Source organism: Aegilops tauschii, chromosome 1, assembly GCF_002575655.3.
Source record: "Aegilops tauschii subsp. strangulata cultivar AL8/78 chromosome 1, Aet v6.0, whole genome shotgun sequence".
In the NCBI taxonomy this organism is placed as follows: Eukaryota; Viridiplantae; Streptophyta; class Magnoliopsida; order Poales; family Poaceae; genus Aegilops; species Aegilops tauschii.
Window position 1 is genome coordinate 239,925,574 of NC_053035.3, and position 72,089 is coordinate 239,997,662.

The window sequence follows — 72,089 nt, forward strand, 5'->3', positions numbered from 1 at the left end:
ATACTAATGGCGCACCATGGCCTATACTAATGGCGCACTGCCTGGTGCGCCATTAGTAAAAAATACTAGTGGCGTGGTACTAGTGGCGCACCAGTAGTGCGCCATTAGTAGGCAAAATTGGTGCGCCACTAGTAGGCCTTTTCCTAGTAGTGGAGGTACTAAGTGGGTAGCCGCCCCTGCCTTCCGCTCGGGCCCCCCGCCACAACGGGCGTCATAGGTCAACAAGGGGCTGGACTGGGGGCCAGTAAATGATGTGCCGACATTGCAGAGCGCATCCGAGATCTCCTCGAGAGAGATGTCAGCCTTGTCAAGGTAATGTATGTCATGCTAGTTCGTCGAGCCCTGCCTTGCAAACGTCGACCTCTCCGTATGTGGGAGTTCAACCCGGAAGGACCGCGAACTACTCAGCACTTCTTCGGTGTGACGCTCGAAGAGATGTACAGATTGTTCTTTGGATCACGAATAAAGTGTCCGGACACCACCGAGGATGCGGGTCTGAACTGCAATCGTCCAGACACCCATGTAAGTAGTTCTTCGGCCGAACATGCTGTCTCTTTATTCATCAGAACATCATTCTGAAAAGTCGCTCTTTGACCAGGACTGGGTAAAAAAGGCGAAGATGATCAGGTGTTCGCCCCCCCCTTCCCGAAGGCACAACATATCCAGTACTGGCCAGAATGCTTGGGCTCGCGCCTTATCAAGCGCCATCAGGGGAAGATAAAGGGGGGAATAAAGAAGCCGAAAGCGGGCCGCACTCATTATTCATCCAGACTGGGGGAATTAGTGCCTCCGCAAAGGAGGATAACCGGGGAGAAGAATCTAAAATCCCCTCTCCCCAAGGAAGGAAGAGGACCGCCTGTGAAGACTTGGAAACAATGGTTTCCAAACGAGGGAAGAAATCTTCATTAGGGAGTCCTACCCCGGAGGGTATCCTTACCGCAAAGTGCCCGCAAGGGGATCAGCCCCCCACCGAGCTGTAAGTAAACAAAAGTACTCCATAGTAAATATATCCTGCTTTATTTCCGAGGACAATAACCGAGATGTATGTCTTGTAGTTCGGATCGTAGCCCATCTCGACAGAGGTCGTCTTCGGGGGATCTTCTTTCGGAGATGATGGAGAGAGAAACACATCCCCATGCCTCCCCGCCTCATGAGGCGGACGACCCTGAGGTGTCGTCACGAAGGACTTCTCCTGATCCGCCAAGGCCGGAAGGTAACCCTTCGGCCTCCCGAAGTCTGGAGTATTCGGCTCCTAAAGGGAGCAACAGAAAAAGTCCGGGGCTGTCTGGTGCGCGACCGGACGCATTGATGAGTCTTCTGGAGCAAGCGGCTATCTCAGAGGCGCATCGTACGTTAATGGGTACGGTAGTTGAGAAGATTTCATCCGCCGAAAGCGGGTTGCATGAAGCTTTTATGAGCCTGCTGAGAAGCTTTGAGGTACGCAAAGTAATATGTATGTTTTTGACGGTACCGCTCACGCTAGGTGTGCCCTGTACAGATAGTAGCCCCTGAGACTCTGGTTGCTGTCAAAAAAGGCGGCAAACAGAGGATCATAGTCCCAGGTAATAATCATGCCGCCTTCATATGCAGGTGGCTGGGGGTCCGGTGGCTAGCCGGACTGGTGAGTTTGCCGAACTGAAGCGGCAACTTGATGCGGCGGATGCCGACATCGTGCTTGTAAACAGGCGGCTTGACGAGGCACATGGTATGTATTCTCCGATGGTCAACATATATTAAGAGGGGCATGATGCTAGTATCTAGAATATGTTGTGACTGCAGATGGAGCTACCGCCGTGGAGACCCTTCGGGCGGTACATGCCCAAGCCAAGGAACAAGCCAGGAGGAGTGATGCGGCCGCCCGAAAGGCGGTCAAAGAATTAAGAGCCGAATAGGCTGCGCATTGCGAGAGCAAAGAGAAAATAGCCAAGATGGCTGTTGAGTTGAAAGAGGCCGCCGACCGTTATGAGCTTCTCGAAAGGGAAAGTCAAATGAAGACGGCGGACCTGGAGAAAGCCATGGTAGAAGCTAAGGAAACCCGCTCTAAAATCAGAGCGGCGAAGGAGGAGCTACGTCAAGGCGGAAATATCACGGCTGGTAAGCCCTTTTTGTTGCGGACGAAGTTTGGAGATCCTAAGTATGCCCTTCTGGATCAATTATGGAGTTCTGCGGACGCGTACCTGGATTTGGCACCGAGTGCTGCTGATGCGACCAAGTTTTTCGAAGATCAAAAAGATCACGAAGCGGAAAAGTTGTTCTGGTCGCAGTTCAATGCTCCAGCGCGTCCGCTGCTGTTAAATGAGCAAATGGCCAAGTGGGCCGAGCTCCATAGGTTGTCCGGGCTTGCCATGAGGTCTGTCGTGGATCGTCTCTGGCCGAAAGGACCAAGGCCGAATAGTTATTTTGGTCTTGTGCAACGATTCCTTGGTGATGTGCCGCATATCAACGCTGGAAAGAGGTCGGCATGCATAGAAGGTGCGCGGATGGCTCTTGCCCGTGTCAAGACATACTGGGCAGAGATGGAGGCCACCGCTATTGCAACCCAGAATCCGGCCGTAGGCCAGGTTTCATCCGAGCACTATTTTGAAGAAGTCCTAGAAGGTGCTCGTTTAATAGAGGCTCAGTGCTCGAAGAGTTTCATGTTCGAGTGACATGTATCCCGATTGTAAAAACAATGCTATTTAAATTATAAAGGCTGTGTTTATACTTTTGCCTGAAAGTATTATGATGCCTCCTGTGCGGCCGTTTATGTATATATGTATATAACCTGAAAGTTTGTAGTCGTCGGCTTCAGCCCCCACGCATATAATGCGGGGGTGTTCGCAAAAGCGCGTGTTCACACTTGATCCAACGTCTTGGTCCATTAAGGAGGTGGTAGCACGGCGAACGAGGCAATCGGACTATATTGCTTTAACACTTTCACTTAACCATATGAGTTTGATAGTGGGGCTACTATATAGCCGGTGGTACTTCCGCGCTCATCTGAGTACGGGGCGCGTACGTACATGACCGGGAAAACCGGCCCTTCGTTAATGCGGAGGAACCCCGAAGATTCCGCTAAGTCATCGAGTGGTTGACCAGTCTCGCGCTTTATCATGACAGTCAGTTTTTGGCTTTCTCTACTGAGGTGCTCATCCGGATGAACCAGGGCACAATCGCAGTAGTTCTCCTGGTGCCACCTTAGCCGATAGAGCGGAATGTAAGGTAGCAAAACGCGGGAGTTGGGCAAACCCAACATTTGACCAAAGACATGATTCGGAGCTGATGCATATAAGGCCAAACTCGCGACGCCGAACACTCCCTAAGGTATTCGGTCTTTACAACATATACCGGGCTGAGTAACGCCCTTGATAATGAACCCTGAGTGTCCAGGTACGTGCATCATTCTGACGTGGCGAAATGCCAATAACGTAAGCATTCCTCTCGGTTATGCTGAGTGTCCGGAGGATGTGAAGCAACAAGAGACAGTAAAAAAGGATTACACAGGGTCTTAATCAAAAAAGAAACCTTTGAGCGGGGCCCAGCTGCACGTCTGTGCCTGTGTCTCCGTTGTGCCGTATCCTGGAAGGGTATAGCACGATTATCATCTGTAAAAGAGAAGAACTTAGGTGAAAGTTGTCATGCGAAAAATTGGTTATTCTCAATAAACCATTAAAATCCAAGATAAGTAAGGTCGAGCCGAACTGTAGTCCTTTTTACATGCGGGAAGCCCCTGGTACCGCCTATGGGGGTATATCCATCAAACCAATCTCAGGTTTATCTAAGCTATTACAGCTAGTGGTGCGCCGGACTCGTCTAGCCGTGTCCACGGTCTTGACGACCGATCGTTTACTCTTGGTTGGAGAGGCCGTTTAGTGTTCGGCTGCTAAAGCCACCACACGTTCTTCCGCACGTAAGGAATGCTCAACATTTCCGCTAACTGTGATGATGCCACGTGGACCGGGCATCTTAAGCTTAAGAGAAGCATAATGCGGTACTGCATTAAAACGAGCGAAAGCTGTTCTTCCGAGTAGTGCTTGATAGCCGCTTTGGAATGGAGCGATGTCGAAGGTTAACTTTTCACTTCGTAAGTTGTCGGGAGAAACGAATACAACCTCTAGTACTAGAGAGCTCGTACAGCGGGCCTCTGGGCCTGGTATTACCCCTTTAAAGGTAGTATTGCTTTGGCTGATTCTTGTCGGGTCTATCCCCGTTTTGCGGACTGTGTCCTGATATATCAGATTAAGACTACTGCCGCCGTCCATGAGGACTTGGGTGAGGTGGTATCCGTTGATAATTGGGTCTAGCACCAAGGCAGCCAATCCTCCGTGCCGGATACTGGTCAGGTGATCCCTGCGATCAAAAGTGATCGGGCAGGCCGACCAAGGGTTGAACTTAGGGGTGATGGGCTCTACGGCGTATATGTCTCGGAGTACATGTTTGCTCCTTCTTTTTGTTACGTGAATCATGTTCACTGTTTTGACCTCTGGTGGGAATTTTTTCTATCCCCTAGTGTTTTGCTGGCGAGGCTCATCCTCGTCTTCACTTGGTGTCTCCCTCCCCTTGTGTTCGGCGTTTAGCTTGTCGGCCTGCTTGAAGACCCAGCATTCTCTGTGGGTGTGATTTGCAGGTTTATCGGAGGTGCCATGAATCTGACATAATTTGTCTAGAATCTTGTTTAGGCTGGACGGTCCATCTCTGTTGCCTTTGAAAGGCTTTTTCCGCTGACCGGGTCGAGAGCCCCTAAATCCGGCATTTACCGCCGTGTTGTCTAGGTTGTCTTTGTTATTTTGACGCTTGCTTTTACTGCGTCATGGTTTTCCATTGCCATCCCTGACTTCAGATGTGCCTGGGTCGCTGGTGCTACTACGGGCCAGCCAGCTATCTTCGCCCATGCAAAAGCGGGTCATGAGGCTTGTTAGGGCTGCCATTGTCCTCGGTTTTTCTTGGCCGAGGTGTCTGGCGAGCCAGTCGTCTCGGACGCTGTGTTTGAAAGCTGCTAAGGCTTCGGCATTCGGGTAATCGACGATTTGATTCTTCTTAGTAAGAAATCTGTTCCAAAGCTTTCGGGCTGACTCTCCGGGCTATTGCATTATATGACTTAAATCGTCTACGTCCGGAGGTCGGACATAGGTCCCTTGAAAGTTAGCCCTAAAAGCATCCTCAAGCTCCTCCCAACTTCTAATGGAATTTTTGGGGAGGCTCTTCAGCCAGTGCCGAGCTGGTCCTTTCAACTTGAGGGGCAAGTATTTGATGGCGTGGAGATCGTCTCCGCGAGCCATATGGATATGGAGGATGAAGTCCTCAATCCAAACCCCAGGGTCTGTCGTTCCGTCGTACGCCTCTATGTTCACGGGTTTGAATCCCTTTGGAAATTCATGATCCAGTACCTCATCGGTGAAGCATAGGGGGTGTGTGGCATCCCTATATTTGGATGTATCATGCCGTTCGGACGGTTGTAGTGTTCGGTTTTGATTCTGCGCTGGAGCACGCTTCCTAGATCCGTAGATGGATCTGGTCATGTCGGCTTTTTGATGTAAGTCCTCACGTGAATCGTGTGTTGACTTATGTGCTGCCTCGTTAGCCCCCTATCGCGGCCATGAGGTGGTTGATCCGACCGGTCGGCCGTTTTATTTTTCGGCTGTGTAGGCTCTAAGGCCTCGTCATCGAATTCAGGCAGCAGCTTGCGCTTTGGGTAACTCTTTGTGTGGCGACTGCCACCGTACTTTTCAGCAGTGTCCAGCACTTTGTTCCATCTACTGATGAGTGTGTTTTGCGCGGCCTTAAGCCTTTGTTTCTACTTCTTAAGACTCCTCGCGGTGGCAATAAGCCTTCTGTGGAGGTTCTCTTGTTCCAATTTCCTTTCCGGGATGATGTGTATATCGTCATCCGGACTATTCTCCTCTCCGGAGACAGGTTGATGATTTCTACCCTCGGCGTCGCCGTGATCGGACAGTGGCTCCGTACTATGTTCGCCGTCCGCTGGCTCATCCTGCTCTGTTGCTTTGGAGTCGACCGGGGTCTCATTCTTTCTTGCGTTGTTATCGCTATTTTTGCCGAGGCGGGATTTGGAGCGGCGTCTGTGTCGTCGCTTTGGTTGCTTCTCGAGGCGGTTATCCTTCGCTGCCTCCTCCCGTTCCTCATCATTGTCTTCTTTGGGTGTATCCACCATGTATATATCATGTGATGAAGTGGCTGTCCAGCGCCCTGTGGGCGATGGCTCCTGTTCGTCTCCTGCATCGTCGTCCATACCGTCGATGTCTTCAGAGCCGAAATCGAGCATGTCGGTTAAATCATCGACAGTGGCTACTAAGTGGGTGGTGGGTGGGGAGCGAATTTCTTCGTCGTCCGCATCCCATTCTAGCCGGATATGGTTCGGCCAAGGGTCTCCTGACAAGGAGAGAGACCTCAATGAGTTTAGCACATCGCACAAGGGCGAGTGCTGAAAGATATCTGCGAAGGAAAACTCGAAGATCGGTGCCTGATCAGATTCGGTAGGCACCAACACAAGCGGTTCGGGGCCCGCAACCGGGGACGAATCCGACGGTTCAGCAACACGGGTCTCGTAGGAGGTGAAGTCAGTATTCGGCCCTATCGCCACTGAGTGTGCGGCCTCCGAGGCAGGGTCCATCCACCCGTCCTCGGATGACGCAATCTGCTCCGGTTTGAGGGCCGGAGTAGTCACAGGTGTGATCTCCCGAGCACTGTCCGATGGCAGAGCTAAATCATGCTCGTCGTGACTATGCGGCGCACCTGACATGGGCTCGAATCCGTCAAAGATCAAGTCTCCACGGATGTCGGCAGTATAGTTCAAGTTTCCAAATCTGACCTGATGGCCAGGGGCGTAGCTCTCGATCTGCTCCAGATGGCCAAGCGAGTTGGCCCGTAGTACGAAGCCGCCGAATACGAAGATCTGTCCAGGGAGGAAAACCTCACCCTGGATCGCATCGTTGCCGATGATCGAAGGAGCCATCAAGCCTTATGGTGACGGCACAGTGGAACTCTCAATGAAAGCACCAATGTCGGTGTCAAAACCGGCGGATCTCGGGTAGGGGGTCCCGAACTATGCGTCTAAGGCGGATGGTAACAGGAGGCGGGGGACACGATGTTTACCCAGGTTCGGGCCCTCTCGATGGAGGTAATACCCTACTTCCTGCTTGATTGATCTTGATGATATGAGTATTACAAGAGTTGATCTACCACGAGATAGTAGAGGCTAAACCCTATAGAAGCTAGCCTATGGTATGATTGTTGTTGTCCTACGGACTAAACCCTCCGGTTTATATAGACACCGGAGGGGGCTAGGGTTACACAGAGTCGGTTACAAGGGAGGAGATCTACATATCCGTATTGCCAAGCTTGCCTTCCACGCCAAGGAGAGTCCCATCCGGACACAGGACGAAGTCTTCAATCTTGTATCTTCATAGTCCAATAGTCCGGCTAAAGTATATAGTCCGGCCGTCCGAGGACCCCCTAATCCAGGACTCCCTCAACCTGCTCAATGAGCAGAGCCTTGATTACCCTCTTGATCCGGCTTACATGCCAACCCTTCGGTCATTTGCGGCGACCTGCTCAATGAGCAGAGCCTTGATTACCCTCTTGATCAGGCTTACATGCCTCCTCGTGGGTCACTTGGGGGCTTCCTGCTCAATGAGCATAGCCATGCTTACCCCCTCTGATCATGCTAACATGCCTTTTCGCATGTCACTTGGGGGCTTCCTGCTCAACGAGCATAGCTAGACTTACCCTCTTGATCGGCTTACATGCCAGGTGTAAACACCAAATTTTGGGTTAACCGGCATGTATGTCCTTGTTACTGCGCCCAGGTAATCCTGGAATGACCCATCGTATTCTTGACAGTCAATCTTTTGAATAAGACCCTGAACTTGTTAAAGTTAACACGACGGTTTGTCATGTGAGGACCGGCTTACAGGTGTGCTGGAAAATAACTCAGTGGTTGTGCAGCCCATGAAGGCACTTGCAGTTTTAGGCTTGGCGGCCTATTAAAGCCTTGTTTTTTCTAGATTTATTTTTTCTGAAAAACATTTGGATGCATATCCTTCTTCCATATTAATATATGGCTTTTTGCAATTCAGGCCATGTAGCCTTGATTCTATGACTCATATTTCAGCATATTGGGTTAATAACCCACCCTGATAAGCAGACTTTAAGTCGCCAGGATGATTTTCCTTGAATACATTCAAGTCATGATTTTTCATATTAAGGGTTAATACTCATGCTGGATTAAAATCATTACAGCATCATTATGATATCAGGTATGACTTTTCATATTTGAATAAATATTTCGGGTTTTTCTAACCCGCCCTGGTTATAGACTGTAAGTCACCAGGATACATTATATTGGGAATTATGACCCGCCCTAGCTTAAACTGCCAGGGTGTATGTTGTTTAGCATGTGCGTAGGAACATTGAAAATAATATGATATTCCCTGCAAGCTCATCAATGGCACATAACATATTTCCTTAGCAGTTTTAAGGCTAAACATGCACGATGGCATGACAGATCATTGTTTCATCTAGCCTATTACAAGGCTTTCCAAAGCCCAAATGGTTAAAAGTTTTTCAAAGCGAAACACCATGTCGCCGTCTGAGAGCCGCCCTTTGGATTAATTGTTCTGATCCTGGCGAGTTGAATGCTCCAGGTTATCATGCGCCGGTTCTTCTTCTTCTTCCTCCATCATCTGGAAGTCAGATGATGTCCAGTTGATGCCAGTTAAAGCTTTGAACACAGCTTCATCGTCTATAAGGGTGGATGGATGAACATCAGGAGCAAAAGTGTGCTTACGCGTTGGAGGGATGAGATCCACAACTTCCACTCTTGCGTTTTCCATTGTATAAGCCACCTGATACTTGGACAAATCAGTCTCTTCGTCCAATTTGCTTGCCAAAGGTCGCATCTCTTTCACGCACTTGGTAAAATCTGTTGCTTCAAAAGGCGATCCATCCTCTTTAAAGCTTGGACAACTGGTGGCCATTTCTGCCGGGTCTAATTCCGCTTTCCATGCTTTAGCCTGGCTCAAAGCAGTGATGGCACCATCTCGGGCAGATGAACGCTTAATTTGATCGATTCTTTGAGGCATGACAGATAATTTGTGCAAAACTTCTCTGATTAGCGACAGTGGCTGCCTTTTGGGTGAGATGGCCACTATGGTTTGCTGAGCACCTGTATATAGCTGTTCCACCAAGGTGTAAACTGCTTTCAGCTTCACCAACATGTCTTATCCAAGATTGGAACTTCTGGGGCCTGTTTGCACAAACATATGATAAGTTGCCACGCAGTTCAAAATAAATTACCGGTGCAAGATCGCAATGTCACTTACCAAAGATGATGGTTGTCATCTGATTTACATGTCACTTTAAACCGAATAACTCCTCAGTCACCGGTTTAAGCGCAGCTTCAGTGTCTTTAGCTCTTTTCAATAGAGCCGCTTTCTTGGTCTCCCAGCAATCTCTCTGCATGTTGAAGGCCATATTCAATTTTTCAGATACTTCCAAGGCGGTTTTCAGTTCAGATTTGGCCTTTGAAGTTTCTGATTGTTGCAATTTGATGTTCTGCCGCAGATCAACCACCTGAGATTCCTTCATGCTTAATTCAGCATGCAAAGATAATAAAGCAGCACTTAGGAATTATGGTAATCATTCTATTGAAGTCCCAAGCACATTACAAGTACTCTACCTGGCACTTGGGGGCTAATGTAGGTCATTCTTTTTCAAACAAATACTTAATGACACGGTTTGATTTTTTTCAAATTAAGCCGGCTCATGGGGGCTATATATTTGGATTTTTTACAACATGATCTTAAGTCCCGCCTTAACTGATCAGCTTAAAGCTGGCCCTTGGCGGCTACTCATTTGGATCTAATGGAGATACAATAATTTGAAGGATTGCAAGAGGTTATCATTTAAGTCTACAACATTCTCAATTCTTTCGCATCCTTTAGACTTGGCGGCTGACATATATTCATATGAGAAGGATTTTAGTGTTTACCTCGAAGTGCTCCTTCATCAGAATGACCAAGCCGGCCTCCATGTCTCGGTTGGTATGAAGGCGGCTTAAGTAGCCCGCACGAATTTCACTGGCACTGAAGCCGGCATAGCTTTCCAAGTCCAATTTCCATTTTCTTTTGTCAGCAGCTGAAAATTCTTCCTTGGCACTGTTGAAAGGATCGAGATGGACCTAGAGGGGGGTGAATAGGTACAATTACAAATTTTAGTTATTACTTAGCAATATTAGGTAATAATGCGGAATATGAAAGTGAGCCTTACAATTGCAAGTATGATGCTAAGAGCTAAGCAAGATAAACAAGTAATACCAATATGTGAGTAAGCAAGCACAATATGGTAAAGTAAGTGCTAAGAGACAAGTAACCACAAGTAGAGAGTTAGGGTTAGGAATAACCACAACTCCGAGAGACGAGGATGTATGCCGATGTTCACTTCCTTGGAGGGAAGGTACGTCACCGTTTAGAGAGGTGGATGTTACCATGAAGGCACACCAACGCCACGAAGGCTCACCCTATTCTCTCTTTGAGACAACACCACGAAGGCGTTTATCAACCACTAGTGGTAGACCTAGGGGTGGTCTCCAAACCCTCACAAACTTTTCCGGGAGTAATCACAATGGTCGATTCCTATCTGAAAGACTCCTACCGCCTAGGAGTCTCCAACCTCCAAGAGTAACAAGAACGATGGGGAAAAGCTCAAGACTTGCTCAAATCATGAATTCCTTTGGTGCAAAGAAGGGGAAGGAGTGGATCTATCACTTGGTCGGACAACTTCTCTCAAATGCTCTCAAATCCCTTAGGGATCTAAAATTTGGTGTGGAAGAGTGAGAGAGAGAGTGAAATGTGTTCTAGGGTTTGTTCAAAGTGAATGGTCAACCCTCTCTCCCGTTGGGGAAGAGGGCTATATATAGTGTGTGAGAAAATATGGCCGTTCTAGTGTAAGTGACTGGGTAGCCCAGACATCTGGGACAGGGCCCGGACACCCGGCCTAGTGCAGTATGTGGACAGAGGCAGAAAGCAGAGAACAGAACAGAGGGCCCGGACATCCGGGGCACAGCCCGGACATTCGGCTGGCCCACGCAACTAAAGACGCTCTCTGGATAGCCTGGGCCGGACATCCGGCATGGAGGCCCGGAAATCCGGGGTGTATGGAGAGCCCGGACATCCGGCATGGAGGGCCGGACATCCGGAAGGAAACGCCACCATATATGGTATTCTGGATAGCAGGGCCCGGACATCCGACATGCGGGACGGATATCTGGCAGGTTGCCCGGACATCCGGCAGGCAGCCCGGACATCTGGAAGAAAGCTCTTCCATATGTAGTTCTCTGGATAGCAAGGTCCGGATATCCGGCGTGTGGGCCGGCCATCCGGCAGGAGGACCGGACATCCGGCAGGCAGCCGGACATCCGGCATGGCCATAGGTAGAATGAGCCAGAGAGAATAGTGATAGATCTTAATGAATTTTGGGAAGGAGATTTTTGGCAAGAGCAAGTCTTTTACTGACCATATCGATCCCCTCTTAATAGTGTGGGATCCTATCCTCAAGAAAACAAATATGTATTTATTTTGACACGTCTTCCTTGAGCACAATCCACTTCGTTTGCTCACGATCCACACACTTTTGATGAACCGGGGACTAAGACCTGAGATTCACTTGACGAACATTGTTAGTCCCCTACATGTATATTTTCATCAACATCAAGACATGATGTAAGGGCATGATTGCATTTTCAATCTCCCCCTTTTTTTTGTTGATGACAATCATACATGTAGTATCATAGATGCAATGAATAGATTTAGCATTGTAAAACATGAGAGCAAAAAGTAATACAACATATGTGCAGGAAATATGCCCTAGAGGCAATAATAAAGTTGTTATTTATATTTCCTTATATCATGATAAATGTTTATTATTCATGCTAGAACTGTATTAACCGGAAACTTAGTACATGTGTGAATACATAGACAAACAGAGTGTTCCTAGTATGCCTCTACTTGACTAGCTCGTTAATCAAAGATGGTTAAGTTTCCTAGCCATAGACATGTGTTGTCATTTGGTCAACGGGATCACATCATTAGAGAATGATGTGGTGGACAAGACCCATTCGTTAGCTTAGCACTATGATCGTTTAGTTTATGATTGCTTTCTTCATGACTTATACATGTTCCTCTGACTATGAGATTACGCAACTCCCGAATACCGGAGGAACACCTTGTGTGCTATCAAATGTCACAACGTAACTGGGTGATTATAAAGGTGCTCTACAGGTGTCTCCGAAGGTGTTTGTTGGGTTGGAATAGATCGAGATTAGGATTTGTCACTCCGTGTATCGAAGAGGTATCTCTGGGCCCTCTCGTTAATGCACATCACTATAAGCCTTGCAGGCAATGTGACTAATGAGTTAGTTGCGGGATGATGCACTACGGGACGAGTAAAGAGATTTGCCGGTAACGAGATTGAACTAGGTATGTTGATATCGACGATCGAATCTCGGGCAAGTAACATACCGATGACAAAGGGAACAACGTATGTTGTTATGCGGTTTGATCGATAAAGATCTTCGTAGAATATGTAGGAGCCAATATGAGCATCCAGGTTCCGCTATTGGTTATTGACCGGAGATGAGTCTCGGTCATGTCTACATAGTTCTCGAACCCGTAGGGTCCGCACGCTTAACGTTCGATGACGATTTGTATTATGAATTATGTGATTTGATGACCGAAGTTTGTTCGGAGTCCCGGATGAGATCACGGACATGACGAGGAGTCTCGAAATGGTCGAGAGGTAAAGATTGATATATTGAAAGGCTATATTCGGACATCGGAGAGGTTCTGAGTGATTCGGGTATTTTTCAGAGTACCGGAGAGTTACGGGAATTCGCCGGGGGAAGTAGTGGGCCTTAATGGGCCATACGGGAAAGGAGATAAGGGCCTCAAGGGGTGCCCCCCCCATGGCAAGTCCAAATTATACTAGGGAGGGGGCGGCGCCCCCCTCTCTTTCCTTCTCCCTCTCCTACTCCTTCCCTCTCTCCCCTCTTGGAAAAGGAAGGGGACACCTACTAGGATTGGGAATCCTAGTTGGATTCCCCCTATAGGCGCGCCCCTCCTAGGACGTCTTCCTCCTCCTCCCTTCTTTATATACGTGGCCAAGGGGGCACCCCAAGACACACAAGTTGATCTTTTAGCCGTGTGCGGTGCCCCCCTCCACAGTTACACACCTCGGTCATATCCTCGTAGTGCTTAGGAGAAGCCCTGCACTGGTAACTTCATCATCACCGTCGCCACGCCGTCGTGCTGACGGAACTCTCCCTCGGCCTCAACTGGATCAAGAGTACGAGGGACGTCATCGAGCTGAACGTGTGCTGAACACGGAGGTGCCGTACGTTTGGTGCTAGGATCGGTCGGATCATGAAGACGTACGACTACATCAACCGCGTTGATATAACGCTTCCGCTTTCGGTCTACGAGGGTATGTGGACACACTCTCCCCGCTCGTTGCTATGCATCACCTAGACAGATCTTGTGTGATCGTAGGAATTTTTTTGAAATTACTGTGTTCCCCAACAGTGGCATCCGAGCCAGGTCTATGCGTAGATGTTATATGCACGAGTAGAACACAAAGAGTTGTGGGCGATAATAGTCATACTGCTTACCAGCATGTCATACTTTGATTCGGTGGTATTGTTGGATGAAGCGGCCCATACCGACATTACATGACCGCGTTCATGAGACTGGTTCTACCGCCGTGCTTCGCACACAGGTGGCTAGTGGGTGTCTGTTTCTCCAACTTTAGTTGAATTGAGTGTGACTACGCCCGGTCCTTGTTGAAGGTTAAAACAGCACACTTGACGAAAAATCGCTGTGGTTTTGATGCGTAGGTAAGAACGGTTCTTGCTAGAAGCCCGTAGCAGCCACGTAAAACTTGCAAGAACAAAGTAGAGGACGTCTAACTTGTTTTTGCAGGGCTTGCTGTTATGTGATATGGTCAAGACGTGATGAGACATAAGTTGTTATATGAGATGATCATGTTTTGTAAAGTTATCGGCAACTGACAGAAGCCTTATGGTTGTCTCTTTATTGTATAAGATGCAAGCGCCATATAATTGCTTTACTTTATTGCTATGCGATAGCAATAGTTGCAAAAGCAATAGTTGGCGAGACGACCATGTGACGACATGTTGATAGAGATCAAGATGATGGAGATCATGGTGTCATGCCGTTAACGATGGAGATCATAACATTACTTTGGAGATGGAGATCAAAGGCACAAGATGATGATGGCCATATCATGTCACATCTTTTGATTGCATGTGATGTTTATCTTTTATGCATCTTATTTTGCTTAGTATTACGGTAGCTTTATAAGATGATCCCTTACTAAAATTTCAAGGTATAGGTGTTCCCCCTGAGTATGCACCATTGCGACAGTTCTTCGCGCCGAGACACCACGTGATGATCGGGTGTGATAAGCTCTACGTTCACATACAACGGGTGAAAGCCAGTTTTGCACACGCAGAATACTCGGGTTAAACTTGACGAGCCTAGCATATGCAGATATGGCCTCGGAACACTGATACCAAAAGGTCGAACGTGAATCATATAGTAGATATGATCAACATAGTGAGGTTCACCATTGAAAACTACTCCATCTCACGTGATGATCGGACATGGTTTAGTTGATATGGATCATGTGATCATTTAGATGACTGGAGGGATGTCTATCTAAGTGGGAGTTCTTAAGAAATATGATTAATTGAACTTTAATTTATCATGAACTTAGTCCTGATAGTATTTGCATAACTCTGTTGTAGATCAATAGCTCGCGATGTAGCTCCCGTTTATTTTTGATATGTTCCTAGAGAAAAATAAGTTGAAAGTTGATAGTAGCAATGATGCGGACTTGGTCCGTGATATGAGGATTATCCTCATTGCTGCACAGAAGAATTATGTCCTTGATGCACCGCTAGGTGACAGAACTATTGCAGGAGCAGATACAGACGTTATGAACGTTTGACAAGCTCGGTATGATGACTACTTGATAGTTTAGTGCACCATGCTTTACGGCTTAGAACCGGGACTTCAAAATATTTTGAATGACATGGAGCATTTGAGATGTTCCAAGAACTGAAATTGGTATTTCAGACTCATGCCCGAGTCGAGAGGTATGAGACCTCTGACAAGTATTTTGCCTACAAGATGGAGGAGAATAGCTCAACCAGTGAGCATGTGCTCAGAATGTCTGAGTACTACAATCACTTGAATCAAGTGGGCGTTAATCTTTCGAGATAAGATAGTGATTGACAGAGTTCTCTAGTCACTATCACCAAGTTACTAGAACTTCTTGATGAACTATAATATGCAAGGGATAACGGGAACGATTCCCAAGCTCTTCGTGATGCTGAAATCGGCGAAGGTAGAAATTAAGAAAAAGCATCAAGTGTTGATGGTTGACAAGACCACTAGTTTCAAGTAAATGGGCAAGGGAAAGAAAGGGAACTTCAAGAAGAATGGAAAGCAAGTTGCCACTCCCGCGAAGAAGCCCAAAGCTAGACCTAAGCCTGAAACTGAATGCTTCTACTGCAAACGGAACGGTCACTGGAAGTGGAACTACCCTAGATACTTGGCGGATAAGAAGGATGGCAAAGTGAACAAAGGTATATTTGATATACATGTTATTGATGTGTACTTTACTAGTGTTTATAAGCAACCCCTCGGTATTTGATACTGGTTCAGTTTCTAAGAGTAGTAACTCGAAACGGGAGTTGCAAAATAAACAGAGACTAGTTAAGGGAGAGGTGATGATGTGTGTTGGAAGTGATTCCAAGGTTGATAAGATCACCATCGCACACTCCCTTTACCTTCGGGATTAGTGTTGTACCTAAAATAAATCTTATTTGGTGTTTGCGTTGAGCATGAATATGATTGGATCATGTTTATTGCAATACGGTTATTCATTTAAGTCAAAGAATAATTGTTGTTCTGTTTACATGAATGAAACCTTCTATGGTCATACATTTAATATAAATGGTTTATTGAATCTCGATCGTAGTGATGCACATATTATTGATACCAAAAGATGCAAAGTTGATAATGATAGTGCAACATACTTGTGGCACTGCCGTCTAGGTCATATTGGTGTAAAGCGCATGAAGAAACTCCATGCGGATGGACTTTTGGAATCACTTGATTATGAATCATTTGATGCTTGCAAACCATGCCTCATGGGCAAGATGACTAAGACTCCATTCTCTGGAACAATGGAGCAAGCCACTGACTTATTGGAAATAATACATACCGATGTATGCGGTCCGATGAGTGTTGAGGCTCACGGCGGGTATCATTTTTTTCTGACCTTCGCAGATGATTTGAGCAGATATGGGTATATCTACTTGATGAAACACAAGTCTGAAACATTTGAAAAGTTCAAAGAATTTCAGAGTGAAGTAGAGAATCATCGTAACAAGAAAATAAAGTTCCTATGATCTGATCGCAGAGGCGAATATTTGAGTTACGAGTTTGACCTTCAATTAAAACAATCTGGAATGGTTTCACAAACTCATGCCACCTGGAACACCACAACATAACGGTGTATCCGAACGTCATAACCATAGTTTATTGGATATAGTGCAATCTATGATGTCTCTTACCGATTTACCACTATCATTTCGGGGTTATGCATTAGAGACAGCTACATTCATGTTAAATAGGGCACCGTCTAAATCCGTTGAGACGACACCGTATGAACTATGGTTTGGCAAGAAACCTAAGATGTCGTTTCTTAAAGTTTGGGGTTGCGATGCTTATGTGAAAAAGTTTCAACCTGATAAGCTCGAACCCAAATCAGAGAAGTGCGTCTTCATAGGATACCCAAAAGAAAATGTTGGGTACACCTTTTATCACAGATCCGAAGGCAAGACATTCGTTGCTAAGAATGGATCCTTTCTAGAGAAGGAGTTTGTCTCGAAAGAAGTGAGTGGGAGGAAAGTAGAACTTGATGAGGTAATTGTACCTACTCCCGAATTGGAAAGAAGTTCATCACAGAAATCAGTTCTAGTGATGCCTACACAAATTAGTGAGGAAGTTAATGATGATGAACATGAAACTTCAGATCAAGTTACTACCGAACCTCGTAGGTCAGCCAGAGTAAGGTCCGCACTAGAGTGGTACGGTGATCCTGTTCTGGAGGTCATGTTACTTGACTATGATGAACCTACGAACTATGAGGAAGCGAGGATGAGCCCAGATTCTGCGAAATGGCTTGAGGCCATGAAATCTGAGATGGGATCCATATATGAGAACAAAGTGTGGACTTTGATTGACTTGCCTGATGATCGGTGAGCCATTGAGAATAAATGGATCTTCAAGAGGAGGACGGACGCTGATGGTAGTGTTACTATCTACAAAGCTCGACTTGTCGCGAAAGGTTTTCGACAAGTTCAAGGTGTTGACTACGATGAGATTTTCTCACTCATAGCGATGCTTAAGTCTGTCCGAATCATGTTTGCAATTGCCGCATTTTATGAAATCTGGCAAATGGATAACAAAACTGCACTCCTTAATGGATTTATTAAAGAAGAGTTGTATATGATGCAAGCAGAAGGTTTTGTCAATACTAAAGGTGCTAATAAAATGCGCAAGCTCCAGCGATCCATCTATGGACTGGTGCAAGCATCTCGGAGTTGGAATATACGCTTTGATGAGTTGATCAAAACATATAGTTTTATACAGACTTGCGGTGAAGTCTGTATTTACAAGAAAGTGAGTTGGAGCACTATAGCCTTTCTGATAAAACATATGTGAATGACATATTGTTGATCGAAAATGATGTAGAATTTTCTGGAAAGCATAAAGGAGTGTTTGAAAGGAGTTTTTCAAAGAAAGACCTCGATGAAGTTGCTTACATATTGAGCATCAAGATCTATAGAGATAGATCAAGATGCTTGATAAGTTTTTTCAATGAGTACATACCTTGACAAGATTTTTAAGTAGTTCAAAATGGAACAGTCAAAGAAGGAGTTCTTGCCTGTGTTGCAAGGTATGAAGTTGAGTAAAGACTAAAAACTCGACCACGACAGAAAATAGAAAGAGAGTGAAAAGTCATTCCCTATGCCTTTGTCATAGGTTCTATGAAGTATGCTATGCTGTGTACCAGACTTATTGTGTACCTCACCATGAGTTTGGCAAGAGGGTACAATAGTGATCCAGAAGTGGATCACTGGACAGCGGTCAAAATTATCCTTAGTAGAACAAGGATATGTTTCTCGGTTATGGAGGTGACAAAAAGTTTGTCGTAAAGGGTTACGTCGATGCAAGTTTTGACACCAATCCGGATGACTCTAAGTCTCAATCTGGATACATATTGAAAGTGGGAGCAATTAGCTAGAGTAGCTCCATGCAAAGCATTGTAGACATAGAAATTTGCAAAATACATACGGATCTGAATGTGGCAGACCCGTTGACTAAACTTCTCTCACAAGCAAAACATGATCACACCTTAGTACTATTTGGGTGTTAATCACATGGCGATGTGAACTAGATTATTGACTCTAGTAAAACCCTTTGGGTATTGGTCACATGGCGATGTGAACTATAGAGTGTTAAATCACATGACGATGTGAACTATTGGTGTTAAATCACATGGCAATGTGAACTAGATTATTGACTCTAGTGCAAGTGGGAGACTGAAGGAAATATGCCCTAGAGGCAATAATAAAGTTGTTATTTATATTTCCTTATATCATGATAAATGTTTATTATTCATGCTAGAATTGTATTAACCGGAAACTTAGTACATGTGTGAATACATAGACAAACAGAGTGTCCCTAGTATGCCTCTACTTGACTAGCTCGTTAATCAAAGATGGTTAAGTTTCCTAGCCATAGACATGTGTTGTCATTTTATCAACGGGATCACATCATTAGAGAATGATGTGATGAACAAGACCCATTCGTTAGCTTAGCACTATGATCGTTTAGTTTATTATTGATTTCTTTATGACTTATACATGTTCCTCTGACTATGAGATTATGCAACTCCCGAATACTAGAGGAACACCTTGGGTGCTACCAAACATCACAACATAACTGGGAGATTATAAATATGCTCTACAGGTGTCTCCGAAGGTGTTTGTTGGGTTGGCATATATCGAGATTAGGATTTGTCACTCTGTGTATCGGAGAGGTATCTCTGGGCCCTCTCGGTAATGCACATCACTATAAGCCTTGCAAACAATGTGACTAATGAGTTAGTTGCGGGATGATGCATTACAGAACTAGTAAAGAGACTTGCCGGTAACAAGATTGAACTAGGTATGGTGATACCGACGATCAAATCTCGGGCAAGTAACATGCCGATGACAAAGGGAACAACGTATGTTGTTATGCGGTTTGACCGATAAAGATCTTTGTAGAATATGTAGGAGCCAATATGAGCATCCAGGTTCCGCTATTGGTTATTGACCGAAGATGAGTGACGGTCATGTCTGCATAGTTCTCGAACCCGTAGGGTCCGCACGCTTAACGTTCAATGACGATTTGTATTATGAGTAATGTGATTTGATGACCGAAGTTTGTTCGGAGTCCCGGATGTGATCACGGACATGACGAGGAGTCTCGAAATGGTCGAGAGGTAAAGATCGATATATTGGAAGGCTATATTCAGACATCGGAAAGATTCCGAGTGATTCGGGTATTTTTCGGAGTACCGGAGAGTTACGGGAATTGGCCGGGGAAAGTAGTGGGCCTTAATGGGCCATACGGGAAAGGAGATAAGGGCCTCAAGGGGTGGCCGCCCCCCATGGCTAGTCCGAATTGTTCTAGGGAGGGTGCGGCGCCCCCCTCTCTTTCCTTCTCCCTCTCCTACTGCTTCCCTCTCTCCCCTCTTAGAAAAGGAAGGGGACACCAACTAGGATTGGGAATCCTAGTTGGACTCCCCCTATAGGCGCGCCCGTCCTAGGCCAACCTCCTCCTCCTCTCTCCTTTATATACGTAGCCAAGGGGGCACCCTAAGACACACAAGTTGATCTTTTAGCCGTGTGCGGTGCCCCCCTCCACAGTTACACACCTCGGTCATATCGTCGTAGTGCTTAGGCGAAGCCCTGCGCTGGTAACTTCATCATCACCCTCGCCACGCCATCGTGCGGACGTAACTCTCCCTCGGCCTCAACTGGATCAAGAGTACGAGGGACGTCACCGAGCTGAACGTGTGCTGAGCACGGAGGTGTCGTACGTTCGGTGCTAGGATCGGTCGGATCGTGAAGACGTACGACTACATCAACCACGTTGATATAACGCTTCCGCTTTCGGTCTACGAGGGTACGTGGACACACTCTCCCCGCTCGTTTCTATGCATCACCTAGATAGATCTTGCGTGATCGTAGGATTTTTTTTTGAAATTACCGCGTTCTCCAACAATATGTTCCTATTTGCTTTAGCTCCCCCTCATTGTGAACATGAGATGATTAACACATGTGAAACAACCATAACAATATTTCATAGCCACAAAGATAACAACATAGTCTCAAACGATCAAGTATCATATGTAGCATACATAAAAAGTTTGAATAATAACTAACACAAATAGCCAACATATAGCATGACCACACTAAGATACTTCTCCCCCTTTGACAACAAGTAAAAAGGTGCGAAGAACTAGAAGAACTCTGTCACTCCTGGCGGATATCATCATTATCAACAAAGAACTCGGCAAACGCGTCACGAGACGGGAAACCGAAGGTGGAGGAGGACGGAGCCGCGGGAATCGGATCGTCATCACTCACGGGACTCCCACGGTCGCGAAGGCGCTGCTTGAGCTGGTTCTTGGAGATGATGAGGCGCTTCTGGACATCATGGTTTTGCTGACAGTTGAAAGTGATTGCCTTCATGATAGCAGACTAAGCCTTGCCCAAGAACGAGGCAAGACGCCCACGAGGAGCAGTCGAGGAGGAAGGCACGGAGGAACCCGTGGGCTGAGACCCACCAACAGACTTCCTAGGCGGTTGAGGTGCAGCAGCCGGTGCAGGAGCGACCAAGCGCATATGAATAGGAGGCTTCCAACTGGAATGCACAACGGTCTTAGCAACCTCAAATGGAGCAATGTAATCATTTATTGGCGAATGAATGGAGCATGAGGGAATTGTCGCATCTGAATAAAGCTGGAGAGATGGATCTCATGCCAAATATAGTGGGTTGTGTCAAGAGCCTCAGTAGGTGTGTCATGCATACGGATCATCAAATCAATGCAGTAGTTGCGAGCCCTTGAGCAATCTCCCTTCTTAGGAGACCGGAAAATGGATGTCTCATTGGGTGGATATTCACATTCCTCTGGAGTGAGCTCAGAGATGGGCTTAAGAAGAGACAAGAAGTCATCAATTCCTTTAGGCCTATAGTGAGTATCCATACTATGGATGTGATGCCCAACACCGGAGAAGCCCAAAATCTGAACAAATCGGTCATAGGTGATGCTCAACACAGTGTCATCAGTCATCCATGTGAGAGTGTTGTTTGGCCCAAAGAAGCAGATGGCATAGAACTGAAGGATGGCAGCTTCATTCCAATCACACTTTAAAGTCATTGCTTGACTTGGAGTCATATCATCAATGATCTTGACCGTGTCATCAGGGAACATGGCAGGGTGATCACACATGAACTGAAGATCCAGGTATTTATGAGGAGCAAGTCCACGACCATGGACGAAGCTAGAGTAAAGATCTTGCTGCATGCGAGTATGGAAACGAGGATCTCGGCATCAGCCACCATCTCAAATTGGTTGGTATCCCGTCAGAACTCAAGGTATGGACCAGCCCCCACGATGGTGAAGTCATGTGTGAGGCGGTCCCCGCTGAAAGGAAGCTCCATTGAGATGCGACGACCATGGATCACGCGCATTGCAGCACCACGGACTTGAGGCACAGGGCCCTCCTAGTGCCAGGCTTGGACTGACCAACAGAGTGTCTTGGCGCAATTTCATCCTCTTCCTCCCCAACATAGTCCTCATCATCCGGATCAGAGGCCGACGGACTTGGTGATGGTGCCCGACGCTTCTTCTTAGGACCGGTGGTGGTCTTCTTCTTCTTAGGTCGAGCATGTTCATCGGAGTTGGTGGAACCTTGTCGGCGATCGACTGAAACGGATACACGATAATGGGTACCGATGAGAAGGAGTCAAAAAGTATGAACAAGGACAAAGCAATTTAAACAGTGGGATGAACTTTTTGAACATGACCATAGGACAAGTCCAAGTGATAGATCAAAATATTGACATGCAATGATTAAGTTGTTTAGCCAAGTACATAGAGAGGAGTTTAGTCTAGGAAAGTGACATCAAATCTGAGAGAGAGATATACACCAAGATAGGTATGAGAGATAATGAAAACCTAGGATGTTTGGGCCAAACACAAAAGAGGCAGGAGTAGATAGCAGCCATACCCCGGAAGAAGAAGGAGGGCCACATTGCTTGGTACGCACCATGAAGAGCTCCGATAGTCGATCCATAAGTCAACACCCGAACCGGTTCCGCCCGAGTGATTCACACCGCAACCCAAAGAATAGATTGGATGGAAATGTAGATCGGGAGGAGACGAAGGTGTGGGCAGGGGATCGGGGCCGGAGGACGGAGGAGATGGTCGGGGCAGCGCCGGAGCACAGCCTGGCAGCGACGGCGGCTGTTTAGAATAGATGGGGAGAGCAAGGGAGAGAATGGAGAACTGCCCCCCAAATCCCGAGCCCTCCCCCATTTTGTGTGACTGCGGACGACGAGCCGGACATCCGGGGTTCAAGCCCGGATATCCGGAGAAATAGAAGTCAGAGAACAAAATCCAGGGCCCAGATGCCCGGCTAAGGCCCGGATGTCCGGCCACTGGTTGTGCTCGATGGGAGAGTTTAACAGAAGAATCCTGCCAGGGCCCGGATGTCCGGCTGAGGAGCCGGATGTCCGGCAACTGGACAGAGAGCCCAAGCAGGGGAATATTTTGTAAGGGGCCAACTAAGATATATTGATATAGACCCCGCCAAGGAGATTTAGAGTTTGTAGGGATGAAAACTTGAGTAAACTATGGCCATACTAAGATGTGCAATAATAACCGAACAATATGAAGGAAAGAAAGGTTCATATACGCAATCCACTAGCGGTGACCGAGGTCACCATGTTTGAGCATATGAGACATAGTACCACAAAGATTGCGACTTTTGGGTACATAGTCACGACTCCATCATTTAAAGCACCATAGTTCGAAAACCATGGTAACTTTGAGAGTGCTTGTTCTATTTATGTATTATGTAGGGTGAGAGTACTCATGAATTGAATGTCTCCTCCTAAATATATGCCTACATCAAGACAAGACATTAAGTACATACATGGATGGGTAATAGATTTCACATAATGTTGTCAAGCTCCAAGGTACCAAGTTCACGCCTAAGTTGACAAAACCTTGCTTCATCCAATGGCTTGATGAAAATGTCTGCAAGTTGCATATCCGTGCCAACATGAGCTATATCAATGTCACCTTTTTCCACATGATCTCTCAAGAAATGATACTGAATATCAATGTGCTTGGTGCGGGTATGATCTTTGGGATTCTCAGCAATATTGATGGCACTGTCATGATCACATAGAAGAGGCACATTTCTATAGGTGATACTGTAATCCTTCAAAGTTTGCCTCATCCATAGTAATTGATTTGCACAACTGGCGGTTGCAATGTATTCAGCTTCGGCGGTCGAGAGGGCAACACAATTTTGTTTCTTCGAGGACCAACTTACCAAGGAGCGTCCAAGAAATTGACATGCGCAAGAGGTGGACTTACGATCCACTTTGTCTCCAGCCCAATCCGCATCCATGTACCCAATGAGATCAAACTTGGCATCCTTGGGGTACCATAGACCCAACTTTGGGGTGTGAACAAGGTATCTAAGAATATGCTTAACCGCCTTATGATGACTTTCCCTAGGGGAAGCTTGAAATCTAGCACACATGCATACACTGAACATGATGTCTGGTCTAGATGCACAAAGGTAAAGCAATGAACCAATCATAGAGCGGTATTTAGATGGGTCGAAAGGGATACCATTTGTATCTTCAGTGAGTACAATTTTGGGTGGCATGGGTGTCTTACATGGACTAGCATCAGTCATGCCAAACTTCTCTAGAATATCCTTGAGTTACTTTGCTTGAGATAAGAATATTCCTTCTTGAAGTTGTTGAATTTGGAATCCGAGAAAGAATTTCAAATCTGCATTAAATGACATCTCAAAGTTCTTGGTCATAGAAGCCGCAAACTTCTTGCACACATGATTGTTAGGAGAACCAAAAATGATATCATCTACATAGATTTGGCATAAGATCAAATCACCTTTGTCCCTCTTAGTAAAAAGAGTGGGATCGATCACCCCTCTCACAAAACCATCATCTAGTAAAAACTTCTTAAGATGATGATACCAAGCACGAGGTGCTTGTTTGAGGCCATACAAAGCCATATGAAGTTTATACACATAGTATTTGTGATTGGGATCAACGAACCCAGGTGGTTGTGATACATATACTTCTTCTTGTAGAGGACCGTTAAGGAAAGCAATCTTCACATCCATTTGATGTAATGTAAAACCATTGAAAGCAGCATAAGCAAGTAAGATGCGAATAGATTCAAGACGGGCAACGGGAGCAAAGGTCTCACCAAAGTCCAAACCTTCAACTTGTGACTACCCTTGTGCCACTAACCTTGCCGTGTGATGGATGATTTCACCATTCTCATCTTGCTTGTTCTTGAAAATCCATTTTGTTCCAATGACATTGTGCTCCGTAGTTGGTCTCTCGACTAATGACCACACTTGGTTGCGTTCAAAACTGTTCAACTCTTCTTGAATGGCAACGAGCCAATCGTTGTCCATCAATGCATCTCGTACCTTGAGAGAAGTGAGCACAAAAGTTTGTCAAATGTTTACGAGTGACTCTACCTTCGATATGCCAGTGAGAATTTTGTCAACATCAACACGACCGGCCACTCGAGGCACGATGGAGGTTAGAGTTTCGCGAGGTTCAACTTCATGTCCATCATCCACGTCCTCAACATATGGATCATTAATGTGTGGTGGAAGATCTTCTTCTTCATCTTGCATTTGTTGAGGTTCATCATCAATGATTGCACTTTCTTGTTCTTGCCCTTGATGATGATCTTGTTCTTGAAGATTATCATGAAGAGGGACTTGATCATCTTCTTGTACTTGGTCTAAGGGCATTGGTTGAGCTATAGGAGCTTGTGTTGGTTGATACGTCTCCAACATATCTATAATTTTTTTATTGTTCCATGCTATATTATATTCTGTTTTGGACATTAATGGGCTTTATTATACACTTTTATATTATTTTTGGGACTAACCTATTAATAGGAGGCCCAGCCCAGAATTGCTGTTTTTTCCTATTTCAGAGTTTCGGAGAAAAAGAATATCAAACGGAGTCCAAACGGAATGAAACCTTCGGGAACGTGATTTTTGGAACGAATGTGGTCCAGAGGACTTGGACCCTACGTCAAGACATCAAGCAGGAGGGCACGAGGTAGGGGCGCGCCTAAACCCCCAGGCGCGCCCTCCACCCTCATGGGCCCCACGTTGCTCCACCGACGTACTCCTTCCTCCTATATATACCTACGTACCCCCAAACTACCAGATACGAAGTCAAAAACCTAATTCCACCGCCACAACCTTCTGTACCCGTGAGATCCCATATTGGGGCCTGTTCTAGAGCTCCGCCGGAGGGGGCATCGATCACGGAGGGCTTCTATTGATATGGATCCACTTAAAGTGTTCTACTTGGATCATCTTCAATCCTTATGCGCTCGTGCTGAAACCCCAACTAGCCTAGTTGATGGGAAATCTTTAGATGAGCATGCTCATTTTGTGCGTCACCGTTTGTCTGAAAAAGGGAGACTCTTATGCAATCAAATAAACAAATTGATGTGTTATGCTTGGAATCTTTGTGAAATTTGTGATATTACTTGTTGCTCTAAGAACCCTAAAAAACACCTTCCCTACCTATGTGAGTTTAATGAAAATGAAATCTTGTCTTCTTATGCAAAGGGTGTTTACAGTTACTATGATATCAAACAAATTGAAGAGTTTGTTGCTTTTAAGGGTTCTTATGAAGTAGCTTCTTTGATTGAAAAGTTTGATATTACTCTTTACGAATCTTAAAATTTTGAAATACTTGAATATTGCTATGAAAACTATGCTCATAATGTCTATGTCAAAGAATTTATTGAAAGAATGACCGTTGCTTCTAAAGAAAATAATGATATGCATGAATCTATAGATAATTATGATTTCGATGATTTGATTGAAATATCCCTTGATGAACATGATGCTTCTTGTGGCCATGATGCCAATATTTATGAAGATGAATTTGCTATGGTTCCTTATGTTAAACATGAGATCGTTGTTATTGCACCCATACTTGATAGTTCCGTTGATGAAAAGCATGATTGCAATGATTTTACTATAAATTCTCTTGATGTCAATTGTGCTAATAATATACAAAACCCTAAGCTGGGGGATGCTAGTTTTGCTATGTCCTCTACTTGTTGCAATGATCATGATTGGGGTGATTCTTCTTACGATCTTGAAAATTTACTTACTCCCCATGATGAATATGAGATTGATAATAATGTTTGCAATAATATTGAAAGTGGGTTTGGAAGAGTGTTAACATTAGATCCCACATATTTGGAAAATGTTCAATCTTATGAAATTTTTGATAAAAGTGGGTTTGGAGAGGTCATGACTTTAGTTAATGTTGATCCCACTATTTTGGAAGAGTGTCAACTTCGCATGCATGTGGATTGTGTTGAAATATTTTATGTGATAGCTATTTTGTTAAATTTGCTTATGATCCCACATGTAATTATTATGAGAGAGGAAAATATGGCTGTAGAAATTTTCATGTTGCTAAATTACCTCTCGTTATGTTGAGATTACAATTGTTTCTTTCCTCTTCCTTGCATATGCTAGTTTTTGCTTGCTATGATAATTTGTTTGCCTTTAAGATGCCTATGCATAGGAAGTATGTTAGACTTAGACGTGTTTTTCATATGCTTTATGATGCTCTCTTTGTGCTTCAATTCTTGTCTTTTATGTGAGCATCATCGAAATTATCAATGCCTAGCTAGGGGCGTTAAACGATAGCGCTTGTTGGGAGGCAACCCAATTTTATTTTTATTTTTTTGCTTTTTGCTTCTGTTTAGGAATAAATATTTGATCTAGCCTCTATTTAGATGTCTTTTTATGTTTTAATTAGTGTTTGTGCCAAGTTTAACCTATAGGATCTTCTTGGATGATAGTTATTTGATCTTGCTGTAAATTCCAGAAACTTTCTGTTCACGAAAATAATTGTTAAAAATCACCAAAACGTGATAAAATATTGATTACAATTGCTGCTGATCAATAAACAAATTCCAGAAGTTTGCGTTAGTTACAGATTACTACATACTGTTCTGTTTTTGACAGATTCTGTTTTTCGTGTGTTGTTTGCTTATTTTGATGAATCTATGGCTAGTAAAATAGTTTATAAACCATAGAGAAGTTGGAATACAGTAGGTTTAACACCAATATAAATAAATAATGAGTTCATTACAGTACCTTGAAGTGGTCTTTTGTTTCCTTTCGCTAACGGAGCTCACGAGATTTTCTGCTGAGTTTTGTGTTGTGAAGTTTTCATGTTTTGGGTGAAAGATTTGATGGATTATGGAACAAGGAGTGGCAAGAGCCTAAGCTTGGGGATGCCCATGGCACCCCAAGATAATCTAAGGACACCTAAAAGCCAAAGCTTGGGGATGCCCCGGAAGGCATCTCCTCTTTCGTCTACTTCCATCGGTAACTTTACTTGGAGCTATATTTTTATTCACCACATGATATGTGTTTTGCTTGGAGCGTCTTGTATTATTTGAGTCTTTATTTTTTTAGTTTACCACAATCATCCTTGCTGTACACACCTTTTAAGAGAGTCACACTTGATTCGGAATTTATTAGAATACTCTATGTGCTTCACTTATATTTTTTGAGCTATATAGTTTTGCTCTAATGCTTCACTTATTTCTTTTAGAGCACGATGGTGGATTTGTTTTATAGAAACTATTGATCTCTCATGCGTCACTTATATTATTTTGAGGATCTTAAAATAGCATGGCAATTTGCTTTAATTAATATCATGAGAAATTTGATGCTTCATAATTGTTTTGAGATATAAATGTGATAATATCATAGTTGTGCTAGTTGAGTAATTGTGGAATTGAAAAATACATGTGTTGGAGTTTGTGATTCCCGTAGCATGCATGTCTGGTGAACCGTTATGTAACGAAGTCGGAGCATGAGGTATTTGTTGATTGTCTTCCTTTGTGTGGCGGTCGGGATCGCGGGATGGTTAACTCCTACCAACCCTTCCCCTAGGAGCATGCGTAGTAGTACTTTGCTTCGAGGGCTAATAAATTTTTGCAATAAGTATATGAGTTCTTTATGACTAATGTGAGTCCATGGATTATACGCACACTTACCTTTCCGCAATTTTCTAGCCTCTTCGGTACCGTGCATTGCCCTTTCTCACCTTGAGAGTTGGTGCAAACTTCGCCGGTGCATCCAAACCCCGTGATATGATACACTCTATCACACATAAACCTCCTTATATCTTCCTCAAAACAGCCACCATACCTACCTATCATGGCATTTCCATAGCCATTCCTAGATATATTGCCATGCAACTTTCCACCGTTTCGTTTATCATGACACGCTCCATTATTGTCATATTGCTTTGCATGATCATGTAGTTGACATTGTATTTGTGGCAAAGCCACAGTTCATAATTCTTTCATACATGTCGCTCTTGATTCATTGCATATCCCGGTACACCGCCGGAGGCATTCATATAGAGTCATATTTTGTTCTAAGTATTGAGTTGTAATTCATGAGTTGTAAGTAAAAAAATTGTGATGATCATCATTATTAGAGCATTGTCCCAAGTGAGGAAAGGATGATGGAGACTATGATTCCCCCACAAGTCGGGATGAGACTCCGGACTAAAAAAAGGCCATAAAAAGGAAGAAAGAGAAAAGGCCCAAATAAAAAAATGAGAGAAAAAGAGAGAAGGGACAATGTTACCATCCTTTTACCACACATGTGCTTCAAAGTAGCATCGTGATCTTCATAATAGAGAGTCTCTCATTTTGTCACTTTCATATACTAGTGGGAAATTTCATTATAGAACTTGGCTTGTATATTCCAATGATGGGCTTCCTCAAATGCCCGAGGTCTTTGTGAGCAAGCAAGTTGGATGCACACCCACTTAGTTTCTTTTTGAGCTTTCATACACTTATAGCTCTAGTGCATCCGTTGCATGGCAATCCCTACTCCTCGCATTAACATCAATTGATGGGCATCTCCATAGCCCATTGATTAGCCTCGTTGATGTGAGACTTTCTCCTTTTTTGTCTTCCCACGTAACCCCTACCATTATACCTTATTCCACCATAGTGCTATATCCATGGCTTGCGCTCATGTATTGCGTAAGAGTTGAAAAGGCTGAAGCGCGTTAAAAGTATGAACCAATTGCTTGGCTAAAACCGGGGTCGTACATGATATGAATATTTTGTGTGGGGAAGATGGAGCATAGCTAGACTATATGATTTTGTAGGGATAACTTGCTTTGGCTATGTTATTTTGATAAGACATAATTGCTTAGTTAGTATGCTTGAAGTATTATTGTTTTTATGTCAACATTAAACTTCTAGCTTGAATCATATCAAATATGAACATTCATGCCACAATAAGAAGAATTACATTGAAATTATGCTAAGTAGCACTCCACATCAAAAATTCTGTTTTTATCATTTACCTACTCGAGGACGAGCGGGAATTAAGCTTGGGGATGCTTGATACGTCTCCAATGTATCTATAATTTTTGATTGTTCCATGCTATATTATATTTGGTTTTGTACATTAATGGGCTTTATTATACACTTTTGTATTATTTTTGGGACTAACCTATTAACCGGAGGCCCAGCCCAGAATTGCTGTTTTTTTGCCTATTTCAGAGTTTCGCAGAAAAGGAATATCAAACGGAGTCCAAGCGGAATGAAACCTTCGGGAACGTGATTTTCGGAACGAACGTGATCCAGAGGACTTGGACCCTACGTCAAGACATCAACCAGGAGGGCACGAGGTAGGGGGCGCGCCTACCCCCCCCCCCTCCCCAGGCGCACCCTCGACCCTCATGGGCCGAACGTTGCTCAAACGACGTACTCCTTCCTCCTATATATACCTACGTACCCCCAAACTACCAGATACGGAGCCAAAAACCTAATTCCACCGCCGCAACCTTCTGTACCCGTGAGATCCCATCTTGGGGCCTGTTCCGGAGCTCCGCCTGAGGGGGCATCGATCACGGAGGGCTTCTACATCAACACCATAGCCTCTCCGATGATGTGTGAGTAGTTTACCTCAGACCTTCGGGTCCATAGTTATTAGCTAGATGGCTTCTTCTCTCTTTTTGGATCTCAATACAATGTTCTCCCCCTCTCTCGTGGAGATCTATTCGATGTAATCTTCTTTTGCGGTGTGTTTGTTGAGACCGATGAATTGTGGGTTTATGATCAAGTTTATCTAGGAACAATATTTGAATCTCCTCTGAATTCTTTTATGTATGATTGGTTATCTTTGCAAGTCTCTTCGAATTATCAGTTTGGTTTGGCCTACTAGATTGATCTTTCTTGCAATGGGAGAAGTGCTTAGCTTTGGGTTCAATCTTGCGGTGTCCTTTCCCAGTGACAGTAGGGGCAGCAAGGCACGTATTGTATTGTTGCCATCGAGGATAACAAGATGGGGTTTATATCATATTGCATGAGTTTATCCCTCTACATCATGTCATCTTACTTAAGGCGTTACTCTGTTCTTATGAACTTAATACTCTAGATGCATGCTGGATAGCGGTCGATGTGTGGAGTAATAGTAGTAGATGTAGGCAGGAGTCGGTCTACTTGTCTCGGACGTGATGCCTATATACATGATCATACCTAGATATTCTCATAACTATGCTCAATTCTATCAATTGCTCAATAGTAATTTGTTCACCCACCGTAATACTTATGCTCTTGAGAGAAGCCACAAGTGAAACCTATGGCCCCCGGGTCTATTTTCCATCATATTAATCTTCCAACACTTAGTTATTTTTATTGACTTTTATTTTACTTTGCATCTTTATCATAAAAATACCAAAAATATTATCTTATCATATCTATCAGATCTCACTCTCGTAAGTGACCGTGTAGGGATTGACAACCCCTTATCGCGTTGGTTGCGAGGATTTATTTGTTTGTGTTAGTGCGAGGGACTCATGCGTGGTCTCCTACTGGACTGATACCTTGGTTCTCAAAAACCGAGGGAAATACTTACGCTGCTTTACTGCATCACCCTTTCCTCTTCAAGGGAAAACCAACGCAGTGCTCAAGAGGTAGCATTGGTTGATACGTCCATTTTGCATCATGCTTTTATATCGATATTTATCGCATTATGGGCTGTTATTACACATTATGTCACAATACTTATGCCTATTCTCTCTTATTTTACAAGGTTTACATGAAGAGGGAGAATGCCGGCAGCTGGAATTCTGGGCTAGAAAAGGAGCAAATATTAGAGACCTATTCTGCACAACTCCAAAAGTCCTGAAACTTCACGGAGGCACGTTTTGGAATATATAAAAATATACTGGCGAAAGAATCAACCAGCGGGGGCCCACACCCTGGCCACGAGGGTGGGGGGCGCGCCCTACCCTCCTGGGCACGCCCCCTGTCTCGTGGGTCCCCTGGCAGGCCTCTGGTGCCCATCTTTTGCTATATGAAGTATTTCATCCTAGAAAAAATAGGGAGGAAGCTTTCGGGACGAAGCGCCGCCGTCTCGAGGCGGAACCTTGGCGGAACCAATCTAGGGCTCTGGCGGAGCTGTTCTGCCGGGGAAACATCCCTCCGGGAGGGGGAAATCATCACCATCGTCATCACCATCGATCCTCTCACCGGGAGGGGATCAATCTTCATCAACATCTTCACCAGCACCATCTCATCTCAAACCCTTGTTCATCTCTTGTATCCAATCTTTGTCTCAAAACCTCAGATTGGTACCTGTAGGTTGCTAGTAGTGTTGATTACTCTCTGTAGTTGATGCTAGTTGGTTTATTTGGTGGAAGATCATATGTTCAGATCCTTTATGCATATTAATACCCCTCTGATTATGAACATGAATATGATTTGTGAGTAGTTACTTTTGTTCCAGAGGACATGGGAGAAGTCTTGCTATAAGTAGTCATGTGAATTTGGTATTCGTTCAATATTTTGATGAGATGTATGTTGTCTTTCCTCTAGTGGTGTTATGTGAACGTCGACTACATGACACTTCACCATTGTTTGGGCCAGGGGAAGGCATTGGGAAGTAATAAGTAGATGATGGGTTGCTAGAGGGACAGAAGCTTAAACCCTAGTTTATGTGTTGCTTCGTAAGGGGCTGATTTGGATCCACATGTTTCATGTTATGGTTAGGTTTACCTTAATACTTCTTTTTTAGTTGCGGATGCTTGCAATAGGGGTTAATCATAAGTGGGATGCTTGTCCAAGGAAGGGCAGCACCCAAGCACCGGTCGACCCACATATCAAATTATCAAAGTAACGAACGTGAATCATATGAGCGTGATGAAAACTAGCTTGACGATAATTACCATGTGTCCTCAGGAGCGTTTTCCTTTATATAAGAGTTTGTCCAGGCTTGTCCTTTGCTAAAAAAGGATTGGGCCACCGATAATTTCAGTGCTTGCAGAGAATACCTTACTGAAAACCGCTTGTTATTTCCTTCTGCTCCTCGTTGGGTTCGACACTCTTACTTATCGAAAGGACTACGATAGATCCCCTATACTTGTGGGTCATCAAGACTCTTTTCTGGCGCCGTTGTCGGGGAGTGAAGCGCCTTTGGTAAGGAAAAACTTATATAGGGTGCTGAAATTTACTATCACTTGTTACTATGGAAAGTAATCCTTTGAGGGGCTTGTTCGGGGTATCTTCGCCCCGACCAGTAGATCAAAGAGTTGCTCCTCAACCTACTGAACCTACTGAAAATGTTTACTTTGAAATTCCTTCGGGTATGATAGAGAAACTTCTAGCTAATCCTTTTACAGGAGATGGAACATTGCATCCCGATTTACACCTAATCTATGTGGATGAAGTTTGTGGATTATTTAAGCTTGCAGGTATGCCCGAGGATGTTATCAAGAAGAAGGTCTTCCCTTTATCTTTGAAGGGAAAGGCATTGCCATGGTTTAGGCTATGTGATGATATGGGATCATGGAACTACAACCGATTGAAATTGGAATTTCTTCAGAAGTTGTATCCTATGCATCTTGTTCATCGTGATTGTAATTATATATATAATTTTTGGGCTCGCGAAGGAGAAAGCATCGCTCAAGATTGGGGGAGGCTTAAGTCAATGTTATATTCATGCCCCAATCATGAGCTCACAAGAGAAATTATTATTCAAAAAATTTATGCTCGGCTTTCTCTCAATAATCGCTCCATGCTCGATACTTCTCCTACTGGTTCTTTTATGATGAAGACTATTGAATTCAAATAAGATTTATTGGAAAGAATTAAATGCAACTCTGAAGATTGGGATCTCGAAGAAGGTAAGGAGTCAGGTATATCACCTAAGTTTGATTGTGTTAAATCTTTTATGGATACCGATGTTTTCCGTGAATTTAGCACTAAATATGGACTTGACTCTGAGATAGTAGCTTCTTTCTGTGAATCATTTGCTACTCATGTTGATCTCCCTATGGAGAAGTGGTTTAAATATCATCCTCCCATTGAAGTAAAAGTAGTTGAACCTATTAAAGTTGAAGAAAAGACTATCACTTATAATGTTGATCCTATTGTTCCTACTGCTTATATTGAGAAACCACCCTTCCCTGTTAGAATAAAGGATCATGCTAAAGCTTCAAGTGTGGTTCGTAAGAGTAATACTAGAACACCTATACCCCCTGAGCAAATTAAAGTTGAACCTAGTGTTGCTATGATTAAAGATCTCTTGGTCGATAATATTGATGGGCATGTTATTTACTTCTGTGATGAAGCTGCTAGAATTGCTAGACCCGATACTAAAAATAAACATAGACCTGTTGTAGGCATGCCTGTTATTTTTGTTAAAATAGGAGATCATTGCTATCATGGCTTATGTGATATGGGTGCTAGTGCGAGTGCAATACCTCATTCCTTATACAAAGAAATTATGCATGATATTGCACCTGCTGAGATAGAAGAAATTGAAGTTACAATTAAGCTTGCCAATAGAGATACTATTTCACCAGTTGGGATTGTTAGAGATATTGAAATCTTGTGTGCGAAAGTTAAATATCCTGCTGATTTTCTTGTTCTTGGTTCCCCACAAGATGACTTTTGCCCCATTATATTTGGTAGACCCTTCTTGAATACTGTTAATGCCAAGATAGATTGCAAAAAGGATGTTGTTTAGGGGATATGTCTCATGAGTTTAATTTTGCTAAATTTCGTAGACAACCTCATGATAAAGAATTGCCTAGTAAACATGAAATTATTGGTCTTGCTTCTATTGTCGTGCCTCCTAATGATCCTTTAGAACAATATTTGCTAGACCATGAAATTGATATGTTCATGAATGAAAGAAGGGAAATAGATGAAGTATTCTTTAAACAGGGACCTATTTTGAAACACAACTTGCCTGTTGAAATTCTAGGGGATCCTCCTCCACCCAAGGGTGATCCCGTGTTTGAGCTTAAACCATTACCCGATACTCTTAAATATGCTTATCTTAATGAAAAGAAGATATACCCTGTTATTATTAGTGCTAACCTTTCAGAGAAGGAAGAAGAGAAATTATTGAAAACTCTAAAGAAGCACTGTGCTGCTATTGGATATACTCTTGATGATCTTAAGGGCATTAGTCCCACTCTATGCCAGCACAAGATAAAATTGGAGAAAGACGCTAAACAGGTTGTTGATCACCAACGACGGTTAAATCCCAAGATGAAAGAAGTGGTAAGAAAAGAAATACTAAAGCTTTTGGAGGCAGGTATAATTTATCCCGTTGCTGATAGTCAGTGGGTAAGTCCTGTCCATTGTGTCCCTAAGAAGGGAGGTATAACTGTTGTTCCTAATGATAAAGATGAATTGATCCCACAAAGAATTGTTACAGGTTATAGAATGGTAATTGATTTCCGCAAATTAAATAAAGCTACTAAAAAGGATCATTACCCTTTACCTTTTATTGATCAAATGCTATAAAGATTATCCAAACATACTCATTTTTGCTTTCTAGATGGTTATTCTGGTTTCTCTCAAATACCTGTGTCAAAAGAGGATCAAGAAAAGACCACTTTTACTTGCCCTTTCGGTACCTTTGCTTCTAGACGTATGCCTTTTGGTTTATGCAATGCACCTGCTACCTTTCAAAGATGCATGATGGCTATATTCTCTGATTTTTGTGAAAAGATTGTTGAGGTTTTCATGGACGATTTCTCCGTATATGGAACTTCTTTTGATGATTGCTTGAGCAACCTTGATCGAGTTTTGCAGATATGTGAAGAAACTAATCTTGTTTTGAATTGGGAGAAGTGCCACTTTATGGTTAATGAAGGTATTGTCTAGGGGCATAAAATTTCTGAAAGAGGTATTGAAGTTGATAAAGCTAAAGTTGATGCTATTGAAAAGATGTCGTGTCCCAAGGACATCAAAGGTATAAGAAGTTTCCTTGGTCATGCTGGTTTTTATAGGAGGTTCATTAAAGACTTCTTAAAATTTTCTAGGCCTCTGACTAATCTCTTACAAAAATATGTTCCTTTTGTCTTTGATGATGATTGTGTAGAAGCATTCGAAATACTTAAGAAAGCCTTGATTTTTGCACCTATTGTTCAGCCTCCTGATTGGAATTTACCCTTTGAAATTATGTATGATGGTAGTGATTATGATGTAGGTGATGTTCTAGGACAAAGAGTTGATAAGAAATTAAATGTTATTCAATATGCTAGTAAAACTCTAGACAGTGCCCGGAGAAATTATGCTACTACTGAAAAACAATTTTTAGTAGTTGTATTTGCTTGTGATAAGTTCAGACCTTATATTGTTGATTCTAAAAAGTAACTGTTCACACTGATCATGCTGCTATTAAATATCTTATGGAAAAGAAAGATGCTAAACCTAGACTTATTAGATGGGTTCTCCTACTACAAGAATTTGATTTGCATATTATTGATAGAAAGGGAGATGAGAACCCCGTTGCAGAAAACTTGTCTAGGTTAGAGAATGTTCTTGACGACCCACTACCTATTGATGATAGCTTTCCTGATGAACAATTAGTTGTCATAAATGCTTCTCGTACTGCTCCATGGTATGCTGATTATGCTAATTACATTGTTGCTAAATTTATACCACCTAGCTTCACATACCAGCAAAAGAAAAAGTTTTTCTATGATTTAAGACATTACTTCTGGGATGACCCACACCTTTATAAAGAAGGAGTAGATGGTGTTATTAGACGTTGTGTACCTGAGCATGAACAGGAACCGATCCTATGCAAGTGTCACTCCGAGGCTTATGGAGGACACCACACTGGAGATAGAACTGAACATAAGGTATTGCAATCCCGTTTTTATTGGCCTACTCTCTTCAAAGATGCTCATAAGTTTGTCTTGTCTTGTGATGAATGTCAAAGAATTGGTAATATCAGTAGACGTCAAGAAATGCCTATGAATTATTCACTTGTTATTGAACCATTTGATGTTTGGGGCTTTGATTATATGGGACCGTTTCCTTCCTCTAACGGGTATACACATATTTTAGTTGCTGTTGATTACGTTACTAAGTGGGTAGAAGCTATTCCAACTAGTAGTGCTGATCATAACACCTCTATTAAGATGCTTAAAGAAGTTATTTTCCCGAGGTTTGGAGTCCCTAGATACTTAATGACTGATGGTGGTTCACATTCTATTCATGGTGCTTTTCATAAAATGCTTGCTAAGTATGACGTTAATCATAGAATTGCATCTCCATACCACCCACAATCTAGTGGTCAAGTAGAATTGAGTAATAGAGAGATTAAATTAATTTTGCAAAAGACTGTTAATAGATCTAGAAAGAATTGGTCGAAGAAACTTGATGATGTATTATGGGCCTATAGAACTGCATATAAAAATCCTATGGGTATGTCTCCTTATAAAATGGTTTATGGAAAAGCATGTCACTTACCTCTCGAACTAGAACATAAGGCATATTGGGCCATTAAAGAGCTCAATTATGATTTCAAACTTGCCGGTGAGAAGAGGCTATTTGACATTAGCTCACTTGATGAATGGAGAACCCAAGCCTATGAGAATGCCAAACTGTTTAAAGAAAAAGTTAAAAGATGTCATGACAAAAGGATACATAAGCGTGAGTTTAATGTAGGTGATTATGTGTTGCTATTCAACTCTCGTTTAAGATTTTTTGCAGGAAAACTTCTCTCTAAATGGGAAGGCCCTTACGTTATCGAGGAGGTCTATCTTTCCGGTGCCATAAAAATCAATAACTTCGAAGGCACAAATCCGAAGGTGGTGAACGGTCAAAGAATCAAACATTATATCTCAGGTAATCTCATAAATGTTGAAACTAATGTTATTGACACTGTAACCCCGGAGGAGTACATAAGGGACACCTTCCAGAATGTTTCGGACTTCGAAAAGGAATAGGTATGTGGTACGGTAAGTAAACCGACTCCAAAATAGTTCTAATGACAATTTTTCTCCGTTTTGGAATATTTAAAAAAATAGGAAAATAAGAAGTAGTCCGGGAAGGACACAAGGCATCCACGAGGGTGGAGGGGGGCCCCCTGCCTCGTGGGCACCTCGTGTGCTCTCCGGACTCCGTTTTCTTGCACAATACTTCTTTTGGTCGGTAAAAATTCATTATATATTCTCCCGAAGGTTTTGACCCTCGTATCATGCAAATATGCTTTGTTTTTGTTTCGAGATGTTTTCTGCTAGAGTTGTCAAGGCCAGGCATCATCTCGTCCCCCTCCTCCAACAATGAGGGCAACGATGCTTGGCTAATGAAGATAGAGCTAAAGAGAGAAGAACCCGGGGAGATCAACAAGGATGATGGGATCAAGAATGCCATGGAGGATCAAGCTCCGATAGCAGGAGAAGAAGACATCCTTCAACCTCATTACATTCTTCTCACCCCAACGGAGGTTGAAGCTTTCAAGATGATTGAGTTAGCTCGTATACAAGGAGCATATCACCGCACTCAAGGGCATTATCCGCAAATTGGAGGATCTCGTATGCTCGATGTGCGACTTTCCATCATCACCACCATCTTCTTCACCAGCAAAGGAGAACTGAGTATCTGGTATGGGCACTCCCCTTGGCAACTGCCAAGCTTGGGGGAGGTGCCCCGGTATCGTATCACCATCACACTTCTATCTTTACCATTTTTCTTAGTCCGATCCTTTTGGTAATATCTAGATCTAGTAGAATAAAGTTTTAGTATGATTTAGTTTTGAGTTTTGCTTTATGATCCCTCCATGTAATCGAGTCCGTGAGCTATATAATATAAATATTAGTTTTGATTCAAGGGCTTGATTATCTTGCTATGATCTTGAGGTAATAAAAGAAAAAGAAAGAATAAAAATAAATAAAGAGATTATATTGATCTTATGGAGAGTAATGACTTCACATATAAAGAGTATGATGAATAAAAGTTGTTGAGAGTTGACAAACATAGTTTTGGTCATCGTTGCAATTAATAGGAAGTAATAAAGAAAGAGAGGTTTTCACATATAAGTATACTATCTTGGACATCTTTTATGATTGTGAGCACTCATTAAAATATGACATGCTAAAAGTTGATGTTGGACAAGGAAGAAAACGTAATGGGTTATGTTTTCTTATATCCGAAATAAGTATATTGTCATGGATCATCCAACATGTTGGGCTTGTCTTTCCCCCTCATGATAGCCAAACTCTCTGCACAAAGTAGAGATACTACTTGTGATTCCGAATATCCTCAAACCCAGTTTTGCCATGAGTGTCCACCATACCTACCTATGGATTGAGTAAGATCTTCCAAGTAAGTTGTCATTGTTGCATGCAATAAAAATTGCTCTCTAAATATGTATGATTTATTAGTGTGGAGAAAATAAGCTTTATACGATCTTGTGATGTGGAAGAAATAAAACCGACGGACTGCATAATAAAGGTCCATATCACAAGTGGCAATATAAAGTGACGTTCTTTCGCATTAAGATTTTGTGCATCCAACCATAAAAGCACATGACAACCTCTGCTTCCCTCTGCGAAGGGCCTATCTTATTCTTGTCTTATATCTTATGCAAGAGTCACGGTGATCTTCACCTTTCCTTTTTACATTTTATCCTTTGGCAAGCACATTGTGTTGGAAAAATCCTAATATATATATATATCCAATTGGATGTAAGTTATCATGAACTATTATTGTTGACATTACCCTTGAGGTAAAAGGTTGGGAGGCAACAATATAAGCCCTTATCGTTCTCTGTGTCCAATTAAAACTCCATACCCATAAGTATTGCGTGAGTGTTAGCAATTGTGAAAGACTAAATGATAGTTGAGTATGTGGACTTGCTGAAGGGCTCCTATATTGACTCTTTCCGATGTTATGATAAATTGCAATTGCTTCAATGACCGAGATTATAGTTTGTTAGTTTTCAAAGAAGTTTCTGATTCATACTTGACATTGTGAATGGTTTGTTACTTTAGCATAAGAAATCATATGACAATATCTAAATATGTTGTTGTTATAAGAATGATCATGATGCCCTCATGTCCGTATTTTATTTTATCGACACCTCTGTCTCTAAACATGTGGACATATTTTTCGTTATCGGCTTCTGCTTGAGGACAAGCGAGGTCTAAGCTTGGGGGAGTTGATACGTCCATTTTGCATCATGCTTTTATATCGATATTTATTGCATTATGGGCTGTTATTACACATTATGTCAAAATACGTATGCCCATTCTCTCTTATTTTACAAGGTTTACATGAAGAGGGAGAATGCCTGCAGCTGGAATTCTAGGCTGGAAAAGGAGCAAATATTAGAGACCTATTCTGCACAACTCCAAAAGTCCTGAAACTTCATGGAGGCACATTTTGGAATATATAAAAAATATTGGCGAAAGAATCAAGCAGAGGGGGCCCACACCCTGGCCACGAGGGTGGGGGGCGGGCCCTACCTCCTGGGTGCGCCCCCTGTCTCGTGGGCCCCCTGGCAGGCCTCCCGTGCCCATCTTTGGCTATATGAAGTCTTTCATCCTAGAAAAAATAGGGAGGAAGCTTTCGGGACGAAGCGCCGCCGTCTCGAGGCGGAACCTTGGCGGAACCAATCTAGGGCTCCGGCAGAGCTGTTCTGCCGGGGAAACATCCCTCCGGGAGGGGGAAATCATCACCATCGTCATCACCATCGATCCTCTCATCGGGAGGGGGTCAATCTCCATCAACAACTTCGCCAGCACCATTGTCGGTGTCAAAACCGGCGGATCTCGGGTAGGGGGTCCCGAACTGTGCATCTAGGATCGATGGTTACAGGAGACAGGGGACACGATGTTTACCCAGGTTCGGGCCCTCTCTATGGAGGTAATACCCTACTTCCTGCTTCATTGATCTTGATGAATATGAGTATTACAAGAGTTGATCTACCACGAGATCGTAATGGCTAAACCCTAGAACGCTAGCCTGTATAACTATGGTAATGAGTATGTCTCCTATCCAGACTACGCCATCCGGTTTATATAGACACCGGAGGGATCTAGGGTTACATAGAGTCGGTTACATAAGAAGGAATCTTCATAGCTGATCGCCAAGCTTGCCTTCCACGCCAAGGAGAGTCCAATCCGGACACGGGTACAGTCTTCGGCCTTCCCATCTTCACAGCCCATCAGTCCGGCCCATGGATAACAGGCCGGATGCCTGAGGACCCCTGAGTCCAGGAATCCCTCATTAGCCCCTAAACCTTGCTTCAATGACGAGGAGTCCGACGCGCAGATTGTCTTCGGCATTGCAAGGCGGATTCCCTTATTTCCGAACTCCAAGATAGCCTTCAGATGCAATGATTGTATCCGGACTTGTATACACAACTGCAGAGGATATAATATTTCACGAGCTCCATCCGCTGACAACTTTTTGGTAATATGACATCACGCCTGCTCGGCCACTATTTTCGAACCGTTTTAACTGGCCCGTCGTCCCACGTCTCAATGCGTGGTTTTATTGGCATGTCTTATCCAGGCGGAGATCGTGATTCCCCTTTTTTAAGGGATTCCTATCAACCCGGACGTGGGTAACCCAAGCGTCGCTTGGGTATAACTCCTTGGAAACAGGCAAGTTTTTGAGGCCTAAGAGGAGACGTTTGATATTCGCAGCCTTTATATAGGGGAACATACCCGTCTTTTTCTTTCACGCTTGCTTTTTCCTCGACCCCTGCCACCCCGAGTTCCAACACCCGGGTTTCGGTCGCCACAAGCCCCAATCATGTCCGGATCCAGCCGTCTAGGCCGGTGGGTAGCTTCTTCTGTCACGGAGGGAGATATTGCCAAGCTTCTGGCGCCGAGGTACCAGACCGAGAAATCCATCATCGGCTTCCTGCCGAGGGGCAGGTTATTCCCACGCCCAGATCCGGCGAGAGGGTCGTGTTCGTGTCCCACTTCCTCCGCGGGCTAGGGTTTGCACTTAACCCCTTCGTCCGAGGCCTCATGTTCTATTACGGGCTAGATTTTCACGATCTGGCCCTGAACTCTATTCTTCTTATCTCGGCGTTTATCATCACGTGCGAAGCCTTCCTCCGAACTCCTCCGCACTTCGGCTTGTGGCTCAAGACCTTCGATGTGAAGCCGCAAGTGATAGAGGGGGAGCAAGCTGAGTGCGGTGGTGCTTTAGTGAGCAAGCTTGCTAGCGCTGTTTGGCTGAAAGGATCCTTCGCCAAATCCTCCGATTTATGGCAGCAGGGGTGGTTCTATATCACCGAGCCCCGTGGCTCCAAGTGGGCAGCTGCGCCTGCATTTCGATCCAACCCCCCAATTCAGCTTGCATCGTGGATTAATAAGGGGTTGGACTGGGGATCAACGAACGAGGTGCGAACTCTGCAAAGTCGCATCCGAAGCCTCATTGAGAGGGACATCAATATCGTCAATGTTGTTCAAGTAATGCTAGTTCGTCGGACCCTGCCGTGCCAGCGACGGCCTCTCCGTCTGTGGGAGTTCAATCCAGAAGGGCCGCAGACTCTCTAGCACTTCTTCGGCACTACGCACGAAGGAATGTGGAGATTATTCTTCGGGAAACGAAGGCAATGGCCGGACACCACCGAAGATGTCGGCCTAGACTGTAACCATCCGGATACCCCGGTAAGTACCCGTTTGCCGAATACCTCATAATCAGATACCCAGTGACAAGATACTGACAAAATCGTCCTTTTTCAGGGCTAGATAAAGAAGGTGGAACGGATTAGGTGTCCGGCTCCCCTTCCCGAAGACTCAGCTACTCCTGTGCTAACAAGGATGCTGGCCTCGGTACCATACCAGGTGCTTCTAAGGGAGGGTAAAGAGGAGAGTGAGAAGACCCAAGATGACCTTGGTTCCGGAGGTAAGTCAGACACTGAGTCCGGAGAAATCGACCTTTCCTCGCCTGAGGGCAGAGGCGGAAGAGGACCCAGTATCCCTTCTCCAAGCAGGAGGAAAAGGGCCGCCTCCGAAGATTGGGAGGGCGGTCTTCCAAGAAGATGTCACCGTCGAGCGGCTTGGGTTTGGAAAGCGACGCCGTTGAACAACTCCAACAAGGGGACAAGCCCTCAGCCAAATTGTAAGTGAATCCGAAGAACTTTGATAGTGTCCCGCTCCGTTGTTGTTACCGAAGATATACGTAACGCGTTCATGCATTTTTACAGGTCGACACAGAGTTTTTCTGGGCGATCCTCTTCTGCAGGATGTCTCCTCCCAGAGATGATGGAGAGCGAAACGCCTCCTCCAACCTCTTCGCCCAATAAGGCGAATGACTCTGAAGTGTCGTCGCGGAGGGTCCGTCTTAATTAATCAACAAGTTACGCAGGGGACAAAAGAGGCGGTACCCGAGGGTGGATCACCGACCATCCGGGATTCTGGGGTTATGATAACAAAGGCCCCGGACTGTCTGGCTCGCAGCCGAAAGTGATTCTGGAGACGGGTGAACAGATTCCTTCAAAGGATGGTTGCGCTCCTAGAGCGGCTTTCGGAGACCTGGAGACTCCGGATATGTTGCAGGACATGTTGCGGAAAGCATCTGTCTCGGGGGAACAGCGTACCTTGATGGGTACAGTGATCGAGAAGATTTTGTCCGCGAAAAGCGGATTAAATGAAACCTTGATGAGCCTACTGAAGGGCTTCGAGGTTTGTGACATAATGTTTTCAGCTATGTTTCATTTGCAAAGATGCGCCTGTGTATAGGTAGTAGCCCCTGAGACTCGGGTTGTCTACCACTAGGAAGCAAATGGAGGATCGAAAAGGATCATTTGAGGACTAACTTGATGAACTTTAACACAGGCTGCTTTCCCCTTGGCCACTTCCCGGACTATGGAAATTGCCGAGCTGCAGCGGAAGATTGATGTGGCAGGGGATGATCTTGCATTAATCAATATGCGTCTTGACGAGTCGCAAGGTATGTATTCGGGGCAATCCCCATACTTTTTTGTGGTATAAGCATGATGCTAAAATCTGTATGCTGGAATATTCGTGGCTGCAGATGGTGTTGCTGCCGTTGAAGTTCTTTCAGCAGAGCTGGCCCGGGCCAAGGAGCTGGCCCGGTGTAGCAATGCTGCTACTGAAAAGGCATCGGCTGACCTGAAAGCCGAACAAGTTGCACGGCGCCAAGACGAGGAGAAGATATCCATGGTGGCGCTCGAACTGGAAAATTCCACTGGCCACTGTGAATTTCTGGAGAAGGAGAATAAAGCCTTAACGGCTGAACTGGACAAGCCTTACAAGAGGCGAGGGAAGCGCGATCGGAATCCAGAGCAGCCCATGAGGAGGTTCGGCAGGCTAGGGAGATTGCGGCTGGAAAGCCCTTTCTGGTGCAAACTAAGTTCGGTGACCCGAACTATGCTCAGCTTAACCAAGTGTGGAGTTCTTCGGACGAGTTTTTGGACTTGCCGAAGAGTTCTTCCGATGCGGCACAGTATTACCAAGCGCGAGACGGGTATGCAACGGGGAAGCTTTTTTGGTCGCAGTTTGGCGCATCAAAGCGCCCTCTGTTGCTCAATGAACAGATGTCCCATTGGGCCGAACTTCATAGGATATCTGGTGCTGCCATGAAGTATCATAATTCGGTTGTGGCCAACTGAGCCTGTTCCGAATAGCTATTTCGGTTTGGTGCAGAGGCTTGTTAACGCGGTGCCGCGTATCGACGCTGTGAAGCGGTCAACGTGCATTGAGGGTGCACGGATGGCTTTTGCCCGAGTCAAGACGTTCTGGGGGAAGATGAAGACCATCGATGTTGCGACGAAGAGTCCACCCAAAGGCAAGGACCGGAACTGGAGCATTATTTTGAAGACGTCCTAGAGGCCGCCCGCTTGATAGAGGGTCAGTGCTTGAAAGACATAACATTCAAGTGAGGTGTATGAAAATTGTAAAAGACAATTTTATAGGTAATCTATTTTTATGTTTTGCTCAAAAGCTTGAATTCCTCCTGTGCGACCATTTTAATATAATCTAAAAGTTTTCCAGTCGTCGGCTTCAGCCCCCTCGTAGGAAGTACGGGGGTGTTCGGAAAAGCATTTAATCACTCTTTATCCAACGTCTTGGTCCATGAAGGAGGTGACAATGCGGCGAACCAGGCAATCGGACTATAGGGCGTTAACACTTTCACTTAGCCATAGGAGTTTTATGGTGGGACTACGACATAGCCCCTGGTATGTATGCGGCGTATGGTGCCTTACATATTTGATCTGAAAAAAGATCCTTCGTGTGACACGGAGAATCGCTAAAGATTACAAGAAGTCGCCAAGTGGTTGACCAGCTCCCGCCGCATCATGACAGTCAGTTTTCGGCTTTCTCTACTAAGGTACTTGACCAGATGAACCGGAAGCACAATCGCAGTAGTTCTCCCTTTACTACCCTAGCCGATAGAGCAGAACGTAGGGTAGCAAGCACAGGAGCCGGGCAACCCAACTATTGACCCAAGACAATGATTCGGAGCTGATGCATATAAGGCCAAACTTGCGACGCCGAAGTACGCTGTAGAGTTGTTCGGGCTTTTGCTGGCAACTCATTTATTCCCATACCGAGCCCCTGGCAGGTTATGCCAAGGTATGTCTATGAAACAACCATGAGAGACGTATTTAGTGGTGAAACAACATGGATGATTAGTTCAGATACTGGGAGCTGAGCGATGTGCCAATGGTTATTTATTATATATAAAAGCCATCCTCCCGGCTATTTGACATGTTCGGGGTCGGAGGCGGAGGAACAGGCATAGGATAGGCTCGAAATAGAGAGTGCGGTCTACAAAAAGTTATTTTGGACCTCCTGTCGCACGTCTGCGCCGCCAGTCCTCGGCGGGGGGAATCCTTAACGAAGATAGCCCCTTAGGTGAGTGTACGGATCCGAACTCCGATAGAGCCAGTTTCAGATGTTTGTCTTGTTCGTGACCTGTTTCTAAGAGATAGTGAAGGAAGAAATAAAAATAAAAATGGATAAAAAAATGTTACGGGGATGCTTGCGGGCTTGTCCGTAGTGTGCTTCCGCCAATGCCCATGCTATTTTGAGTGCGTAGTGATGTATGCGCGGCACAAATTTTGCAGGTGTACGAGGTGAGCGGCGGAAGCCGGACTGCTATTTTCGCTCTGGGAGTAGTTGATCCTCGGGTGGAAATTGCTTCTAACCCCCGGTATTTCGTTGGTGAACCTCTCCGTCATCCCTGTCGCCTGGCGGCCTCCTCCTGTTGTGTTCGGCGTTGAGCTTGCCGGCCTGTTTAAAGACCCAGCAGTTTCTGTTAGTATGATTAGCTGGTTTATTGGGGTGGCCGTGAATCTGGCAGGGTCAGTCCAATATCCTGTCTAGGTTAGATGGTTCGTCTCGCTTCACCTTGAATGGTTTCTTCCGTTGGCCAGGCTTGGGATTGCTAAATCCGGCGTTGACCGCTGTGTCGCGTGATTTTTCATTATCATTGCGACTGTTGTATTTGCTTCGTCGTGGCTTGCCGTTGCCGTCTCAGATTTCGCAAGTGCGCGGGTCGCTGGCGCTGTTGCTTCTACGAGCGAGCCAGCTGTCTTCTCCCGTGCAAAAGCGGGTCATGAGAGCAGTGAGGGCTGTCATGGATTTAGGTCCTTCTTGGCCGAGGTGGCGTGCAGGCCATTCGTCCCGGACACTGTGTCTGAAAGCCACAAGGGCTTCCGCGTCCGGATAGTCGACAATTTGATTCTTTTTGACTAAGAACCGAGTCCAGAGCTTCCTGGCTGACTCTCCGGGCTGCTGGACAATGTGACTTAGGTCATCGGCATCCGGTGGCCGGACATATGTTCCTCGGAAGTTGTCGAGGAAGGCCTCTTCCAAGTCCTCCCAGCTGCCTATGGAATTTTCAGGCAGGCTGTTTAACTAGTGCCGAGCTGGCCCTTTTAGCTTTAGTGGGAGGTATTTAATGGCGTGGAGGTCGTCCCCATGGGCCATATGGATGTGGAGGATAAAATCTTCTATCCATACCGCGGGATCGGTTGTTCCGTCGTATGATTCGATATTGACGGGTTTGAATCCTTCGGGGAATTCATGATCCATTACTTCATTGGTGAAGCAAAACGGGTGTGCGGCGCCTCTATGTTGGGTTACACTGCGACGTAACTCCGAAGGAGTCCATTTGCGGTTTTCGGCTCGGGCGTGGCTAGGCTTGTCACGTCCGAATAGGTAGCCATCGTCGCGTGTCGAGGCATGCCTTCGCGATCCGTAGATCGGTCTTGGGTGTCCTGCTCTATTGTCCAAGTCCCGCTGCAGGTCGTCTGGACAATCATGAGCTGCGTTATTCCCGCCTTTACGGCGAGGTGGGGCGTTCTGGTGTTCGGCTTGAGTTGCCTCTTTATCCTGACAGAATTGTCGGCGACCTGCCACATTGTGTGATGGTGGTACGGGCTCCAACGCCTCGTCGCCGAACTGATGTAGCAATCTATGCTTCAGGTAGCTTTTGGCTAAGCCACTAAGGTTGTATTCTTCGGCGACCAGGACTTCGGTCCATCTATCGTTGAGTAAGTCTTGGTCAGCTTGAAGCTGCTGCTGCTTCATTTTCAGGCTCCTTGCAGTACCTATTAGCCTGCCGCTTGAAGCGCTCCTGCTCGAGGGGCTCTTCGGGTACGGTGAAGTCTTCGTCGCCGAGGCTTACCTCATCTTCGGAGAGCGGAAGGTAGTTGTCGTCCTCCAAATTGTTGCTGGGCAGGGCCTGTTCATCGGGGCTGGCTTGCCTGTTTTCCTGTTCCTCCTGTTCGGATCTTGCTCCAACAGGGTCTTCATTGTTTTCGGCGTCGTCCAGAGTATTATTTTCTCCGGTGCCATCGTTGCTGCGATGTGACATGGGGCAGCGTTTAGGGCGCTGGTATTTAGACCGTGTCTCAGGAGGTTTATTCTCGACTGGATCTCCTTTGTCATCGTCATGAGCCTTTTTAAGTGTATCAACCATGTACACGTCGTACGAAGGGGTGGACGTCCCGCGTCTGGTGACTGGCGGGTCTTGGCCTTGCTCCTTGTCGACATCGTCTATGCCGTCAATGTCTTCGGAGCCATAATCAGGCATGTCGGTTAAGTCCTCGACAGTCGCTATGAAGTGGGTGGCAGGTGGGAAGCGAAATTCTCCATTATCAGCCTCTAGCTCGAATCGAACATAGTTCGGCTGTGAGTCTTTCTCCAAGGACAAATTCTTTAAAGAGTTTAGCACATCACCCAAAGGCGAGTGCTGGAAAATGCCTGCGGTGCTGAATTCGAAAATCGATAACCTATCCAGCTTGGTGTCCGCAGGCGTACATGGTCCGGAACTTATAGCCGGAGACGAGTCCGGAGTTCCATTGACGCGAATATTGCAGGGCGTCGAGTCTGTGTGCGGCTCCAACGCCGCGAACTATGTGGCTTCGGGTGGTGCAATCTGCTCCGGATCTAAGGCCGTAGCAATTACAGGAACCATCTCCTGAGTCTGGTCCGATGACAGATTTAAGTCATGTTCATCGGAGTGAGGGGAGCGATCGCCGCGGTCTCAAATCCATTGAAGATCAAGTATCCACGGATATCCGCGACGTAGTTCAAGCTTCCAAACCTGACCTAATGGCCAGGGGCGCAGCTATCGATCTGCTCCAGATGGCCAAGAGAGTTGGCCCGCAGTACGAAGCCGCCGAATATGAAGATCTGTCCGGGGAGGAAGGTTTCTCCTTGGACAGCGTCACTATAGACGATCGGAGGGGCCATCGAACCTTTCGTCGACGGCACAGTGGAACTCTCAATGAAAGCACCAATGTCGGTGTCAAAACCGGCGGATCTCGGGTAGGGGGTCCCGAACTGTGCGTCTAGGATAAATGGTTACAGGAGATTGGGGACACGATGTTTACCTAGGTTCGGGCCCTCTCTGTGGAGGTAATACCCTACTTCCTGCTTGATTGATCTTGATGAATATGAGTATTACAAGAGTTGATCTACCACGAGATCGTAATGGCTAAACCCTAGAAGGCTAGCCTGTATGACTATGATAACGAGTATGTCTCCTATCCGGACTACGCCCTCCGGTTTATATAGACACCGGAGGGATCTAGGGTTACATAGAGTCGGTTACATAAGAAGGAATCTTCATAGCTGATCGCCAAGCTTGCCTTCCACGCCAAGGAGAGTCCAATCCGGACACGGGTACAGTCTTCGGCCTTCCCGTCTTCATAGCCCATCAGTCCGGCCCATGGATAACAGGCCGGACGCCCGAGGGCCCCTGAGTCCAGACTCCCTCAACCATCTCATCTCAAACCCTAGTTCATCACTTGTATCCAATCTTTGTCTCAAAACCTCAGATAGGTACCTGTAGGTTGCTAGTAGTGTTGATTACTCTTTGTAGTTGATGCTAGTTGGTTTATTTGGTGGAAAAGATCATACGTTCAGATCCTTTATGCATATTAATACCCCTCTGATTATGAACATGAATATGATTGTGAGTAGTTACGTTTGTTCCTGAGGACATGGGAGAAGTCTTGCTATATGTAGTCATGTGAATTTGGTATTCGTTCGATATTTTGATGAGATGTATGTTGTCTTTCCTCTAGTGGTGTTATGTGAACATCGACTACATGACACTTCACCATTGTTTGGGCCTAGGGGGAGGCATTGGGAAGTAATAAGTAGATGATGGGTTGCTAGAGTGACAGAAGCTTAAACCCTAGTTTATGCGTTGCTTCGTAAGGGGCTGATTTGGATCCACATGTTTCATGCTATAGTTAGGTTTACCTTAATACTTCTTTTGTAGTTCCGGATGCTTGCGATAGGGGTTAATAATAAGTGGGATGCTTGTCCAAGGAAGGGCAGCACCCAAGCACCGGTCCACCCACATATCAAATTATCAAAGTAACGAACGTGAATCATATGAGCGTGATGAAAACTAGCTTGACGATAATTCCCATGTGTCCTCGGGAGCGTTTTCCTTTATATAAGAGTTTGTACAGGCTTGTCCTTTGCTACAAAAGGGATTGGGCCACCTTGCTGCACTTTATTTACTCTTGTTACTTGTTACCCGTTACAAATTACCTTATCACAAACTATCTGTTACTGATAATTTCAGTGCTTGCAGAGAATACCTTACTGAAAACCGCTTGTCATTTCCTGCTGCTCCTCGTTGGGTTCAACACTCTTACTTATCGAAAGGACTATGATAGATCCCCTATACTTGTGGGTCATCAGTGGTATGGGTGTTGAAGTAGTTTGATCATGAGTGAAGCTTCCATCTTCTTCTTCATCATCATGAGGTTCTTGTTCCATTGGAAGAAGTGCACCAACACCCATGGTCAAAATATCTTGAAAATAATCTTCTTCACCTACATCACTTAGATCAACTTGCTCCCCATGGGAGCCATTAAATTCATCAAACACCACGTCACAAGTTTCTACAACACATCCATTGGATTTGTTGGAGAATCTATAGGCGTGAGAGTTTGATCCATTCCCAACAAATATGCCCTCAATGGTTTTGGATTGAAATTTTCCTAACCGTTCTCTTTTGTTGAGGATGAAACATTTGCACCCAAATACACGAAAGTACTTGACATTCGGCTTGTTCCCAGTTAGGAGCAAATATGGAGTCTTTTTCAGTATAGTGCAGAGGAAGAGCCGGTTTGATGCATGGCATGCAGTGTTGACAGCCTCGGCCCAAAAACCATGTGGGGACTTGTATTCATCCAACATGGACCTTGCCATCTCCACAAGTGTACGGTTCTTCCTTTCGGCTACACCATTTTGCTGAGGAGTGTATGGAGCTGAATATTGATGCTCAGTCCCTTCATCACTAAGAAATTCTTCCAAGGTGTAGTTCTTGAAATCAGAGTCATTATCACTTCTTATTGCCAAGATTTCTTTGTCAAACCTGCGTTGTGCTTGCTTGGCAAAATCAATGAACGTGATCTTCATCTCGTCCTTGGACTGGAGGAAAAACACCCATGTATATCTTGAGTAATGATCAACAATGACAAGCCCATACCTTTTCCCACCAAGACTATCCCATGAAGGAGGCCCAAAAAGATCCACATGAAGGAGCTCCAAAGGCCTTGAAGTAGACACGATATTCTTGGGTGGGTACTTTGATTGATGTTGCTTCCCGGCTATGCATGCACTACACACATGATCTTTCACTACTGCAGGATAGTGCTAACGCGACACTACGATCAGAGGCCCTTTGAAGAAACTGTGTGCGATGCATTAATCGCAAACGGTGATGCAAAAAACCGTCAAAAAAGATGCAAAACATTTGTGATGAATGATACATCAAACACGGTTCGGATTTTAGTTGCGTGTGCGATGAGGGGCATACGGTTGATCTGTACGAATTGTTTGCGATGAGACAGAACGATAGAAATGGGCAGCCAAATCAAGGTGTGTGCGATATACGGCATACAGTTCGCTCTGATGAACCATTTGTGATGATTGAGGTGAACACAAACGATTCGGCATAACAAGATGTGTGTGATACCCAGCAAACAGGTCGGTAATCATAATTGTGTGCGATCATTATAGACAGCCCATATGGTCTTTTTTGTGAATTGTGTGCTTGTCAGGGCACACAGTTCAACAAACCAACCTGTGGGCGATAATGAAGAAGATCTATGTTGAATACATAGTACTAACCGTCTGCGATGAGATTGATAGGATAAACAGATATATATAGTCTTCTTAATTTAGTCCTTCTTGTTGTTGTTGTTGGATGGCCCCGTGACATCATCTTGGCGAGGACGCTTCTTGCCGCTGACTATTGGATTTTCATCACCGCCGTCGTCGTCGTCGCCGTTGTTGTCGTCCTCCTCCTCGTTCGACCATTGCTCCTCATCATCATCGTCGTCCTCTTCTTCGTCCTCCGACGGCTCCTCGTCTCTATGGTTGCCGTCTGACGACTCCGGAGGCAGCGTCCCTTCCATGAACCGGATATAATCGAGGTCTAGGCTTGACGCCGGACTCATGGAAGACTAGCGGGATGATTCCGATGTTGACCTATCATCGGGCGCCAGACTGCTGGCCGAACTGTCGTCCTCACTGTCGCTTGACATGGCTGCAGAGTGTGTGCCAGTGTGTAGCGCGGCCTGCCGGGGACGATGAAGATGGTGGACGTATTATCTAACCGCTGATATAATCAACCGCAATTATTTGTACCCAGTCGCTCCAAATTCCCGGGGTTGCGCAGGACTCCTATTGGCTATTTGGCTGGTTTCCTTTTTCAGGACAAAAACAAGGAACGAGTTTTGGGATTATGCACCGGTACTGGTACGAATGGAGTAGGACAGTTGGCAAGCAATACATTGAGCTCTTCTTATTGATAAAGCCAGTAATAATCAAACTAGAAAGGAAAAGAAAAAAGACAAAGAAAAATATCTAGACGAATCTTCGTGTAACATCAATGGCATAGGACCTAGATGTGCATTAGTTAGAGCACATCTAGATGTGCTTTTGCAATACTGTCAAACAAAACCCCTAATCATCATTGCAAACAGCGCATAGAACATGGCTAATGCGACAACCACAACTACACATGCTAGTTCCTTCTTGTCTCTTGCTTTCATCTGTTGCGTATGATTGATTCTTTCTTGCTTCATCGTACTGATTGTACATTCTAGATTAACCAGTTTCTTCTTCAGCTTTACGTTATCTTCTACGAGCTTGGTGATAACACTCCGAGCCCTGCCATGCCATTCTTCATCCAGCCAGCTAACAAAGGCACAAGCCTCGTATCCCTGCCAATGTTAAATAGTATTCACGATGAGCGGTGGCATTAACTGAAGTAAAATGATGAACTTAATTAGCACTAACCTCTAAGGGGCAACTGAGAAACCGCCTGCCAATGTCGAATCCCTCTGTGCATACACGTCGAGCGGGAGTGTGCCCGTGCACACAACTTAGCTTTTGGTACTTCTCGGTGGCGCAAAACTCGAAGTCGAACTCGTGTTGCGGGAGTCTGGAGTCATGCTCCGGATCCGGCGGCAGATCGCTTTCCTGGGGGGAGGGGGGTCATTCAGGACGGATTCAGCAAGGAGCTATACTTTGGACATGCTAAAAAAGATCGGGATAGATTGGAATCTGACAGGACGATTCGGATCCGTAGTACACCTGCCTTCTGATGACCTTAGGCAAGTGTTCGGCGGCGACCGCTGTCATGGCGGCGATACGAGCAGGAGCAGCCGCACCGAAACCATCAGCACCACTCGTCCGCATTCCCCCAATGTCAATGCCATGCGAGGGAATTTGGAGGCTATGTAGGGATTTGGGGGAAATGGGGAAACTGTGGAGATAAGCTAACGGTCGGGAATTACTTATGGCACTATATGTTGTATATGGCACACTGTTTATACATGTCGTTTGTGTTAGGTATTAAAACGTCACACACGATTTCCACACCAAACCGTGTGAGAAGACAACATAGGTTAGACACGGTTGCCCTTACATAACCGTATGTGATGTACTACCCTGTCCATATAATTGAGTTACAGTGAGATACTGTGTAAACAGCCGCTCTGCGGATATCCGTAAAAAAAATAGCCGCTCTGCATATAGAGATGGCGGCGGCGGCATAGGCAGCGCCTACCGGAGAAGAGGTCAATCCTCGATCGGTGGGTGGTGGCGGCGTCATAGGAGGTCAATCCTCGGTCTACGACGGGAGATAGGAGGAGCTCAGCCATTGAGGTCGGCGGCGGCGTGATTCGAGCACATCCATCACGGTCGATGGCGGGATAGTGGAGGTCGAACTTCAGGCGGCGGCCGCACTAAGCTTTTCTCCTCGACCCTGCTGTCACGGCGTGCCGCCGCATCGCGCTTGTCTGTCTGCTGGGTGGTGGTCGTCGCGCGGCTAATTAATTAAGGTATTCTTTTCGTGAGTGGATTAATTAAGGTATTCAATTCCTAAGGGTAGTGTTGTACTACTACTCTGCGTGTAAATTGATTGGCCATTAATTTTTGTCATTGCACGTCTGGATAACAACATGGAGCACCCTCAGTAATTATAAAAATAAAACCTTGTGATTTATGCACGCATCTTTGGGCAGCAGTTAATCCGTGTATTAATGTTGTTGTTTTGTTTTTAATTACCATTCGTGTGCTGCAGATGGAACGATCTCGATGGATGAAGAATCGGAAAACCGCAGATTTTATCAGTGGCGTGACAGAGTTCATGAATTTGGCTGAAAGTACAAAGAGGACAATTGGTGATGCAGATTACATCCTGTGTCCATGTACTGATTGTGCCAATACAGAGTCACATGAAGTTGCAGATGTCCAGATGCACTTAGTCTCTAGGGGATTCATGGATGGATATACACGTTGGACCAGACACGGTGAAGAGGAGGTCATGGATGAAGATACCCAGGGCAGCGAGATGCCAAACCCCGATCAGTGTCACATGGATGTTGAATGTAACGTCAGGGCAGAGGCGACAAGCTACCAATGGAACACCAGAAAGCCGAAACGCCCACTGTAAAACCAAGACGTCGACGCAAATGACGACGATCTTGATATGCCGGATTTTGCTGCTATGATTGCAGATTTCGAGGGCCCAAAAAAGGATATGATTGGGTATAAGGATGTGCCAACAATTGATGCAGACTCCAAGAAAGAATTGTATCCACGTTGCAAAAAGAAACATTCCAGGTTGAGTGCCACCCTGGCGCTTCTGAGATTTAAAGCAGCAAATGGTATATCAATCAAGGGCTTCACAAAGATGTTAGGTCTTTTCAAAGAAATTCTTCCGGAAGTTAATGTGCTCCCCAGAAGCACAAATGAAGTGAAGAAAATTGTTTGCCCATTGGAACTTGAAGTACAGAGGATACACGCTTGTGTGAATGATTGTATATTGTACCGTGGTGAGTACAAAGATTTGCGTGCATGTCCCACATGCAAGCATGCACGATACAAGCGCAGGAGAGCAAAGAACAAGTACAAATTGGACGACGAGATCAAGACAGGAATCCCGTTCAAGGTTGTTTGGTACTTGCCTTTAATTCCAAGGTTGAGGCATTTGTTTGCAAACCCTAGAGAGGCAAAGAGGTTGCGGTGGCATCATGATGAGTGAATTGCGGATAGGTTTATGAGGCACCCGAAATATGGGGCTCAGTGCGAATTAATCGACAACAAGTTTGAAAATTTTGCCAAGGATCCTAGAAGTATAAGGCTTGGGGAGTGTACTGACGGGATGAATCCTTTTGGCGATATGAGCACCAATCACAGCACATGGCCGGTGCTTCTGTGCATATATAACCTAGCTCTTTGGTTGTGTATGAAGAAAAATTACATTATGATGTCAATGATTATCCAAGGCCCGAAGCAACCTGGAAATGACATCGACATTTACTTTCAGCTACTGGTAGAAGAACTGCTGACAGTGTGGATAGATGCGCCTGCTGTAAATTGTTATGATGCTTACAGAAAGGAGATTTTCGATCTACATGCGATGCTGGTGCACACCATTCAAGATATGCCGGCATTAGGAAACACATTGGGGCAGAAAACAAAGGGAGATGTAGGGTGTGTCACATGCATGGATAGGACAGCTAGCAGAAGACTTCCCAACTCGCACAAAACAGTGTATTTGTGTCATCGTAGGTTCTTATGGAAAATTCACCCATACCGAAAGATGAAAGCTGAATTTGATGGTACGGAAGAGGCAGGTGCGGGCCCAAGACCCTATGACCGGGAGGTGGTCCACAACATGGCTAAAAAAATTAATGTTGTGCTTGGCAAGAACCACCCTTTGACGGTGAAACAAACCCCCAAGGGTGAAGTGTTTAAGAAGAAATCGGTGTTCTAGAAATTACCTTACTGGGAGATTCTACATGTACGTCACTGCATCGATGTCATGCACGTAGAGAAGAACGTATGTGAAAGCATCCTTGGTACTCTGCTCAAGATTAAAGGTAAAAGAAAGGATGGTGACGGTTCACGACTCGATATGCTTGCTAATCAATCAAAATGCAAGAGTGAAGCAGAAGATGATGACAAATTGATCAAAGCTCGCCAGAGTTACAATTTCAATACAAAAGAAGCAACACAGTTCTTCACCTATTTGTTGTCAGTTAAGACACCCTCTTCCTACTGCGCAAACATCAGAAGTCTCGTGGATGTGAGCTTAGGTAAAATGAAGTTGGGACACATGAAGTCACATGATGGCCATGTAATGTTGACACAAATCCTCCCGGTGGCCATCAGGAATATGATGGACAAAGATATAAGAAACACACTCATTGACTGTGATTCTTCAACCAACTATGGCAGAAAGTTGTAGATCCTGAAGAGTTGGATCATATGCAAGATGATATTGCAAGAATATTGTCCAACCTAGAGATGTTTTTCCCACCGTCATTCTTTGATGTCATGGTCCATCTCACTGTGCACCTTGTCGACGAGATAAAGTATTATGGTCCTGTGTTTCTTCGCAACATGTATCCCATCGAGTGGTTCATGGGAATACTGAAGCGCTTTTGTCGGAACCAAAACCATCCAGAGGCAAGCATCGTACAAGGTTATACCGAGGAGGAGGTGGTTGAGTTTTGCACCGAATACATGAAACAAAGACCTATAGGTTTGCCCCTCTCTCGCAACGAGGGAAGGCTGAAAGGTAAGCTGGTCCTTGCTGGCACGCAAATGGCTGCACCCGGAGAATTGCCAGAGAAAGCCCATTTGACGGTACTGCTTAACAACCCAGTTCTCGGCGCTTATGTCGAAGAACACTTGGCGGAGATACGCCAAAGCTTCTTACCAATGGTGCCTTCATCAGATGTGGAGATGCGGAGCACACTAAGAACTACGCCGAATGGCTGAAGAATCGTTTGGCACAAGGATCCATCGATGACATTGCTACGTGGTTGGCACAAAATCCATCACCTACGGTGCTGACGTACCAAGCATATGACATAAATGGATACACGTTCTACACTGAGGAACGTGATCAGAAGACCTCGTGTCAGACCAGCTCTGTTTGAATAGAATGCATGACTGTAAATGAGGCTGATAAAAGGGTATACTATGGAACCATCAAAGAGATTTGGGAGCTTGACTATTTGAAAGTTAAGGTGGCATTATTCAGGTGCGCATGGATCCCTCTTGGTCAGGTAAGGATTGATGAGTACAGGAAGACATGTGTTAACAGGATAACGATGGCATATCACGCGGGCCCATTCATTCTTGCCAGCGATGCTACCCAGATTTTCTTTGTGGAAGACCCCTTGCATAAGAACTGCCATTTAGCGATGCATTGGAAGAGAAGGGTACTAGGTGTCAACGATGTTGCCGATGAGGACGAGTATGATGAATTTGATGAGTTGCCAGCCAAGGGATCATGCACCCGTGTAACAGAGCAGCGTAAAATCATCAAAAAAAACAAGTTCATTCGGGGTCAACGTAATGATCCCAGTTCCCCCACGTACATGGGAATTAAGGCGTAAGACTGGTCTTTATGCCTACCCTGCAACTTAATTCATTCAATTTAGAAATGTCGCGTGTACTGAATTTGTGAGTTATGCCCGGTTTTCTGTTGATGTAAGAACCGTTAATATGTTGACCTTGATATGCTGTCAGCTCAAGCAATGAATATGAACTGTTTTTATTATTATTATTATTATTATTATTATTATTATTATTATTATTATTATATCATAGAGGTAGCACACTCAATTGATCTCACTACAGTATGTGTGAACAAAAATCTACAATCTGGTTTGTGAATAGCACACGGTTCGTTGATGAAAGTCGTGCGCCGACCAAACCCCACCACCCCGCCCACGATCTGAGTCGTGCTTTCTAATTGGCCAGAACCCAAACCCCACGGATCGTACGTCTGCACCGCTGGATGCTCCCAGATCGAACGACGATCCTCATCCCTTTCGACAGCACATGCAGTTCCGGTTGTAATTTTATTTTTATGCACAAAATGCATGTTAATCTCAAAAAATGTCTTAAATATAGCTAACAATACCTGAAATGCGCCAGAAAATTAAACCCGTGGTATAATGGTGATTGCGTACCGTGGAAATTTTTATGAGGCCAAACGATGAAGTCACCAGCCACAGGAGTTTGAATTGACACGTCTCTTGTTGGAAACCATGATCCTTCATGTGAGATGCTCCGGTTTGGAAGGAGCAGTCATCAAAACTTGTGCCAAAATTTACCATTTTTTTCCACGGGGTCGTGAGAGCACGCCACGGGCACACATCGATTTTGATGATGTCCGAACTCCATCTGAATTTCCTGTAATTAAAATACCAACTAGGCCTACGCCAGTGGCCACACCTCGCGGCCGAAATGTTTGAAACTTCTCCCCGCTTCTCGAACAAACGGATGAAAACTCACAAAGCGACGCACAAATGATCTGTACACCTTCTTTGCTAGGCTGATAGTAAGGGGGTATCATAGCTAGTATAATGCATGCCAACTAGGCAATTTTGATGAGTTGTCATAGAATTAAATGAAGAAAGAGAGGGTTAAGCATCATATCATGAAACCGTATCATAATAAATGCTATGCTACTATGTGTCATGCATGACAGTATAAATAAAGTACTACATATGATACTAGCTACTCTATGATACTATGCATTGGACAAGCCACAGTGGGAGTAACTTCAGCAGTAACATCGAGTCCAACTCAACAAATTTGCTTATGTGGAAATGAGTTAATGAGGAGAGAGGTAGTTTGAGTAACTTAGCTAGTTACTGTAACATCACATGTCCCAATGCAATATGAGTCTATAACCTAATAAATGAGGCTTTGCATGTTATAATACTTATGTTACTACCCACTATGAAAGGTGGTAACATAATCTAGGGATATGTGTATGTTACTAGTGTATGTTACTATCCATTGTGGATAGTCGTAGAGCAAGTACAATAGAGTGACATAAGTAGGCTATAAGGAATATAATAATATATATGTGCCTATTAGTTGGAGGAAGGAGAAGAGGAGAGAGAAGAGAAGCGGGCTCTTGGTTAGTAGAGCCAGCTGCAACATGAGATCCAAGGCACTTTGTGAGGATGTAAGGTGGGCTAACTATTGATAAACTAGTAAGTATTTAAAACTTATTATTGTACATGCCCGCTAAGAAGTTGGCTGTATATGACATGGCAACTTCTTATAGTCGACCGTTGGCTGTATTATTAACCATGCTCTTAGTGAGGTATCCAGTATATCATAGACTAGCTAGTATCATACTCCCTCCTTTCCGTTTTAGGATGGTTGTAATGGTAGTATCATAAGCGGTATCATGCATGCCAACTAGACTTTCTGGATGATGTGGCACACAATTAAATGAGGAAAGAGAGGATGTGGTATCATATCATGATACCGTATCATATTAAATGTTTTACTAGTTTGTGTGATGCATGACAATTAATAAGGCAACCTAAGATACTAACTTATGATACTATGCATTACGGAAGTAGTATCATACACTAGTATATATCATATGCATGATACTAGTATATGATACTCCCCATTACAACCAGCCTTATAGGCTCAATTCAAAAATCTCACCATCCAAGGTAGATGGTGAGTTGAGGAATACTTTTTGTAGTTTGCAAAAACACCCAATTAATGTTTTTGTTTTCCTCAAAAAATTATGTTTTCCAATGTATTAATTGCAATACATGCATGCATAAAGTACATGCATTGGTCAACCTTCTCTTAATACTTGCATGCAATGATTTAATGCACCTTGGAATCTAAACATGTGATGGGAAACAACCAAATTGAGCCTTATAAAATGGAAAAACAAAAAATTTGAGATAAGCCTATAAACCGGAAAGGAGGGAGTATATATGCATGATACTAGTATATGATCGGTAATACCTCCGTAATGCGCGCATGCATAGTATCATAAGTTAGTATCTTAGGTTGCCTTATTAATTGCCATGCATGACACAAAGTAGTACCACATTTAATATGATACGGTATCATGATATGATACCACCTCTCTTTCCTCATTTAACTTTGTGCCACATCATCCAAAAAGTCTAGTTGGCATGCATCAAACCGCTTGATACTCCCATATCACGACCAGCCTTATTAGGGTGGCCATAGTGGGGGTATCATAGCTGGTATCATGCGCTCGAGAATAGCAAATATGATGATGTGGCAAAGAAGCAGTAACATAGGTAGATACCGTAACATATATATATAATATATGCTATACTACTTTGTGTCATGCATGGCCATAAATACGGTCATCTATGATATATACTACTCTATGATACTATATATGCACTATGAAGGTACGTACGTAGTATCATACACTAATATCATATGCATGATACTATATATAGTATATGATACTCCCCACTATATAAGGCTGGCCATAGTGATGGTATCATAGCCGACGATGTCATGCACTAGGAAATAGCAAGTATGCTGATGTGGCAAAGAATTAAATATATATAGAGAGGGTTAGAGTAACATATAGGTAGATACCGTATCATGTTAAATGCGATGCTAATTTGTGTCATGCATGGCAATAAATATGATCTATGATACTATACTCTATGTATTATACTATGCGCTATAATTAATTAAAGGTAGTATCACACACTAGAATCATATATATATATATATATGTATATATATATATATGTATATATATATATATGTATATATGTATATATATATGTATATATATATATATGCATGATACTAGTATATGACACTCTCCACTATGAGTAGCCTAAGTATATATAGCCTAACTAAAACACCCGCATGTAGTTGTAGTAGGGTTTTTTACTTTAATTAATTATATATACACTAAAATGCAATGCAAGGTAAGTGCAAATAATGACTTAAACATAGCATACGACCTGAAATGAGCCGGAACAATGTAGCTAGTAACTGAGGATATGTAGTCCGAAGTGCCGCATCTCCTTTTGGAAACTATGATCCTTCTTGTGAGATGTTCCAGTATGGAAGGTGCGAGCACCAAAACTTGTGCCAAACTTTACCATTTTTTTCCATGCGATCGTGAGAGCACGCGACAGTGACACAATGGTTTTCGTTATTTTCCGGACTCTATATGCATTTCCTGAAATTAAAATACCAACAAGGCCAACGCCTATGGCCGCACCCTGCGGCCGAACTGTTTGAAGTTTTTCCCCGTTTCTCGCACAATGAATGAAAACTCGCAAAGCAACACATAAATGATTTTGCTTACAAACGAGATCTCCTTTTTTGCATATTCATAGTTTGAGATTGCTAGCGAGGCCTGTCGCCTAGTAAAATGTACCAGAAAATCAAACCATAGGGTACAATTGGGATTTCTTACCGTGGAAAAAAATTGGAGGTGAAACGATGAACTCATGTTTTCATTTGAACATAAATATGATGTTAGGTAATGTAAATGTTGTCAAATAGCACACGGTTCACTCACGAAAACCGTGTGTCCACTAAACCGTGGTCGATGCCCCACTTCTGGCACGCGCGCGATCTGAGTCGTGCGTTCTGATTGGCCAGAACCTACACCCCATGGATCGTACGTCTGCACCATTGGATTCTCCTTGACCGAACGGCGATCCCCATCCAGTCGGTGAGAACGACACCTATGGGATCACTGGGATCCTTTCTACGGTCGGCGGGCGCGGGGTCGTGAGAAGAGCAGGTTTAGGAGCTAGCACACGGATCGTTTACCCAGGTTTGGGCCGCAAGGATGCGTGAAACCCTAGTCCTGGTTTGGTGGATGTATTTCAGAGTCTCCTTGAGCTCTCGAACTAGCTACGGTGGTTGCGTAGTTCCAAAAGGCTGAATCCCTCTCCTGGTCGCCTCGGGCCTCCTTTTATAGGAAAAAAGGGGTTGCCACAGTGGCACACAGGAGGTGGAAAGGCCTACAGTGCGCGAGCCTATCGCACGGCATTACGGGACAAAGTGCATTAAATGCGCTACTTAGGTGTCCATTAGCTTTATCGGGGACGGGAACGAGGCCCGTCCCATCCGTCGACGCTCCGCCTTGCTTCGACACGCGCCCAGGCCAGCGATGCATGCAGTGCCATGTAGGCAGGCATGCAGCTGAGGTGGCGCGGTGGTAGGGCCTTCACGAAGATCTGCATGCCACCACGAAGGTGCTTGCTGAGTTGGCCTGGAAGCTGCATGTTGCCACGCAGGTGCCTGCCCAGCTGGTTGGGCTGGCAGCTGCATGCGAACGGTGGCGGAGTCTTGGTTGGTGTGGGCCTGGCTGTGGCCCCGCTGACGCCCTCGGCAAGGGTCTTGCCGGGAGGGCGGCAAGGGCCTTGCCGTGGCGTTGCAGTCGTCCCCGGCAAGGCGCTTGTTGGGGGTCTTTGTGGATTCCCTCGGCTGGGATCCTATCGAGGGTCGCCGTCTTCTGGTCCTCATCTGATCTCACATGTTTAGGATCTTGACAAAGATCTGCATGCCACCTCAGAGGCGCCTCCCGAGCCCTGGGGTCCAACGTAGTTGGTTGGGTCGGAACCCGCGGGCTCAAGGGTGGCTCGCTCTGTTGGTGTTGGGCAAGTCGCCCTGGCAAGGCTCTTGCTGGGGCCGCGGAGGCCGCCCCAGCAAGGGTCCTGCCGGGGGAGTCCACCTTGCCCCCTTTGCTCTTTGTGCTTCCGGTCTTGGCGTTGCCTCTGATCGCCTTGTGCCTTTGGCTTCTCTCCGGCTTCCCTCCCCTACCCTGCTTAGTGTGGCCGTGGGCGCGGCTCCGACTGTCCGTGCACAAGTAAAGGGGTAAAAAGGAAACAAGTTGCCGGCGGGGGTGGTCACGCTGAGCAACACATCCCTTTCGACAGCACATGTAAATGTTTTCAAATAGCCCCTCCCAAAAAATGTTTTCAAATAGCACATGTTTCACACACGAAAGCCGTGTGCCTACCAAACCGTGGTCGATGCCCCCCTGTGCTGCGTGCGTGATCTGAGTCGTGCGTTCTGATTGGCGAGAACCCAAACCCCACGGATCGTACGTCTGCACCATTGGTTGCTCCCAGACCGAACGGCAACCCTCATCCCTTTCAACAGGAAATGCAGTCCGGCTAGGAATTGATTTATATGCCAAAATGCATGGTAAATGCCAAAAAATGTCTTACATATAGCACACGAGACCTAAAATGCGCCAGCAAATCAAACCCGTGGTATAATTGTGATTGCTTTACGTGGGAAAAATTTAGAGGCGAAACGATGAACTCACGTCTTCATTTTGAAAATTAGTACGTCTTCATTTCAAATGAAATTATTCTGTTTGTGCACACGAGCGCTTAGAGGCAACCGTTTGCATAGGCCTTTCCACGCGCGCGGCGACCGGGGATATTTTTCACCCTTTTCACCTAGGCCGCCAACACCCAGAGTCCTCAACACCCCCCCCCCCACTGTCCGCTCGCATTTCACTCAACTAGTCCACCGAATCTCCATCGCCAACTCTCCCCCTCCCCCAGATCCACAGCAGAACCCTCTCCGCCGCCGCCGTGCTCACCCTAGCCGTGTGCCCGCTCTTCGGCGTCAAGCCTACCTCCACTGCCGTTCCCAACACGCGGCGGCCCGCGCCTCGCCGTCTTCTTTTGCTCGCCAGCCACCCTCGAGCATATCGATGCAGTAACCCTCGCCTCTCCTGTGGTCCGGCCGGGTTTGCATTAAGAAGCCTGTTAGTTACTGCTCTCCATCGCGGTGAGGCATATTTCCTCGCAATCCCTCTTCCAATTTCGTTCCGTATGTTCCCAAATTGGCTATAAAATAACGGAGAGCGTATATATGTTCATTATCTACCTTCCTTACTACATATAAGTTGTATTTGTTCCAATAAGTTACTGCCTATTTACAGATCGCGGGCGCCCGAGTCACACAAACTTAACAAATTAGCCGTACATTTTCTAAATTATTGCATGGCATGTTTAGAAAGCTTGATACCAAGTTGTTAGTTTTATGCTTATCCTCCTTTCCTGAGTTTCGCATGTGTTCTTTGTAGATGCCGAGTAGCAGCGATAGCACTCATGCTTTAGGCGATGTATCTTCATCCGATTCGGACAACCCTAGGTCTTCAGCATATTGTGAGGGATCGAGTAATCTTGAACGGGATAGAGCTGCAGCAATTACCCTTCCGGGCAGGACACGGAGGAACGCTCCAAGGAAGCCCACACACCAGCCTAAAGGTGTATATGAAGTAACCGAGATTGATTTAAAGTCCTGGGCTCCAACTAAACCAGATAAAGCATGCACAAGGTTCAGGAGTGTGTGTGGATTTGTTGGCAGGGCAAGGCTCAACATTAATCTGCCGGGGTTTCGGAAGGCTGACACAGAAACACGGCGAAGGATAGTCCGGGAGATCATGGATCACTTCAATGTTCCAGAGCAGTGGAGAATGCAGGTGGAACACGCTGCAATAAATAAGGCTAGGGGTGCTTGGAGAAACTGGAAGCACGTGCTGTACAAGAAGTACTTGAGTGAAGGCAAGGACCCAATCCCCGCATACCCCCAAATTACAAAGGCAGACTGTGCAGAATTCAAAAGGGCCAGGGCAACTAAAGAGTTTGCTAAGAAGAGTTTCAAGCAATTGAAACTTCAGAAGAAGAACATACACCCCCACCGTATGGGTGTGGCAGGATACTACGACATGAAACTGATATGGGAACAGGAGGACAAAGAAGCAGTAGCGGCGGGTGGGAATCCGGCCTTTAGTGAAATCAGGGGCGAACGCGCCAGAGACTACTTGTGGGCACGTGCAAAGAGGCATGATGACGGAACTTATTACTTTGAAAACTCACATGATGCCAAACTGTATCAAGTGATGTTAGAGGCTTCCAAGATCCCTGGAAGGTTCTAAAGGAACTCAGGGCCATGTGACATTCAGTCCATTGCTCTGGAAACAAAAGAGCCCCCTAGCCGTGCAAGGGGTATAGGTGTTAGTGTCCCACACAAGAGGGCTTTCACACTCTACAAAGAAGAGAGGCTCAGCATGAAAAAAGCGAGGAGTGAAATGAAGCAGAATGCATTGTATGAAAGGTTGAGGAAGGAGATTTATCCGGCTGTCGAAAGGATGTTGAGGAGTCAATGATGATGCAAAAGACTCTAACATTGACAGATAGCTAGCATATGGGAGGAGAGGCGGGCATGGAGGATGCTGCTTATTGCGCGACAACACTGCACAAGAGTAGTTGTGCATCAGCTGACCCCAGCGGCACTGAGACTGGAGCTGCTCGTGATGATGCTATATCTGATCCATTTGGAATGAAAGACACACTCAAGGGCGTGCTTACACATTATGAAGGTACATTAAGATGTGTAACAGCCTGGGTTTGCCCACCCTTCTTGGAAGATGGCCTCTTTTTGGACAATGTGCCATTGAAGTCGGGCTGTGCGAAGTGCTACGTGACTGAAATAAAGCCTGGATTCAATGAATTTGCCCTGAAGAATATCCTAGGAGACTTCGATGAGCAAAGGACCTTGGGAGAAACACTATTACATCACATCCAGTGGCCACGAAAGGAAATAGAGTTCATCGATGAGATCCCTGAAGCACCACCAAGAGCAACCACTGTCGCCCCTCAACAGGTGACACTCTCCTTACCACAGCAGCTCTCGCAGGATGATGCATCAACCTGTGATCAGCCAAACCGACTTTGTGGCGTACATGCCATGTCATCCTCCGCCCCAAAGCAGCCAGTGGCAAGGCCTACAACTGCTGAAGATGCACCATCGGTTCAGATGTCGGCCGCTGAAGCAGCGGGGGGGAGACCTAGCTGCAGCACATGCTCAGCACACCAACCTGGTGGAACAGACTGCTAAGCAGTCTGATGCTTCGGAACCGCCTGCTAAGCAGTCTGTAGGTCCAGAACCGACTGCTCATCAGTTCATCGGTCCGCAGTCACGTGATCAGCATACCAATGCGTCAGCACTTCCTGCTTAGCAAACCAACGCGTTGGCATGGCTTCCTCGGCACACCGACAAGTTGGCACCACCTGCGCAGAAACCTGACATAGCTTCAATGCATGGTCAGCAGTCCGATGCCTCTGCTCCTATAGCCCAGTAGTCCATCATAGCAGCACTGCCAGCTCAGCGGTCTGGCATAGATAAACCTTCTACTAAGCAGTCCGTCCAAGCTTCACCATCTGCTCGGCAGTCTACCTTGCAGGCAACCAGACGTTCTGCCAGAAATGCTTCAAGTGCCAAGAAGGAAGTGGACAAAAAGGCTACACCCATGAGGAAGCGCAGCGGGAGAGTGAAGAGGAAAGAGAACGATTGCCTCTTACTTAAAGCTCATCGCCCAAAACCAAATTAACAACAGCTTGTTCGAATTGGGGAGTAATATTATTTATGACGCCATGGATGATGAAGAAGTAGATTTGTTGCTTGCTAAAAGTAAAGCAGACGTACTTCAAGAACGCAAGTACGTCCATGGCCAGCCATTTCTTGTTGGTGAATACTTTGGTGAGTGCAGCTCCAGTTGCCGCGAGTTACATGAATATTGCATGGATCTAATGTCAGAAGGTCATCATGGTTTGCTAGTCCACTACAACAGAGATCATTTTCGACGCAATGCTGGTTCCATCAATGAGAGTTTCGAGGACTTACATCTCTTCTTCAACTTCAACGTGCTCGATGCCACTCTTGTTAGATGCCTGATTTTGTAAGTACTTAACAAACACTGATCAACTTCTCCATACAAGGTTGTAAATGATAAACAGCTAACTGCATTTTATTCCTCTCAGGGGATTGAACGTGCAGAGAAGGAAAAGGGAGAGTGTGTATTTCATAGATCCTGAATTAGCAAATGGCACAACAATACATGGTAAGGACCTACAGACTGGGCCGTTAACATGGTCGTCTGTCTCTTTGAAAACACGTCCCTTGCAGAATCATTTCTTTGGCCATATCATGAACGGTAAGTCAAGTAAACAACCACGCATACACTTGTTGTCTTTCAGATTTTGACATAATTCGTAAGTTCATGGCTTTCTTAATATGTAGCGATCACTGGATATTGGTATTCATTGTTCCAAACAAGAACACAGTTTACTACATCGATTCTCTCAGAGAGTCAACAAACGCTCAGGATCTGACGCATGTTTAGCAATTCTTGGATAGGTATTGAATTCTATGATGTTGAAATTAATTTGCATTCATATCTGGTTAAATTATTGATGTTGTCAAAATTCATCATCATTTGCAGTGTGCTCGCATTGTGGAAAACTAAACCAGGGAACCTGTTCAAGAGGAAACTACCTCTGCAGCACGAGATTGTTTCTCTGGTAACACACTGAAATCCGTTATTTTCGGAAAAATTTATCCAACAGTCTGCAAATACCTTTCCTTGCGCTAGTCAAATGTTCAAGCTTCTAAATGAACCTATTTCTATTCTGTCCAAAGAAAAAATAATACATCTAACACCGGTTAGGTTGTTCCTAACAGGACAAATACATGACTAATTATGTACAAAAAATTTCAGTGTCCTCTACAAGAAGCAGGGACCAACCTTTGTGGATACTATGTTTGCAGACACATGATCTCCATCTGCAAATTTGCTGATAGTTGTGACGATCCTCACGAATTAGTACCAGTAAGTCTATATTAATTAATATCTTCTACTTCACTCATATGGCACATTCTGATCTTAAAAATAGTGCAACTCGTCTTAAAACCGAGGACCCCTGAACCACTCCCGGCTGGTGAATTGCTGATGGTTCGGAGATTTATCAGCGACTTCTTCCTGGATCACTACATCAATCCCACTGGTGATAATGAAGATTTCAGCATGCGTTCTCGTGAAACATTGAGTAAGAGTTAGCCGCTAAACATATAACGCATGGATCCATTGTTTTCCATCTGATGAGGTCTTCGTATTTCGTACACTATGATTAATTATGTAATGCATATATGTGTGGACAAATCATTGGAATTTAGCTACCATATGTTCAATTGCAATTGTTGCGAAATCTGATGAATGTTCTTCTTGTGGACACTATTTGTTCAATTGAATATTATGGCGAATTTGCTTTTTGCGTGCCGATTCAAAATGGGATATTTTTGTTTATTTGTTCAATTGAATATTGTGGTGAATTTTCTTTTTGCGTGCTGATTCAAAATATGATATTTTTGTTTATTTGTTCAATTGAATATTGTGGCGAATTTTCTTTTTGCATGCCGATTCAAAATGGGATATTTTTGTTTTAACCTGGCAATTGCTCTGCAGACGGTTCAACCAAATGAGTGCGTGTGGTCCACATCGGAAAGCATACGTCAATCATAGCGGAACCATCGGTGATACATAGCAGATCGCAAACGATTTGCAGCGCTACTACGTGTGCGTAGGGTCTCCGGAACCGTTTGTGATATCGCGTTATCGCACACGAGAACTGGGAGTAAACCGTGCCCAATGTAAAATACAATCCCAATCATATTTTTTCGGGAAACGTGTGGGATCCTAAACGAAAAGCACACGTCACTCTTGCAGCAACCGTCGGTGATACCCAACAAATCACAAACGGTCTGCAGCACTTGTATGTGTGCGAAGGGGCTCCTGAACCGTTTGTGATAGAACATTAATGCAGATGGTAATTGTTGGCAAACGTGTGCGATGGAGTCTTGCATGGCAGACGGGTTACGCAGAAAACTCGTGTGCGATGGGGCACAAATTGCACACAGTTCATATGTTGGCCCGTGTGCCTTACATACTGTTTCCCAAATGGTTCATTACGACAGACCGTATGGTTTCACTGCGTCATTAGAAACGTTTAATCACCGATGCCACACGTGCGAAAGAATTTACTGTGTGTTGTGTCGTACACGATTACATTTTGGAAGGCCTCTGGATCACTGCTCCATATCCTCGACAGTTTCTGGGTCGTGTGGGAAGGACCCCCTATCGCCCACACTCACTTGGCGACAGTCCCAAATGCCGTTGCGGAAAGGGGTTAAAAACCGTTTGTATAGCACCGACGAATACTAGTGTTTCTCAAAAGAGACATTGGTTAGTCCAAGGATGTGATTACCCTTTAAGAGATCTTGAAGATTTCTCATGCTGACATGGGCTAGCCGGCGATGCCATAGCCACCCCTTGTCGGCCTTGGCCATTAGACAAGTTGCATGGAATGTGCTCTCTTTCGAGAAATCAACCGTGTAAAGGTTGCCATCCAACTCTCCAACAAAGGCCACTTCGAGAGTATCTCTCTTAAAGACTTTCACATCTGTTAGTCCAAAGATTGTATCATAACCAACAGAAGCCAATTGGCGAACAAAAAGCAAATGATATGTAAGGGATTGAACAAGCATGACATTTGCAAGAGACATGTCATTTGTGATAGCCACCTTGCCCAACCCGAGTACCTGTCCTTTTGATCCTCCACCAAACATAATGCTCATAAATGGTTGAATAGCTTCCATGAAATCGTAGAGCAATTTGCTATCTCCGGTCATATGATTGGTACATCCACTATCAATCACCCATTTTACTCCACCAGAGAAAGCAACCTACACACAATTATGACTTGGTTAGAGGCACCCATTTTGCAATGGGACCTCTCAGGTTAGTCACAAGGGTCTTAGGGACCCAAATAGTATAGAATCGGAATGTATTTCGAGGACCAACAAATTTTGCATAGACTTCTCCATCCTTAGTCTTATGAAGTACATAGGATGGAGGCATGAACTCTTTTGGCTTGTTGAGAGTGGGAATGACCCTTGTAACCTTCACACTAACAACCTTACCTTTCTCCTTGTGCCCTTCTCGTACAAATGTTTCTTTTAGAGGGGTGGTGCACTTTTGAGACGACGTCTTGTTCTTGCTTGTGCTTGTGTCAAACCCGAGCCCCTCTTTGGCAAACACCTTATTGTGTTGGCTCAATACCTCATTAAGGTTCTTTTGTCCTTGAGCACATCTCATGAGACCTTTCTCGATTTGAGCCTTGAGAAAGCGATTCTCCTCAAGAATAGATGCTAGATCACTACTAGAGTTAGTAGTACAAGCATCAACATTGATAATAGGAGAAGAGTAAGCCTTGGCTAGAGTTTCAAGATAAGTAAGTTTGAGCGTCTCAAAACTCTTTGTAAGAAGGGTGGGCTCTTCTTCCTTAGTCTTGAGGGACACGAATAGGAGCTCACAATCCTTAGAGAGAGAAGCATGAGACTTCACAAGCTTACTTTTATCATTCATCAACTCTTCGCGCCTTTTTCAAGGAGGCAAGATCTTTAGCATGAACATCAATGTTTGCACCAATTTTAAAGCATAGTTCATCATTTCGTGCTTCCTCATATTGGACTTTCCGCTCAAGGATTTCATATATTTCCTTTTCCTCGGTTACGAGGGTTTCGAGTTCCTTAATGGTGACGGTGTGCTTACCCACCATCTCCATAAGCATGCGAAACATAGTGAGCTTCTTTCCTTTGAGGGAGGACATGACCTTATTTAATTTAGCAAACATGGGGTCATCTATATCATTATCATCATAATTATCCTCCGCATCAAGGTACTCATCACTAGGAGTAGGAGGAGTGAAGAGAGGAGGATTTGATCGTGGGGTTACCTTGACCTTGTGAGGAGAGTTTTGGTCCTCTCCATCTTCTACCACGGCCTTTGCCATTAGGCACTTGTGAGTGTTGCCCTTGTAGTCTTTCATATAGTTGTAGGTGACAACATCACCACTCTTGTTTACTAGCCTCAAGGTGTTTTGAGAATCTTGAGTAACTCCGGCAACACCACTAACATCATCCAGATCGGATTCTTCATGAGCAACCATTGCTTTCCCATCTCTCTTCTTGAGGTTTGAGTTCAAGGGGTTTGGCAACTTCTTCTTGGGAAAGGTCTTGGGAAACCTTGGTTTATCTTCTCTCTTCTCATAGGGCAATCGTTGGAGAAGTGGTTTGCTTCTTCACAGTTGTAACATTTTCTCACTTTCTTCTTCTGGAATCTTCCCTTGAATTTTCCCGCGCTAAACTTCTTGACAAAGAGGGAATGTCTTCATATGAAGGGCTCTCATCGGAATCAATCTCATCACCGTCTTCATCCTCATCATCTTCTTGTTCTTCACTTTGCTCTTCTTCAATTACATGCTTGGCCTTCAATGCAAGATTGATTTTTGATGTTGAGGTACCATGCATGGCAAGATGTTTTGTAGCATTTGCCTTTGACTCTTCAAATAGTTGGAAAGTGGATATGATGTCATCCGAACTCATTTCCTTGAACCCATGGTGTTGTCTTATGTCCCACACCATTCGGTGATGATATGGAGCAAGAGCATGAAGCAACTTATCCACGAGGAATCGCTTAGTCAAGTTGAATCCATCTTGTGTCTTGTCACATTCACATGACTCGATGTCAGCGGTGAGAGTCATGAGACGCTCAAGGAGTTGCTTGGGAGATTCACCTTTCTCCATACAAAATTTTTGCAATTGACCCTTGGCAATTTCATATTGAGCAAGCCGGAGAGTGGAGGTACCGGTCTTGGTCCTCACAATGCTATCCATAATTCCTTGGCACTTGTGATATGTATGTATGGTCTCCTTTGCTTGTCAGTCATACCTCTCCTTATGCACATGGTTGCTGTGTCATTGAGATTCTTTTCATGTACCTCTCTTGGAGTAAGATTCTTCGGGTCAACAGCTTGGTAGCCATACTCCAAGATCTCCAACATCTCATCATTTCCATATCGAAGATGATCCTGCATAGCAACTCTCCACAAAGAAAAATCGATAGTGTCATCAAGTAAAGGAGGTTTGCCTTGAGGGTTATACTTTGGTTTCTCTATTTGAGGTCTTGCATAAAGCCAAAGGAACACTAGAGTGTTCATTACTAGGAGGTTATTGGCCAAGTGAAGGAGTAGGCACAGCTGGCCTCGAGGCTGCACCACCAGAAAGTGGTGCAAGCATCGTGGTTAGTGTGGCTATTCTCATTTGGACCAAGGCCTCAAGAGAAGCATCATGCTCCTCCTTTTGCTTAGCAAGAGCCCGTTCCAGATCCTCATAAGTGAAGGACTTGACTTCCGTGGAGCTGTGCCCGTATTCTTCGGATCTGCAACAAGGGGAGTCCCATCGGGGTTCATCACACTCTAGGGCGGTTAAGCCACAAGAATAGAGTACGAGGCTCTAATACCAATTGAAAGGATCGAGATGGACCTAGAGGGGGGGTGAATAGGTATAATTACAAATTTTAGTTATTACTTATAAATTTTAGGCAATAATGCGGAATATGAAAGTGAGCCTAACTATTGCAAGTATGATGCTAGGAGCTAAGCAAGATAAACAAGTAATACCAATATGTGAGTAAGCAAGCACAATATGGTAAAGTAAGTGCTAAGAGACAAATAACCACAAGTAGAGAGTTAGGGTTAGGAATAACCACAACTCCGAGAGACGAGGATGTAT